The sequence below is a fragment of the Gallinula chloropus genome, assembly GCF_964237585.1.
Source record: "Gallinula chloropus genome assembly, chromosome: 1".
Taxonomy (NCBI): domain Eukaryota; kingdom Metazoa; phylum Chordata; class Aves; order Gruiformes; family Rallidae; genus Gallinula; species Gallinula chloropus.
Window position 1 is genome coordinate 110,466,919 of NC_140085.1, and position 72,089 is coordinate 110,539,007.

The following is a 72,089-nucleotide window of genomic DNA, read 5'->3' on the forward strand; positions in this document are numbered from 1 at the left end:
ATATTCCTGGCAGCTTTTAATGTTAAAGCTATAATAAAGAATGAGAAATTTATTTCTAAGCACTTTGACCAACACAGTGTAGAAATAAGCATACGTTTTAGGGGTTTTTTTGTTTTTTCTTTTTACTATAAGTAGAATTATTTAACGTGCACTTCATTGGAATTAATTCCTCAGATCTAGAAACAGCTATCTTTATTTGCCCTTGCATGTCACTATGAAGTTACATTAAGAAAAAACCCGACAAATATGCATAATTTTTTTAGAGGTGAACCAAAGCCACCCCCTTTCCCAAAATATGACTATGTTCTGGTTTCATATTTTATATTCACCATTAAATATGTATATGAATTTCAAAGGTGAAATAGAGTATTTATTACAGGTTACATGGAGACCTTAAATACAAGTTATCTTCACACACACGTACATCTGGCTTAGCAATCTGACTTTCTGATCAAAGTCAAAGTTGCCTGTTTTGGTGTTTTTTACTCTGGGGGAGATCTGTCTGTGAGCACCAGATTTGGCTGCACTAACAGGGTTCTTTGTCAGAAAACAAACTCTTGTGTACATTCCCCCATCCCACAGAAGGCAGCCCAAGGGAGCTCGAGCGACCTGGAGTGCTGTCAGCAGGATGGGGAAAACAGGGCATGGTGTGTCACCTCTCTGAAGGAGAGCCATTCAACTGGCCAAGTAGGGGACTAGAAGTACAACTGGGAACCATTCTGTGACCATCAGCACAGGTCAAGGGCACTCATCCTGCTTGGTCCTCCAGGCAGAATGGTGGGCACTCATCTGAGAGCAAGGCTGCCCCCATAGAGAAGCTGCTGCAGACCTCAGACTGCAGGAAGGGCCTAGACCTTTCTCCAGGGACAGGGATAGATGACAGACCTGCCTGCAAATATTTACCCAGGTAGAAGAAACTGCATAACATCAGGGAGGCTGAGGAGTTAAATAGCTGGGTCCAAACAAAGTCTGCAGTGGATCTATAACCCATCACCAAACAGCCAAAACCTCCCACACCTGCACACACTGGAGAGAGGGGGGGAATTAATGCAGAAGAATGGAAGCTTGGAATGGCAAGGACCATCAGGGAGAAGAGACTTCCCTGAAAGCCTGAGATGCCCTTGCAGAACCGTTCGACCTTGCAAACCTACCACATTAGGAAAGACACTGGAGCTGAGTAAGGCATCCTGATCCATTCCCTCTGTAACAACCAGCACAACTAAGGAAAGGTGACATGAGATGGTGGTAGGCAACTGCTTTCTGAGATGTACAGAGACAGTCATGTGCTGACCTGACACACCATCTAGAGAGCTGAGCTGCTTAGTGGGGGCTTGGGTCAGGGATGTCACTGAGACACTACCAAGCCTTGTACAGTCCACATCTGTTGTTTCATGGGCAGCAGTGATACAGCCTGAAGCAGTCTTCTGAGGAGTATCAAGAAGGATTACAGCACCCTAGGAGCATTGATTCTCACAGTTTGAAAAGGTCATTCAAATCCAATGAGACAGCAAATGGCTACAGGACTTGTGCTACAGTCAGGGGCTTAGGTACTTAGAATATGATAATTGTTTTAAGAAACCTGATAAAATGGGGGATATGTAGGGTTCATCTCCCAGAGAAAGGGAAGAGCATCTTTGCTGATAGGCTTGCCAAGCTGGTGAAGAGGCCTCCAAAAAAATCTACCAGGGATAATGAACCCCAATCCATCCGGCTCCTGCCATTTTGGTGCCAGTGGCAGCAATAGATGCCCAGATCTGGGAGAAGGATCACAGGTCAGAAGGAGACTGTCAGAACTGCAGCAAAAAGGAATTCCAGACAGTAAGTCAGGTTCATCAGGGGTCCCTCCTAAATACCTCTATGCAAACACAGGTAGCATGGGGAATGAACAAGAAGAGCTGGAGACATGCAGATACCTACAGGGCTATGATTTTATTGGCATCACAGCGACCTGGTGGGATGGCTGCTGTGATTAGAGTGTTGGAATGAAAGGATACAGGCCCTTAAGGAAGGATAGGAAGGGAACATGAGGAGGGGTTGTCACAAAAACCAGCTGGAGTGCACAGAGTTCCACCTGGGGATGGATGAGAAGCTGACTGAGAGCTTATGGACCAGGATAAAAGTGGGGCAAGGTCAGGGTACTCTATAGTGGGGGTCTGCTACAGACCACATGACCAGGCAGACTGAGTGGATGAGGCTTTCTATAGACTAATAGGAGCAGCCTCATGTTCTTAAGTCCTGGTCCTCACAGGGATCTCCAACCACCCAGACACCTATTGGAGGGACCAGATAGGAGGGCAAAAGCAATTCAGGAAGCTTCTGGAATGCTAACTTACTTCTCCAAGTGACAGAGGAAGAAACAAGAAGTACCATGCTGGACCTTGTTCTCATGAACACGGACAGGCTGCTGGGGAATGTGGCAGACTTAGCTGCAGTGAACATGAAATGATGGAGGTCAAAATCCTCAGTCAAGTGAGCAGGGTGCACAGAAAACTCACAACCCTAGACTTCAGGAGAGTGGACCAGCTTTTCCATGGACCTGTTGTGTAGAATACCATGGGACAAAGTCCTGGAAAGAAGAGAAGCTCAGGAAAGCTGGCTAGCATTAAAGGATCACTTCTACCAAGCTCAGGAACAAAGCACCAAAGAGGAAGACAGGCAAAAACACCTGGAGATCTGTCTGGATGAACAAGGAGTCCTGGGCAAACTCAAACACAAAATGAAAGCCTACAGAGGCTGGAAGCAAGGGCAGCCAAGCTGGAAAGAAACTGTATCAACACCCAGGGATCTGGTTAGGACAGTTAAAGCCAGTGATGTCAAGCAGAACAAGAAAAGCTTCTGTAGATATGTCAGTGGTAAAAGGAAGACTGGGGAAAATGTGGGCCCTCTCTGGAAGGAAATGGGAGAGCTGGTGATGCAGGATATGGAGAATGCTGAGGTACTTTTGCTTCAGTCTTCACCAGTAAGGGCTCTAGCCACCCTTCCCAGGTCACAGAAGGCAAAAGCAAGGACTGGGAGAATGAAGAACCCCTTTTAAAAGCAGCTTGTGGGAGAGAGGCAATTTGGTGCAGCTCCAGGACAACAGTCCTCGCCTTAGTGCCCAACTCAGGTCCTATGCTCTACTGCTACCCCAGCCCAAAAAATCTTTGGGTCTATAAGAAGTGTCACAATCCTTTTCATGACTTAAAAGTGTACCTTTCTTACCATCTGTAAAACACTGCATGGAACTGAATTCAGTCATTTGAGCTTTCTTAGAGCTCCATTGCCATTGCAAGACCCTGGATCTCTTCAACCATGACAAAATTCTTTACTGGTGAAGTGAGAGTGGAGGACATGACGTGGCCTTCATCTCACTGCCCTGAGCATTCTGCATTCTCACTACAAGTAGCACTTTAAAAAATATAATCGTACCTTTTTGTAAAAATATTAGCCTGTTGCTTTTCACTGTGTTTTCCCGATTTGTGTTTTACCTACCATTTAACTGCAGTGATTTAATTGTTTTCCTTTTACAGAGTTCATACTTTGTAAGAGATAATATATTGATTCATCCCATTCTAAATATCTCATTTTTTGTTGCAGCTTTATTCAGTGTCTCAATAGTGCAACAAATTTAAAGATCGTTTAGTACATATTTCTGTTTCAAATTTGGAAAAAGGCTGGTTTGAAGTTCGCAGTTTTGGACTGATGGACCCAACAGATCTACCAACCTTCTGCATGAATAATTCCCATTACAAGGAACACCTACCTTAATCAAGTTGTGAGAGTTTCGCTATTGAATCTAAAGTTGGAAGGATTCAACAGTGAAAGCTGTTTTTATGAAGGACTTGAAAGATTAGTCTAAAGTTCTTTCTACTTGATCATTAATATCATCTTGATTTTTTATTGTAAGTCTCCCTGAATAGCATGGGAGCTACATCTGTGAATTATAAAATCTAGCTATTATGAAGTCATTAATTTTAATCCCCCCTAGAAAGGAGTGATTACTCTAAAGTTAAATCACTGATCCAAGCTTTTCCTTTGGTAAAATTAAATCTCCAATAAATATCTCCCTTGTGGTTTAACCTTACTTTAAATAAATTTAGTTCAGAATGATTATATTCTGAAACCAAGTGAAGTGCATGAACCGGGGCAGGACATGAAGTACGAAACAAAACTGTTGTGAAGATGGCATACCTAGACCTGTATCCCCATAATCTCTGGATTCCTATTATCCACAAACACTAGAACATATATAATTTTTAAAAAAAAAAAAAAAATTGCAAGGTAAGCAGCAAGGACTTTGTAATTTGTTATAGATGAGAGAGATATTTTCTCCCACAAAATATAAACTTTTTTTTTTTCTTTTCTTTTTTGTTGGCTGAAGAAGAATCAACACAACAAAAGCTAAATTCGTGGGGTAGACCTGTGGAGCAGTTAAGCCAGCAACTCTTTGTGCTGCCCAAAATACAGTGAGTATGGATAGAGGCTCCTATCCTGTGGCTGTAATGCAGTAAGGCAACCAGACCTTCTAAATCGGTTTTAGTCCAGAATCTACATAGTAACAGCATTATACATACTTAAAGCAAAGGCTCCAAAGGTGGAGGAGGTGCAGGGGGATTTGTGGGCAGTACTGTTTCCCTCTGCAAGACTCATCTTCTGCTCCGCAACATCACCTGTTGCTCCTGCAGTACCAGAAATTTAGCCCAGCAGCTTCATAGACGTATCCCATGCCTATAGGTTGAGACACTGGGACAAGTTTTGGCGAATCTGACTTGAATTCAAATTCCTCTGCGGTACTCATCAAGTTTTTGATCACTGCTCCAGAGCGTCTGCTTGTCTTATACTCTCATCTTCAATATCTCAGTTCTGCATCCACATCTTAGCCCATTGCTATGCAGTCAAGAATCAACACCCAGTAATACCATACTTATTCCTTAATTGTGGGAAAGCCTGCAATCTTCTTCCATTGCACAGTTCAGGTAAGCAGAAATGGAAAGACTCTTTAGGCTTAGGAAGGGAAAGTAGAGAAAAGGAGTCAGGCTTGCATCCTGGTTTCTTCTAATATCTTGTTAGTTTCCCAACTCATAAAATCACAAAATCACGGAATAACCGAGCTTGGAATAGTCCTTGAAAGATCATGTGTTCTAACCTTTTGTGGGAAAGGAAGCATAGATGAGAGAGTATCTAGCACCCTATCAAGTCCAGAGATGGGGATTCTACCTTATCCTTGGGAAGGTTTTTCAAGTGAATGATTGTTCTCACTGTAAAAAGTTTCTTTCTCATATCAGGATGAAAACCTCTCCCAGTGCAACTTGTACTCACTACCCCTTTCTTTCCATGTGGATCCTTGTGAGGAGAGTGCCTCTGTCCCCTGTGTAGCCTCCCTTTAAGTACCATAAAGCTGTGATGAGGTTCCCCCAAGACTTCTTTTCTCCAGGTTGAAAAAACCTAATACTGTCAGTCTTTCCTCACGTGGCAGCCCTTTGATCATCTTTATGGTTCTCCATTGTCCATGTCTCTTCCATCTGTTCATGTCTTTGTTTGAACTGTAGGAACTAGAACTAGACACAGTACTCCAGGTGCGGCCTGACAACAACTGAATGGGATGACCATATCTTTATTTCTGCTTGTAACAGTCCTGCAGATGCAGCCAAGGATCATATTTACCTTCATCCCTACAGCAATGTACTGCTGACTTATGTTCAACTTCTGTTTCACCAGGACATGCAGGCCCCTTTCAGCAAGGTGGTATGGCAGCAAGTCACAAAAACTGTAACGGTACTTCAAAAAGGTAAAAAAATTAGTACCAATTAAGTAATTTTTATTCATAATCTAGAAAGAAACTCCTTTAATTACCTTTTAAGGTCCAAAGTAATGTTAATTCACTGGTGTTCCTATATAGTATAACCTTTTCCATTCAAAATTACCTGCAGTTTAATTGCAGCTCAAGAGAGGTTAGGATTTTTATATATAAATAATATTTCAGATTTTCTAGATTAACACATGATTGAAAGCACTTTATTCATTTAGAACACTCATTCAAAGTTTTGTGCTAATTTTCAAAATTATCTGTACACATATTAATATTCATTGAAACCTTACTAGAGGAAAACTTATAAAATTGCACTGCTACTAACTTGTCAAGAACTGAACATCTGTGTTGTCAGTGTGAGAAATTGTGAAAACTATAGTTTAGAATTTTAGACGCTAATAGAAAAACAATTTCACAGAAGCCTGAATTTCAGCAGCGAGCTGAGTGTCTGTCTATTCTAGCTGACTTTATAAACACCAGCCATAATGCATAACATTTGTATTTATCTCTATTTCAGAACAGAATGATATTCTATTTCTGAAATATTGCTATGTTACAGTTTCCACAGAGAATTAAAACAATTATTTCAGTCAATAAAGACAAATGTAAATTTTACCTCTCAGACAACTACAAGTTATTTGCTTCCTGACATATTTACAGCCATGTGTCCAGAAAATGTACACTGAAAATGTTATCAGAGATCCACACAAAATACCCTACAGCCATAGCACACTTAAGTGGAATTCCTCCACACTTGACTGAGCTTAATGGGTTCCAGAATCCACATCTACATATTTTGATTTCAATATAAAGCATTTAATGTTCCTAGCAGGTAATTTTTTTTTTTCTTCCTTGATACATCTGCACAGTTTTAACTGTGACTGGAACAACTGATTGGTGATTAGATGGCAGTGACCCAAGACAGCACTTACCTTGGCAACATTAGCGGTAATACACGAAAATTATTTTCACAGGGATGAAGTGTTCTTAACCAATTTTGACAATGCATTAGGCTCAGACAGGTTTTTCTTCAATATCAAGCATGCTTTTTGCCCCTATTTCTCTGCAGAAGCGAGACAAATTCTGATTTCAGTTAGAGAACTCAACTATTGCTTCACTGAAAGAGGAAAGGCTAAAATAGATTAGTGAAAAGATGAATTATAGCTGGTGTTCAAAGCTAGAAAGGCAATCTGAAATGAAAGAATTTTAACTGCCCAATTGAGTTGCTTCAGGCACAGAGGTTTGTGGGGTTTTATACCTTATTCAACTTCTTCATTAAATACATTCATGGCATTGCACTGACCAAAACAGGAAGTCACAGTGTTTTAGTGCACTTGCCTATAGAATGGTCTTTAGTAGTAACTTCTTTTTTCAGACATTTAAACTGCAGTCTGTACAGATCCATGTTGCCCTTTAATAGCATCACTAGGGAATATGTTCTGGTACTATCCAAAGGCAATTCAGACTTTTTTTTTTTCCTAAGTTCTGTGTAACAGTATTTTCACAAACTTACTGTCAGTGAAACCAAAGTGTGCCAATGGTACACAAAGACCATCTCATACTAACTGTGGTCATTGTAACTTGCATGAAACCTTTTTCTTTCATGTTACACAGAATTCACTGTGGTTCACTGAGGTTATTACACAACTGTGTTTCAATTATCAGGTTACAAGTGCATTTAAATGTCCAAACAAAGATCTGAGTAAAGGTACTGAACATATACAAAGAAATAATGGAATTTCTGTATTCCTAATGCAGCTTACAGCCCTTAAAGTAGAGAAAAAGGGAATAGAGAGACAATGAAAGAAAAAGTGAGAAAATGTTCATAGCACGGAATAGGTCCAAGAATAATACCAGATCCCCAATGCCAGACTCTGCTAATTTTGCTCCTGTCAAAAAATTAACTGTGAATTGCAATCTGTAAAACCATATCCATCCTGCTAATTCATGGAATCATGGACATTTAGGAAACAGAATGTTATTTACACAGTAATTTGTATTTTTGATGGTAATTAATTTTATTACTTAACTTTATGCATAACATAGCTTTCCTTTTATCACACTTAATACAAGACCTTCTGAAAGACAAGTCTGGTGATAGAAACATGAGACCTGTTTACCTTCTAATGATCTGTTCTCTGTACTTTCAAAAAACCCCACTTACATCAGAAACATCAAAGTTCTTCAAAAGACTGATGATAATGCGACATACAATAATCTATATAACTGCACTTCAATCAGGTTCCTCTTTGAAAGACCACTGCAGCAAATAATCCTTTCAGTTATCATAAAAATAAAAATCTGACACTGTCTCACCTAACACTCCATTGCAAGAGGGATAATGAAAATAAGACTTTCCATCTTTAGAAAATTTTGAATAAAGTTTCATTGAAGGAAAAAGAAATCTAGACAATATTTCAGACTTTCCGATTTGTATAAAATGCTTCAGAAGAAGAATGTATTTCAAAGATAAATGGTGTCAAATTGCTTTCAAGAACCTAAGCTGTGGTTAGTGGGTTGTTTTGTTGTTTTTTTTTTTTTTTCTAGAAAATAAGCATTTAGAACAAATTATTCATTGTTTTGGATCTTTAAGGACATACACATTGTATATGGGCAAAAGAGACTGCAGGCCAGATGCCCACCAAAGTCACTCTATCACTCTATTTTTTTTCTCTTAAATGTGATTCTCAGAGGTGCTGTGATCATTGCTGATAGGCCTGGTGTTGGTCAACAGCAACACCGGCCTTGAGCCAGATGGTGTTTGCTCTGTCAGACCTACAGAAAGCTTTTACCAGATTCTTGCAAAAGCCACCTCTGCAACCCCCCTTCTCCACCAGAACCCAGCCCCGAAAAAATCTAACAGAAAGAATGCTCAGTTCTGAACCAAAATGCTCAGCAAATCACATGGGTTTTTTAGGAATGGGTATCTTTTCAGTGAGAGATACCTTTGGATTTCTTATACTATGTCTTGCTTTCAGCTGAGATAATGTTAATTTTGGTTCTAATAGTTGAGTATTTGATTTAGGATGAGAGTAATTTTGACAGCACACTGATATTTTGGTTATTGCTAAGCAATATTTGCACCAAGTCAAGGACTTTTCAGCTTCTCATATTGCTCTGTTGCTGAGACAGACGGAGGTGCACAAGAAGCTTGGAGGGACATGGCCAGGACAGTTGACCCAAATTAGACAAAGAGCTATTCTATGACATATGGTGTCACATTTAGTATAAAACCTGTGGAAGCTGCCTGAGGAACAACAGCGACTCAAGAACTAGCTGGACATCTTTTAACAGTTTGTGAAAAATTGTGCTGTGTATCACTTGTTTTATATATTATTAATCATCATAATAATTTTCCTTTTCCATCTGTATCTCAACCTCTCTGCTATCCCACTTGGAGGGAGAGCAGTAAGTGAACAGCTGTGTGGTTGTTTTAACTGCATGCTAGGTGTTTTGGCTTTGCATGGTAAGGTTTAGGTCAAAGCAGCTATACTAGGGGTGGCTTCTGTGAGATGCTGCTAGAGGCTTCCCCCTCTGACAGGATGAATGCCAGCCAGCTCCAAGACAGACCCATTTTTGGCTAAGGCTGAGCCAATCAGTGACAGTGGGAAAGCCTCTTGGCTACTGTGTTTAAGAGGTAAGGAAAAAATAAAATCATCTTTTAAGGCCAAAGAGAGAGAAGTGAGAAGATGTGAGAAACTTCGCAGACACCAAGGTCAGTGAAGAAGGAGAGGGAGGATCTGTTCTGGAAACTGGAGCAGAGGTTACCCTCAAGCCTATAGTGAACACCATGATGAAGCTGGCTATCCCCTGCAGCCCATGAAGAGGGTGGTGCGTAGAGATTCCACCTGCAGACTGTGGAGGACCTCACAATGGAGCAGATGGAGACACCTGAAGGACTCTGTGACCTGGTGGGAAGCCTATGCTGGAGGAAGCTCCTGGCAAGACCTGTGGTCCTGTGGAGAGAGGACTCCAAGCCAGAGTAGGTTTGTTGGGACTTGTGACCCTGTGGGGTACCCACACTGGACCGTTTTCTTCTTGCAGGACTGCATCCCGGAGAAGGGACCCATTCTGGAGCAGATATAAAGAACTGTAGCCTGTGGGAGGGACTCACATTGAGAAGTTCATGGAGGACTGTCTCCCATGGGAGGGACCCCATGCATGAGCAAGGGAAGGATGTGAGAAGTCCTCCCCTGAGGAGGAAGGAGCATCAGAGAGAACACATGATGAACTGACAGCAACAACAATTCCCCATTCCCCTGTGCTACTGGGGGCAAGAAAGTAAAAAAAAATTGTGACTAAAGTTGAGCCCAGATAGAATGGAGGAGTGGGGGTAGGTGTTTCTAATTACTTAGTTTTGCGTGGTAATAAATTAGATTTCTTTTTTCTAAGTTGATTCTTTTTTGCCCATGAGGGTAATTGCTGAGAGATCTGTTCCCACCTTTATCTCAAATCATGAGCCTTTCATTTTATCTTTTCTTTCCTGTCCATTTCAGGAGGAGAGAGACAGAGTGTCTTTGGTCTTCAGCCAGGGTCAACTCACCACAGGTTAAACCACAACATATTGTCACATATAACCATTATCTTCTCATTGCTCAAAACATAACTTTGAAACAGCTGTAACTGCAGAAGGACAACCTATTAAATGGATTTCTATTTAACAGCTGTTTTAATATGTTCCTTAAAACACCACGGTAAGAACAATTGCTTTATTTTAATATATAATGTTTTCTTGATCTTTCTAGTTGTAGATGCAAGTTTGTATGTCTGGTGTTTTCATTTGTGGGTTTTGGGTTTTTTTTATGTATCACTTTTCAAATATTTTAAATTTATCATAAGCAAAAGGGGAAATTTGAGGCCTACTTAATACTATGCATATCCCCAGTGGCTTTATGCTATGTTATTTAGCACAGATGTTTCTGTAATTGTGATGATATATCAAGAGAATTTTGTGTTAAATTAGCCTCAAAATTTCTCATGTTCTACCTATGGATATGTAGATACAAACTGGCCCAACTGGCAGGGCATTTGGGAAACTACTCAATCTGTTTTAAACATTGACTTTTCCCAGCACAGTTATTTAGCTTCTCAGCTACCTGAAACTCTCAAGACAGGGATTTGTATATTGGAAATTATATATACGAATCTCATATACATACTTAAATAGATGCACACACTGAAACACAGATGATTTCCAGAGCGGAAGCAATCAACCAAAATATCCTTGATTTTAATGACTCTGCCACTTCAGATGAGAAGTCTTCATTGTCAGTCTGCCTGGAGCTTTTGATGAGGCTACAATAACAGCACGCAGAAGTCTGACTGTAGCTCTTACACATTGTGCAGTAACAAGCGCAACGATACAAGTACAGGTGTCAACTTCCCAAAATGCAAGTAATGTATGACAACTCATCTACTTTTACACTAAATTTGTAGAGAAAATAGGGAGTGGTTTAGTCATGCTAACTCTCACACTTTTGGACAAAATTGCAAACTTTATCATACGTGACCTCTTCACTTCTTTATACTCATCATCCTGCCTCTCCTCATTTCCTATCGTGTCAGTAACGCTTCCTACCATTTAGGAGCTCAGGACCATTTTCTTCTTGATCTCTCAGTTATAGATCTCTAACTGTAGTCCAGGAAAGAGGCCAAGCCAAATTTCCCCAAAAAGACATGTCTTCTTCAGTACCTCCTCACCTGAAACTGTGAAGATCTTAACTCTAAGCCCATCACTGACTTCACATCTATTTCCAAGAGGAATTGATAGGAGAACATGCAACCATATCTATATGGAAAGGGAGCGTAGATGAGAGATTATCTAGCACCCTATCAAGTCACATCTTGGAAACCTCCAGAGATGGGGATTCTACCTTATCCTTGGGTAGATCACATACTTAGGCATATGGTTTAGCATAGGACAGGACAGGTTGGACTTGATGATCTTAAAGGTCTTTCCCAACCTTGTAATTCTGTGACTGGGAAGGTTGTTCAAGTGAATGATTGTTCTCACTGTAAAATTTTTCTTTCTCGTATCAGGACGAAAACCTCTCCTAGTGCAACTGGTACTCATTATGGATTTTTCTTTCTATGTGGATCCTTGTGAGGAGAGTGCCTCTGTTATATATAAAAACATATATATAACACTAATTAACAGAGGAGATTCTGAAACAGTTCAAATAACAAGATATTCTCATATCTTACTGGGTTGTCATACCAAAAATCAGAATTTTGATTTGTAGCAATAGCATTTAATTATTACCATTACAGTTGTTAGTACTGCAGCCCAATATTGCCAAGCTATGAGCTCTTTGCTGTTTAAGACCAGTGCCAACAAAAAAATAAATGTTCTGAAACACCACTGAGAAATTCTGTCAGGGAAAAAACAAAATAAAATAAAATAGGGCAATAATTGCATGTGAATGGGATTAATTAATATTTGCCATGTAGTACTTAAGTATTGTGTTATTATTCCATCTTCCAAAGTAATTATTCTTTTCAGCCATTCCAATAACTAAGCAGGATTATTTTACACTTTGTAGACTGAATTGTAGAGTTTTATTTTCCAGAGCCTGCAAAGCTTCATTTAAAAAAATAATTATTATTTAACTGTTATTGCAGTTAAATAACAATCATTACCTTTATCTGTTCAACCACCAATGGAACTATTATCAGTTCAAATAATGCTTCAATGTCTTAAAGTGTTTAAGAAAACAAACCAGAAAATATTTCTATTAGCCTTCAGAAACAGACAAACCATGGGTTTAGAAAAAAAAAAAAACTAATATTACTGTGGATCTGCAGAAATTAATTTTATTAAAGATTACTTTCCTGAAGTCAGTTTATATTTAAAATTTCTCAGTTAAATGGGATAAATTTTATAAAGAATTTGTGGTTTAAAAGTCTGACTCATGGTAGCTACTCAATAAAATTTAAAATATTGCTGTCGTGTTTACTGGACTGATACTCACAGATAACTTAAATATGAACACTGAGGCAGTACTGTATGCTTATTACACTGAACAAACTATATTCTTCTCAGGTTTAATACAGACCCTGTTTGTAAAGAAGATTATATTGAAAGCAAAGGAAAAAACCTTCATTTTAAATTCTAACCATGTTTACAATGTGGTAGGCACAGAACAATATGTCTAAATAAGACAAACAAAGCATAAATGGAAAAACTGAGCAAAAATCAAGTGGCTTAGGCATCGAGTGTGCTTGTAATAAAGCTTTTCCAGCTCTTGACCCCTTCGTGACACTGCTGGGCAGGTGATGGTAGATTCTGCTGGTGGGATGAGACCTCTCCGTGGCAGGATCTCAGTTCCTGCTGTGCTGGTGTGGGCTGCAGTGCTTTGAAAGAGTAATTTCTGAATGGTTATGAGGGAATGTAGGAGGGCACTTGTCCAGAACTGCAGGGTGTTCTCTCCTCCTCCATACCTCCAGCTCTTGGGGACACTGCTCAGTGTTGGCTTCTGCCCAAACTTTGCGCTGGTGCCACAGAGGAGTAGCCTGAGCTGCAATGCCAGAGGGAGCTCTCTTTTCAGAGTGTGATATCTGCCACCATGGGATTGCCCCAGGGCAACACGCTCAGGCTCCCAGGGCTCTCCAGGAACCCACTTGTAGAGTGGGCAGGCATGCATGAGCCACTGGATGCAATCAGCCAAAAATCTGCCCAGATCCCATGTGTCATCAGTTGTCTTCTTTCCTTTCCTCCTCCTCCTTTTGTTGTGCATAACATAATATTCTCCTTCCTGAATCATTAAGGGAAGGCAAGGAGGCAGCAAACCACTTCCACATCCAAGTCAGTGTTATCAGCCCTGTGCAACTTGACAGACAGAACTTTTTGAGATGTAGCTATGACAGACACCTGAGGACCCACCGCCATTCGAATACCATACCTCTCTTCTGAATTTAGTAAAAGTTAAGCACTGGATAATAGCTGATTCACAGTCATTAAAGACATCACCCAAAATTTGTGAGGATTAATGGGAATTTTGCAGTAACCATTACAATAAACAGGATTCTGATAAACATCTGTGCTCAGCAGTAATGCAAAAGTTAAGAAAAATGTCACACAAGTACAGCTACAGGACCTAAGAGATCTTTGATTACAGTTAATTTGACAAAGGAGTTGTGACAGAATATGGATTGCTTGAGAAGCAGTTGGGGTTTTTTTGCTCCTTGTGAAATTGGTATGTTATAAATTGCCTTGCCTGGCTATTATCAAATTTTTCTTTCAGTTTATTAACTTGGCAGAAGTTTTCAGAAACTAATGAACCTGCCTAAGACAAACAAATAACACAGGCAGAACTCCAGCCTATCATCTGCCACAGGTCAGAGGGACCAAATTGCAGCATCTCCCTGCCAGATGCCATTGAGGTTTCACAGTTCTGAGAAACTCAGATCCTCACGGGGGTTTTGGGAAAGGCCTTCTGTGTATTCTTCTCAGAGATGTGCTACTGACAACAGAATAATCAGCGGAGAGGATTATTACAGGGAACATTCCCACAGGAGATTCAAGCCAGTTCAAGTACTTGCCACAAAATATTGGAAATTGCTTCAAGATAACTAACAGGCAGACCTTAAAAGAAGGAAAGCAGTGGAGAGAAAAACATTTCTAAAAGATCAGAGAGGTAGAACCTCTGTTTTTTCTTTCCAGTATAATGTAGTCAAGTTTCTGCCACTTGCTTCTTAGGAAATTTTCACCATAATCTGCACAATCCACTGTAGATAGGAAATAAGATTGCTGGGATTGCCAAATTCTTTTAAAAGGCTGCACCAAATAATCCAGAACAGCAAGTTTCTTTCCTACTCTCTCAACACCAGCTGGAGAGAATAGGATCCATAAGTCTTTTCTGGTTCTATCCTATAGAACCTACCAAAAATTATCTATAGCACTATTGACATTTATCCTGATCAAGTGACCAAACGGAATAGAAACTGCCAGCCACACATGATGTGCTTTCTTTCCCTGTACCCAGCAGGTACCCCCACCCTCCCCCACCCCATCTCTCCCTCCATCCCCACAATGCCCCAGCATACCATGGACACTCACAGCTGTGGTTTTTCATAGAGTTTCCTACAGCAGCAGTGATACTTTGTCCCTTCTTCCCCCCACAACAAGCAGTCCCCTGTCAAATCTAAACAGTTTTTTTAGTTTTCCATTATCTGGCTGTATTTTCACGTTTTGTCCCTTCTTTTTCTGTGTTTGCAGAAATTGCTTGGGGATGCAACTGTCAGAAGTAGACATCTACACAAACAAGAAAGTAATTACAACTTCTGAGTTTGGTAATCCAAATTGAAAGAAAAATTAAAAATAATTTTAAAAAATCATGAAGAGGAGAAGGTAAAATGCTAGTTAGATTATAGTTTTATATACAAGTTCAAAAATGATATGAAATTCAACCCTCAAATAAAGATTGTATCTCTTGGTGATTGTCCAGGGAAAATAATTACATTCCAAGTACAAAAAAACTTGTCAGGACTTCAGAGGTGTTTTGATTTGAATTTGTAGCATCACTAGAGGAGGACAAAAAATGCACCCAGAGAGAAAATAGTATGCCAAATATATTCAGATTTATTTGCAAGCTAAGATACAATGTAACAAACCTGATGTTCAGCATCATCCTATGTGGAAAATAAGAACTGATTATATTTCCAACTGCTGTTTAAACTCCAGGAAATATTTTTCCAGTAAAAAAGTAGTCAGAACAGATACATATTTTGAAAAATCCTCAAAGGAACAGAACATGGGTGAATTTATTACAGACTTTTGGGAAGAAAAAACTCCAAACCCAAAACACAGACACCCTCCAAGCAATACATCTCTTTTCAATGAACAAATTCACTCTTTTACTATGAACTTCAAACATCACGAAGGTAGGGAAAGTTTAATGAAAATTAAGGAATAATAACTGTATAATAAACAAAAGAAAATGCTGAAATATAAGGGTTTTTTTTTTTGTTTGGATTTGGGGTGTTTTGGTTGGTGGTTTGGGTTTTTTTTGGGGGGAATGGGATGGTTAGGTTTTTTTTCAGCTCAAAACGTTTTTGTTTTTATGCAACATGGACAAAGGCCAAGAAAATCCCGTAGACAGTAGGCAAAACCAAGGCATATTCCCAGTTTTGGTCTAACACCACTTATTTTACTTCTTTTGGAAAGAATCCCAAAAGAGGAGAAAATTTCCTTGTCATGAAGTGGCAGATAAGGTTTACAGTCTGGGAAAGTAAGGAGACAAACACCCAGCGCAATAGAAGATTGTGACAGAGTGCTGCTGGCTACACATACCAGCTTTGGCCCAGAGAAAACACCCAACATTAAGAAATAAGCTTTAATGTTCATATCAATCCATTGAATTATTTTTTTTTTTTAGACACTGGCATGAAAAATATAAATTAGGGTAGATATTACCAAGAAGAAAACACTTAACTCACATATTCCCTATTCAGGGAGAGATTCAGGCCCTGATCTTGCATAAAGAGGTCATCCGTGGGTATTTGTTTCAGGATTTTATGTACATAATGCGACTGAACTCTTCTATTTTTAAAAAATAAATTAAGAAAATGTTTTCCACTGTGTGTTACTAATAATGTGAAAAAGACCTATTTAAATCTGAATATTTTGGGAGATACTAAAAATAATGCTACCTTTGTTTAATGTCTCAGTATATCAGTTTCATATATTAACAGAGCATATATACGAGACTAGACAGTTCATATCACAAAGGATCTGCAGTATTAATTCTGTGGGACATATCTGCTAAAGATATGGAATTTTTATATTGAAGCATCTGTCTGTGTGACTGATACACTAACATGTGGAACCTGTCAAATTATTTTAAAATACTTTGGGAAACATTTTTTTCTTGCCCTCCCCACCAATAGAATAATGAAATTTAATCATTCTGCATCCAGAATCATGAAAAAAAAAAGCCCAAACCTTCAACCACATCAGTCACCTGCATAGTTTTGGAAAGGTCATGGACTTCAGTCTTTCAAAATGGATTGGACCAATACCAATGGAATGGGTGACAGCACTTATTAAATCCTCTGTCTTGGGTGAAATCCAGCCTGTTCTGCCAGCTTGTTTCAAAATGACATCCTTGCTTTCAGGGTACTGATAAAAAGTCTTACCTACTGAGTGTGATATGAAGCAGTTTTTAGGTTAGAATGTATTTTCTTCTAACCTTACAACACAAGTTAATTAGAACATTTTGATTTCCTTATATTTTAGATGTAATTGTATATCTAAATGGCTTTTCCATTTTGCTGACAGATAATATTATTATTATATAGGTCGCTACTGTTTCAATGAAAATTTTAACACATTTAAACACAGTTTATATTCTTAAACAGTGTTTTATCAATTTATTTAGAAAGGAAAGAAGATTGGTTGATTCAGAGGAACCAGAACCACCAGTTCACAGAACTAGTGAAAGAGAAATTAGCACAAAATATTCAGTATAGAGTTCAATTTCAATTTGCTAGTTCAAGTATTTCACTTAACCACTGTTTTGTTTCTGATAAAACATGGAAAAACTGATAGAACACAAGCATTTTCATTAAGAATTTAAAGTAACTGTGGCTTAGACAAGATTCAGTATTTACTCCATGGGAAGACCCCATAAGAAGGACCCAAATAATTGCAGCACTTGCAGAAAACTGTAATAATGAAGCATTATTTTCATATGCCCCTCTTTGAACAAAAATATTATTGGAGGCTTAAAAATCCTGAGCATCTCAACACATGTCTATTGCAATCCCTGATTGGGATCCAGAAGACAGACCTCCAAAGCAGGTCTAATCTTGTTGGCATTCCAACTCACGGAAACAAAATCAAGGCCAATTCTCCTACTGAGAGGGAGAATAGTAATTATCTTATCGAGACAGAAATGTTTCATTCAGACATCTCTGGTTTAATGAAACATTGCCAAACGCCATGCACTTTTCTGATAGATTAAAACTGTGAGCCAAATCTCCTCTGTCCCAGGTGATAAACCCATCAGGATTCAAAAATCATACTGAATCTGGATGACTCCTTCCAGCTCAGTGAAAGCTGTATTCTTTGTGTCTCTGATGTATCATTTTGAGAGAAGTGCATAGAATAATGTCTTCAGTCTATTACTTCAGTATTGCTTTGAGAGGTCTCAATGTAAAGCAACAAAAAGAGTGTCTCTTTCTTCCTTACTTCTGTATAAAAGGACAGACAATTACCACTCCTCCGTGGCATATATTCTCTTCCCCAAATAAATTACTCATGCATCTTCCTCAGAAGCATGCTTGTAGAAAGTTATTACTGGGAGTGACCCCTGCCATCCTCACCTTGTCAAAGTCAAATAAACAGAATGACCACCCCAAGCCTTGAGCACCCAGTGTGCGAAGATTGCTGGCAGTGATTTACCTTCGCCCCGCTGAAAGGAAGGCTTCTGGCTGCTGGTCAGCATGCTGCAAGTTTTAGATGTCATTTTTTTGCTTCCAACATCCTTCTGCAAGTAATGCAAGGAAAGGTCAAATATCTTGGGGAGTTGGACTCAATGATCTCTCGAGGTCCTTTCCAAACACTACAATTCTGTGATTCTGTGATTCTGTGATCTTGCCCACTAGTCAAGGTCTTGTAGACCTTCCCAAATGACTCTGTTATTTCTGAATGCTATCTCCCCTGACCCCACCACCGCTTTCTTCTGCCTTCATATATTTTGAAGGGCAGAAAATAACAAAAGGGAATCTTCATTTTAGAGAGTGGGTCCTTCAATCTATAAATCCTATTTAAGAACAAGTGAATTTATCAAAATCTCACCTCTGGAAACTGGCAAATTTCAATGAACCACAGATTTTCCTTAATACTAAGCCTTTAAACCTGCTGCCTGTCCAAGTTCTTCAGTGTTCCCAAGATAATTCTCTACCAAAAATGTTCATGATCAGAATTTGGTGTATATTCTCTGATTATTAATGCAGATGTATTGAAGACAATAAACTTTTTACAAGTTAATGATTCAAAAGGGCGAATTTAAATGAGGAATTCAGTGAATCAGTTTGGTGCAGAAAATTTGCCATGTGAAAATTTCCTCTTTCACCCTGAAAACAATCAAGCAAGCAATTGCTCAAACATCAAGCAATCAAGGTGTCTTCACAGACAAGTTTGAATAGACACAGGTTTGTCTATGGCTACAAGTTAAGTTTGTCAAATACAAGCTTTGTTCTGACATGGAAACTACACAGGTCAGTTCTGCACCCAGGCAAATGAATCACACTGAGGAAACAGATACGTAAGCATTGTCTAACACTGATAGTGCTATCTATGGTCAAGACAGGACACAAATAGAGTGAGTGGACATCTGCAGGCATCTGTTTGTACAGGCAGATAAGGGTGGTGAAATGGAGGGAAAAGGGCACCTGTCGTGAAAAAAGTAAAGGACCAAAGACTAGAAAAATTCTTTTGAAAAAGAATTTGGGAAAGAAATGGAAAAAGGGAATCTAGCATATATGTCAGGAAAGATATTACTAACATGATCTGTAACCTCAGCTGTTCAAAACAAATACTTGTCAAATAGATAGGAATGTGGATGTTGCTAACAGGCAGTTTCAAAAGCAGTGTTTTTAATTTTAGCTAAGATAACCACACTTTCAGTCAAAAAGACAAATCTCCTCATCTCATCTGAAAGCATTTAGCAATGGCAGTCCTTCTAACATACCATGATTTATAGCAGAGAATAAAAATGTTTTATCAATGCATTATGGGAAGAAATGCAAGTTATGGAAAAACCTTTGAATATACTAAGAGCATGCAAATATCACATATGGTCAGAGCATATAATAATCTGGCAGGCTAGAAATTGCTTATTAAATACAGCACCAGAGGCAAAATAAATAATAATAATAAATAAGGAAATAAGGAAATGTGTGCATTATTGTTACACAATTTCCCTTTAACTATTGTCCTAAGATGTCATTTAGAGAGGTGCATAAATCTTCAGAATACCAGGCTGGCATGAGATTCAAAACATAGCATTAGATTCCACAGGACTTCTACACCTTGTTCAGACCACTTTGTCACCTCTATATCTTTGTATCTTTTTACTTTTCTTTCACATTAGGCCTGTCTTTTCTGCTTAGGTTGTAATCTCTTCATTACAGGTGACATGTTTGTTCACATTTGAGATCTGGCACAAAGGGGCTGTAATCTCTACAGCATTATGCATAACACAAATAATAATTTCAACCCTATCTTTCCGATTTACTTTTTCCTGTATTATCACACTTGATTGAAACCCTGCTAGCAAAGATATTGACACAGGCAAATAATGTCTTCATTTTGCCACTCACACTTCTTGCACTGTTTGAGGCTATCAGAGTGACATTTAAGCAAAGACCATGACTGCCCCATACACACAATTGTAGGCAGATAGCATTCCACTTTTCCACAAATGCCTTGTGTTTTCTTTTTCTATCTCTCCTTGTCAACAATAGTCACTTCTTTGATCTAATACCGCCTAATAGGAGGTATTTCATGCCCTCATCTCATTCTGGAGATACAACTCCACTAATTTTGGATTTCTTACTATTCCTTCCCTGAAAATTGTCAGTGTCATCTGTCATTATCCGGTCCACTTGTTCACAGGCTGCCACATAGCTTTCAAGGATGCAGTCAATGCTACCCTATAAAGGGATATGTTGAAGGATTCTGGACCTCCAGCTGTCCAACTATTTCCCTTTCTACACTTTCCTGTGATGTAATGCATCATATGTACTTGTTAATTTTTTCCTTCTCAAGTCGCATTGTTAGTCTTCAGCCTGGAGAAGAGAAGGCTCCAGGGAGACCTTACTACAGATTTACAGTATCTAAAGAGGGCCTTACATGTAAGATGGGGACAAAACTTTATAGCAGGGCCTGTTGCAATGGGTTGATAATTTAGTCAAAACCAACAGAATTGTCTCATCTAACTTGAGGCAATATCTCCTGAATTTTTTCATAGTCATCTGCTTCTATTCTGAAACCTGGTTCTTTTTGGGAGGTAGAATGAGGTAATTAACATCTTTATGTCAAAAAGGGATGAAATTACAAAGGTCTTTGAAGAAAGGTTTTACCTGTGGAAGTAGTTCTTTTTCCCTCATCATCCAAATACTTGCCACGCCTCAAAGACTGTATTAATATGTGCAAACACAAGCAGGTTGACACTGAACATATTATCTTAAATCAGGCATTTCCTAAGGTTGAAAAAGCTCATTCTTCCCTAAAATACTTTTAATATTTTTGCGTTAAAATCAAAGCTAGCCATATCAAAACTGAAAATTTCAAGTGTAGAAATATTCCTGACACCCTGGAAAATAAACACATTTCTATTTGGAAAATAAACACATAGACTTATTTTTAAAATATAGAAAGGAATAATCTTATAAAACCCCTCATTCTTCGCAATATGGAATCCTCTTAAGGAATAAAAAATAGCACTAGGTTTCCATAAACTTTCAGCAGAGGGAAATTATTTCATGCAAAATAAAAGAAAAAAATGTATTTTCAGATTTGAATAGTAGAGGAGAAAATGTGTGACATTCAGTGGGTGACTTTTTTTTTTGACTGATACTGAAAGCAAAATATTATTTAGTGAGGAAGTGACATATTCTATTTTGTTATTGAAAGATTATACAGAACTACATGATAGAAAAGATTATAAGCCTAAACTTTTTTTCTTTAGAAGACTGAAATATACAATGATGTTATGTGAAATAAATGTATTATTGGCTTGATCATGTATAATTATTTTTAACATATATGCCTTGTCAATGACTATGAAAAGTGCTTTTAAAAATATGCTTTGTTTCATGTTGCATTTGAGAGAGTGAATTTACAGTTTAATCTTGCATGAACTCTTATGCTTTATAAACTTAGATACACAAATGCTTCTTAAAAACAGTTAAACAGAAGCACAAGCATGTCTCAAGGAAATTAATTGAAGAATTGATGTAAAAATTAATTGAATATTCTTTACTGGTAAAAAGTGGTTAAAGTCAAGGTCAGCATGTATTCCCAGACTTTTATATTCATTCTCATTGCAGTTTTAATGATTTTCATGGCATGTACAATCCAGTTGTTTCATGAAAAATGTGTAATTAGAAAAATTGCTGAGGTGTATAATGTTGCTATGTAATTGATAGTTACTCTTCAAATTGTTGTCATGATAAACTCTTTTGTCTGAATTAATTTTTTCATCTCCACACTCTACTGACATAAAGAAAAATGTGAGGGAGTGTAAACTGCAAGTTTTTGAAGGCTGCTCACCTCTCCACCCAGCTTCACAAAGTAAACCAGAACACAGTAAGAGGCGAGAAAAGATTTGCTGCAGAAATGTGCTGCTGATATAAACTGATAAACTAATGTAGGTGAAAAGGCTTCCTTGAGAAAAAGGGACTGGAAGGATTTCATTGTGTGTTGTGGGAATTTATTTGGTTGATTGAAAACAAACCAAGAAGCAAAACTTGCCTTCAATGGCAGACACCAAGAAGCAAAACTTGCCTTCAAGGACAGATGTAAATTCAGGAGTGGTGTGTATGTGTAAACCCACATAATTCTATTCATGTTGGATCCTGTCATTCTGAGCTTAAAAACACTAATTATTGTGATTAATTTTAAAAGCCTTTTGTCCTTTTTTTAATGAGCTTTCTGTAGGAGAGATCTATGCAAACCCACTTCAAATCACTGGCTGTCTAGGCACCCTCATTTCCTTTAAACTGGCAGCTGTTAGGGGCATTGGAAACATGGAGGCAACTGAAGGTTTGAATGCCGAAAATACATGGTTTCAATACTTGGTTTTGGGGAAAACAACACATTTTTTCATATCTCCATTATACATTTGTAACCTGCTATAAAGAACCTTCCTGCGTTTGCATTTCTGTAAACTCAAGGCATACTTTTAGATACATACAGGTTGAGCATGCAGAAATAGACACAAAGGGAAATTTTTCATAAAGCAGAACACTCCCCCACACTGCAGACACCAATACAATATAGGGGATAGAATAGACCAGTACATTTTAGAAGACTCCTACTAATCCCTCATTGTAATCAGTTGTGATAACACTGCTTATTGCCAGAAAGTACTGTAAATAATTGCAACAAAATAATGGTGTTAATAGTTCCTCTATTAGTGTAGGCTGCCAGGTATGGGGTAGAAAGAAAAGATCGGATATCACAATATGTGTTCTGCTGGCTTCCTTTGGGATGACTACAAACAGTTCTTAGTAAGATCAACTTTGTCTTCAGCAGCCATTCGCTGTTGATGTTATAGTGTAAGATCTAAATTGACTGTAGACGCTGGTTGCACCAGTGAGTTTAAAAATGGCTAGTGGGAATGTAAAGATAGGCACAACTCTGTCCTGCTACTCTCCCATCCGCTATGCACTAACTTCTATTGACAATAAAAGACTGACTTTCCACAGACATTGTTTCAACAATGATGGATTCATAGCCCTTTCTTCTGCTGATAAGGAAGGTATCATGTCCAGTGTGATCAGAAAACCAAACGTACCAAAATTTACAGAGGACAAACACAGTTCATCATATTGCCACACAGAGAAAAGTAACACTGCCATTAAGGACAAGACTTCAACTTAGAGAAGAAAAACCCAAAAGACAAAAGTATTTTTTCATACCTGTGGTTTCCTTAGGAGCCTTAGATGAGGAGGTATGGTCACATCTGATGTCACTACTGTTTAAATAGAAAGCACACATCTCCACAGGCATTTCAGCCACAGGAAGGAAATTTATACTTCTTGGGATATTAATTCTTCTTGGGAAATTAATTCTTCTCAGGGAAACCATGGTATTTGCTTTTTATTTATCTATATCCATTTTAAGTAGCTTTGTCCATTTTTCTCAAAATAATGATGTCATCATTCATATTCCAAAAACCATTAAGAATCAAAGAGGATCTTTTGACATTTTACATGCAAATAAATGGGAAGAATCCATGATCAAGTGCAGCAAGGCTTTACATTTTCTCATATCAGCCCAGAAATGAGAAGAAAGCATACTTGTGTTTAATTTCTTAAATATCAATTGGCTTCAATGATAAGAAGCTAAATATTATTTCTCAAAGTATATACCAGAAGATATCAAAAGCAAATACAGGAAAAAAAAAATTCATGTGGACATACCTCCCAAAAGTGACTATGGAAAAAGCCAGTTATTTTGGTTTGGAAGGAAAAAATCTGATCTATCAGAATTAGAACCATGCAAAACTACAAAATACAGTCTGACCACAAAAGTATCAGACACTTTAATATATAATATATATTAAAAAATTGTGTACTTAAAATGCAATAAAATACAACATCAGTAGAGCTAACTAAAATTTAGCAAAACTTTAATTTCTTAAGATGAAGAAAATACCAAAAATAGGAAAAAAATCCATTTCATAAAAAAAAAAAAAATGGGCAAGTGTAATTTATAGAAACAAAAATGTTATAGCAGAGGAAAAGACCATACCCCTTGTTCTAGCAGAAATATATGAAAGTGTAAAACCAGCCATAAATAGAATATTGAAAACCAAATCATTCATGCTCATATCTCAGACTACAGTATCATTGAAAATAGAAGCTGTATTAAATTTCTCCTCAAGTATATATTCTACAGGCTGCAACTCCCCACTCCATTGTCCAACAGTTTTGTTACCAATTATAGTCCTGATTTGTCTATGAAATGATGAAGGAGTTATGTATGTGCTAATCTTTAACCATGAGGAATCCAAGATTCAGTTCTTGTTGTTCTCCTTCAATTCCTATTATTCAGATTTTCAGGCTTTTTGGAAATATTTTCGTGACTGGTGACTTCATCTTCTCTTTATGAAGTAATTCTCAACTGCAAATAGTAGAATATGCAAAATAGGTCAAAACACTGTCTCTGCTCCTTCTGCAGTCCCATTAAAGTTGTGCATAGCTTTAGACTGCATTCCTATGAAAAAGCCTGTCTATTTACTAAGTGCTGCCTCCACAGAGACTATAAATGTGAAACACTTGTTATGTCTCTCATTTCTATCTCATCAGGATTATGTCTTACTGCAAACATTTGGAAATTGTATCTCAAGGGCTAGAAAAAGCCTAGGATATCTCTTCAACCAGTTGATAACTACCAGATGTCTTTTAAAAAAAAATTTTTAGTAAGACTGGCATTTTGTTAGTGTATGTCCTGCCAGCAGTCTTTCAATGGTTACCCAAACCTAGAAAAGCCACTCTGTGTAGAGATGAAAAAAAAGTAAGCGATTTTGAGTTCAGATTTTTTTATTTATTTATGTGATGATTTGTCGCAGATGGGATAGATAAGAGGGATGCACTTCACTCTTAAGAGAGAGGCAACAATATGTTTATTGCTATAAAACAAAAGGGTGTAACAGTGTTTGGTAATAAACACGACAATGATTAAGATTCGATGGTAAGGTAATCTTGATTAGTTAGTGCATAGAGAACAGGGTCAGATGAATCTATCGGGGAGACCCTCCCGTTGAATCACAAGGTTCAGAAAGGACCCCCTTGTTTTCTAAACTCCTGCTCAGAGAGGAGCCTAGATGCATCTGGATTCAGTCTTAGTCCCAGACTTGGTAAACAGTTTATGTCTAAAGGATTATATATACAATCAATCCTTTCTATTTCTTAGCTAAGATCACAATTGTTAGTGCACTTATTCCCAACTCACTTACCGAGGATCTGTTGCGGATCTGTTGTGGCAAGGATTCTCTCAACCTCGAGGAGTAACCTTGAAAGGCATCCCTTTCAAGGGGAGATCCTGACGTGCAGCCCGCTGTTGTCTCAGGAGAGCTCAAAGGGCTCTTGGACTGCTCACTATTGATGGAGTAAGACGATTGGCTCACAGTCATATTTACATACCCCCGTATATGCTAGTGGACACTGACCAGGGTCTGGTGGGCACATTAGCATAGATAACCCTTGGCTATTGTGGTGTTGTCTGTCTTCCTGAACTGTGAGACAGATGCAGAAATCACAATCAGCACCAATGGTTATCAATCAATCCATGGAAACAGAAGAAGTCAGGAAAACATGGGGGCAATGGGGGAAGCATACCGTCACATGACGTTTCTTCAATCCCTGCCCCCACCCACCCTCCCTTTTCCTAGAAATGGAAAGCATTGCTTAATATTTCATTGTCTCTTGTTCTTCTGGAAGATTCTAACATGATGACAAATGGAAATTAAGCATTATTATTATTGTTGTTGTTATTGTTAGTAGTATTAGTATTAGTATTAGTATTGTATTATATACAAAATGTTCTGCTCTGTACTTCTTTCTCTTTGGTATGTAATGTGGTTTTGATGCTTCTTACTGAATGCTGATGTCATAACATTCCAGTCAGCACTATAAACTGTCATACCCACACAATTGTCCTCATCTCCTTTAAACACTTCATAACAATTTTTCCCTTTGACTAAACAGTGCATTAACTACTTTATCTAAAGAACACTTTTAATGTGAATAAAATGTAATTAGAAAATGTAAACCGCTGACCTTTCCTTACTTTTAGACATATTTGCTTTTATTCTGGACATATTTTTAAATGATTACACTGAACAGTTACTTAGATACTATCAGGCAGCTGTGAGTTTACTACTTAATGGCACATTAAAAATCTTCTCTGGCTGTTGCTCCTAGACTTGCTATAATATTTCCCAGTACCATATGATTACTACCGTTTTCTTTCTGGAGCCTCATTAACAAGTTTAATGATAAGACATATAGATAAAATATTTTGTCAGAAATGCATACATTTGTTTTAAGAGAAAGGGGCTAATATGTACATGTCCCTATAAATAAATGAAAAATATTTTCCAGAAGACTACCAGCTATTTGTAAATGTGAGGAATGGATTAAAGTCTTTATGAGGGAACTGCTGAGGTAAAAAAAACCCAAAACACACCACCACCACCAAAAACAGAGTTGCTTTTAATAATTAATTAAATGTCACATACTTTTTTGAACACAAAAAGAACATGTAGTCCAATAATATCTTCCAAAATGTAGTTCTATTAACTTCTCATTCAGGTCAATAACATTTAATTTAGCCACTTACCAGCAGATCTCAAGGTTTTTCCAGTTACTGAGGTCAGACAAGTAAATACCACAAGGAGATTGACAAAGTCATTACCCTCTACCAGTCCTTCCTTCCTCTCAGAGGAACCTGAGAATTTACTTCTACAAACCACAGGGATTGCACCTTTAATTTTCCTGTCAGGGAAACTGTGATCACAGGAAAAATGAAAATTGATGGGTCCAACAGCCCTGAATGTCATGCAGCAGCCCTACACCTAAAGGTCTCTTATAATAGATGAAATCAAACATCACTGAAAACCCCAAATGGCTCTTTCAATGATGTAGGACATAACAGTCCTGGCTGGAGAATTAATTTTGACAAATTATTTTTCCATCCCCATTATCTGCATCTTGATCTACAAGGGACACCAACCTTCAAAAGAGAGGTTCAGAAACCAGAAATAGTTCATGCTCTAGATAAAAAGATCGTGGATTAAGAAATAATATGATTCCATAGCACATAAAAAAAAATCTCTACAATTTACCACCGGCTGACCTTTCACTTTGAGGGTGGAAAAAGGGTATTTGTATATAACTTATTCACTATAGGCACTATATTTTAACACCTCACTGAAAGTATTTTTTAGCATAAATAAGAAAACCTGGAGAATATTTTTTCAAATATGAATTGAAGATAACAGCACTTGTACTTTGGTCTAAATAAACTAATGTAGTTCTTTGGTTACACTACCATAAATGGAGCAGAAAGGCAAAATTATTTCTTTTCATATTTTCTCTGAGACAGCTATGGAGGCTGTTGAAACCTCAGACTTTAAGAAATCTTAAAATTTTACAGTACAGTTCATGTTTCCTAGCTGATGCATCCTGTTTTATGCAACAAAGATCTGTTGGTCATTCCTTCAGTGTTGTATGTATGGTGGAAATTCAGCATGCCAAGAACATCTAGGAATGGATTTGCAAATTTTACTCTCCCACTTCTGAGTAAGGGTTCAAGCCAGTTTCAATATTCACTTAAAGTGACTCTAGAAATATGACAACAGGTGTTTTGTCTGTCTTCCCTTTGCAAACAGATACCCATTATAACATTTTTTTACTGCTGTGATGTAATGATGTTATTGCCTGCAATGATATGTTTTATCTACCTAATTTCTCTTACTGCCCAGCATCCAGGAAATACTATAAACCCTGATGAACTATAACCTCCTTCTAGTCATCATTTAAAGAGATTTTCTACCTCATAAACTGATTTCTGATTGTATTGCAGTTTTGAGTGCTATTTATATTGAAAAGAAAGGTCAGTGGTACAGACCATATAAAAATAGTATGAGGTCACAGTTTTGTTAGACAAATCTGCTTTTTTTAAAATAAAAGAGACCACCCATCCATGATTTCCAAATTTCAGTCTTATAAATGTGGTTTTCGCTCACTGATATTGCAGTCAGTGTTTGGCTCTCTAAAGGCCTTTTACAACAAAGGTCAAATAGCCATAGGGTAGATTGTCCCCAAGAAAGAAAGGCTGAAAAACTGTGCTCATCTCCAAGCTGGGGAGCCTTCAGATAGGCCACATATATAATGTATCACCACCATCTTCTATGATTTAATTTGAGATTTAATTATATCTGTGCACATTATTTAATGGCAGAATCTTCGGTGCCTAGTGCCAGACTCATTCTGTGCAATGTAAATATAGTCCTGTAACAACTGTCAGTCATTCATCAATGTCAGAGTTAAAACGAGCAACTGCTGTATAACAAGGGAAGATTTGCTCCTTTTGACTAAATAAAGTCTTTGTAGTTCAGGTTCAGCTGGGGTAACTCATTCATCAGTAATCTTGAATTCATAAATAAAAAAGAAATTGAAGATGAAATTACCAGTCCTTCATTCTGCATGGAGTACATCCTTTGGCAAACATGGAAACAGTTGATTTCTTCTCATCTTTTCACTTACTGGGGTCAGTGTGTGCCAGTGTCCCCGGAGGAACACTTTGTGCAATGTAGAAGCTACTGTGACAAGGTTGGATCACCAACATAGCTGCTGAATGCTGTCTTCAGTGATGTTCGGCACGTACAAAGTCCAGAGAAGCACATTTGGACAATGTTGACCTCCCAAGGGTCTTATTCAGCTTTTAAGGCAAATAGACTGCACAAACACGAGCCACTACAGTCACAAAAAACACATGCAACACTATTCCTTCATACAGTGCTGGAGGGTTGGCATGCAGCCTCCTTTTCACATAGAAACTGTCACAAGTTGACAATTTTATGTTCACTCTACAATCTTTAAAAGGTCGAGTCTCAATTAATTATAAGAGGATGAAGGATCAGGTTACATTTTGTACTAAGTCCCTGTAAGTGTTAGGGAGTTTATTTGAAACTTTGTTGCAGCATGACATACTGGTAAAGTATTCATTAAGTGGCAGGAAAACTCAATTCTACTCCCATTCATTATTTCATTTTATATTTAATTGTTTTGTGCAATTTATTTTATGTAGAGATTCAAACGGTCCACTGTGCACATGTACATTTTTAGATAATATTATAGTTGGAAATTAAACTCAATTGGTCTAACTTCAGGTACATTTTTACTTGCATCTTCCCAAGAGTCTTAGGATGAAGGGTAGTAAATTAGAAACTATTTAAATCAGTAGTGGTTTGTGAACATTCAGTTTGTTTATCACTAGGGAAATGTCAGTCCTCTGTGCTGCTTCTGTCAGGGAACATGAAGTAAGAATACATGATGGCAGCAGGGAGTCAATGTTTTGTCAGGTACATGCCATTAATTCAGTGAGAACTTAATATTAAAACCCAGCTACATCTTATTTACAAAGCAGTTGCCCCCTGCTGAAATTTTAAGATGTAAGCTTAATTTTGCAGAAAAAGTAATTTTCTATTTATATTTCATACTGCAATAGAACAATATTTGCAATGGATAATGCAACATTCACTGTAGGAAAAATCTATAATTACTCTATTAGTTGCATGACAATGTACCAAGGGAAATATTAAAAAACTAACAACAAACTCATTGCAAAAAATATACTTAGAAGTCCAACTGCTTAATTTAAATGTGTTTAAAATTAAAACTATTATTATTATTATTATTATTATTATTATTATTATTATTATTATTATTATTATTATTAAAACATATTCACCAAAATCTTCAAGTGATTCTCCTACTTCTTTCCAAATATTATACGATTAAAGAAGTTCGAGATATTCTGATGGCTCTGAAAAGAACACTTTTTCCTTCATACCACTATTCCATAGAATCACATATTTTAGAATCATCATTAAAATACATATTCAACACAAAATCTACAATCTTCACAAACTTCATTTATATCAACAAAAAGAATTCCCTACACCAAAATCAAAATACAGTCATCACAACACTAATACAGAAAATTTACACACAATCCACCCCTCATCCCTCCACTGCTATCACAAAAAAAAACCCAAAAAACCCACTCTTCTCTCTAGCAATGTTCAGTCCTTTTTTGCCCATTACCTCTCCCAGTTACTATCCTTATATCTCATGCCCCACAGCTGGGTGCTGTAATGAATGAGATTTTGTTGCAGGACTTGGGTTTAGAAGCAGTTTAGGATTTATTAATATTTGAGATATTTCAGAATATTAGGTTGTGTAATAATCAACAGTGCTTAACCACCAGCCAATTTAACAGAGTGAGTCAATGGAATTTGCTACAATCAAAGTAGTGGCTTAAAGATTTGAGAATGGCAAGGGTCACCTGAAACTTACATCAGGGTTGCACACAGAGATGGAGGTTAAATCAAACTGACAGGCAGACACACACACACACACTAGTTCTGAACCAACTGCATATACACACATAGAGTTTAATCTGTTGTCCTAGTTTTGGCTAGGAAGAAGTTATTTTTCACAAGGAGCCAGCATAGGTGAGCTGAAATAGGATGCGGATAGAAAAATGCAGTGTTTCTCCATGCAAATCTCTACATAAACTCTGGTAGACATATTGAGCCAGGTAGCATGTCTTAGCCCTGGAAAAAAGGATTCATTTTACAAGCTGAAATAAAAGGTTAAAGCTTTATAATTTCAAAACTATATAAGATTATTATTAAAACCAAGAAAAAGCATGCTATGTTTTCCTTAACATGTTTTCATCAGGTTGAATATTTTTTGTTCTTATATTAACACTCATGTAGCCCACTTATTTTTGAGTTATTTTCTTTCCATCCCCATAAACATGTCTTTCAAACACACCTGAAAACATACTATTTGTTCCATCTGGAATGAAAACTCACAAAAATATCATAGCTACACTATATATCTCCTAGTAGGACATTCAGCTCCACTAGGCAACAATAGTCAACCTGAATAATCTAATTTATTTTTTTCAAAACATGCATTTATAATACAGTATGCATAAGATAGTTTCTGTCAGTATGAAATTTAATAAATCATAAGCTACTTTAGACAATTACAGAAATTCAGGGACCAGCATATGACAAGTAGAAACACATTTAAAATGCACTTTTGTTTAAAATATACACAACATTTCAGCAACTCTATTTAAAAACTTCAAATATCTTGATTTTACTTGAAATTTCCCCTAGCAACACATGGGTTTAGAGACATGGAAAAGACTATTTGAGAGATAGAAGGGGGAGGAAAATGCAAGGATTTTGCCTTTAAAATCTCTATTAGACTTTTATTTCACAGTTCAATTTTACAGATTCTGTATTGAGGAAGATAGCGATAGCTGATATATTCAAACCTCTTGACCTGACAGAAAATCCCACTGACACTACAAAAGAATATAAAAGGAGGAGCCCTGCTCAGTGTAGAAAATTCTACCCCTAAACTTTTTGTAAACTCAGGAGTAAGATGAATGCAAAAAGTGGTCAGAAAAGGGCTTATAAACATATTAGGTTTTGGAGTAGTACTGAATGGCATTGAGCCAAAATTGGTTACATGTTAGTGTTTATTGGTGTTATTTAACTGAGTGCCAGTTTGTAATCCTAGGTTTGGGTCCTGCTCAATTGTCTGGTATTACAAATATTTATGGATGAAGGAATGGGCATTCAGGGTGCAGAAGAAAAAGATGGTCACAGTGTGCCACAGCTTGTTGCATGGAAAGGAGAGTACAAGAATCTTCCTAGAAAGCAAAGTTGTCCAGGGACGGTCAGGGTCTTCACTGTGGGTGGATCAAGCTGAAGTTAGGAAATTCAAACAAATGTAGTGCAGACGTATTCCTTGGAGGTAAAAGACACAAACAGTAACGCAAGAAAAAAATTAGCTTCATAGAAAGGGGTAGAGACTCAGCTCAAAAAAATTTTTAAGTCTTTTCCTCTGAGGCAGCTCTTTTTAAATGGATCAAGCAAATCTCTTACCCCCTACAGAAGGGGCTACCTGTATGCACAGGCTATTATGGACCTTGGAAATATATTGAACACATGCTATGTCTGATTATAATCATGGCTGTTTCCTGTGATTACCAAGATAAGGTTGTGGCCTTCCATTAAAGTCATGCTGTGCTCTCCCTGCTCTTTTTGCCAATTTTTACAAACCAATTCTTCTTTTTTTTTTTTTCCTGATTAACAATTCATTGTGTTCAGCATAGCTTCCAAATTTCCCAAGTTCTTTTTTATCCAGAAATTTAAGTGGGGAAAAATATCTACTGAACAATGATTAGTTTGGAGGGCAACCTGAAAGAATCTGCAGTGAGATAAATCACTGTCACCCCAAGGTGATTATTTTCTTATCTAGTCTTCTTCAAGACACCATGATGAGACACAGAAAATAAACCTCTTTAGATATTTATGTCATGTGTTTTGAATATACAGACTGACACAGTGTGAGTGCAGCAAAAGGTGCATTCCTCAGAGCCAGACAGCCAAGAAAGGAAAGGAGGAGAATTGTACATTACAAACAGGTAAGTGCAAAAGATGATTTTTGGTACATTAAAGATAAGATCGTGTGCATGCAGAACAACTGTAATGTTAATTAAGACCCTAATGTGTCAGGTCCCACTACAAGTGGAGAACAGAGCAAGTTCTTGGTTTATGGATATATTGGTGTTATTCTCTTCTCCTGATCCTGCCAGAAGGCTTGACTAAAATAATCCTGGAAGAGCAGAGAAAACATGAGAAATGTCTGCAACCTATATGTTCATCTGCAGGGAAATAACATGTCTGTATGAGGAAAAGAGAATGTCAGAAGGTGACATAATTTCTTCCATTTCTTCACCCCTGTAACTCAAGTTTGTAACTGTTTGACTGCTTTGGTTTTGATGAATGAATTCATATATCATTTTAACCTGGCTTCAGTGAAATGTTATTTGAGATAACTTCATTCCTAAATAGCTGGCATCCTTGGTCAATTGCTGGTTTTCACTGTTACTTTTTTTTCTTAATTTATATTGCTAATAGTTAACAAGAAGAGAAAGTCATTAAAGTGAGAAGACTACCTGCAATGAACTTCCTCTACAAAATCTACAAAATCTAATTGGAAGGAGTGGAATACACAAGGTAGCACAGAAGGAAGAATATTTTTATTATGCTAATTATTTTTAAATGTTAGGGAAGAAAATAAACACTTTTACCAAACTTTTTCCGTCAAATTTTATCTCTTCTCTTGCTTATTACAAATAAGAAAGTAAACTTTTGCCTTTTGGATAGTCCAATATTTTCCCACTGTTGTGGAACATACTTTTCTGAAGCAGTTTCTGCTGCATGTACTGTTGTGATTATGGTTTTACACTTCATTTTCCTTTTCAGAATTTAGCTTTTCTACTCATAAGGATCTTACACACTTTCATTGGAAATGGAATTTGGCAATCAGCTTTCTACAAATTAATTTGCAGCTAAAAAAGAGAAAAGCTTCCCATAAGCATCTTTTTGCTATAAAACATTTGTCCTAGAGTTAAACAGTTTGAGAGCATAATTTTGTTTTTATATCAGAATTTAATTTGTAATTAGTTGTTCTTAAAACAATCCTTGAAATTTAAAAAGAAACTAAGAAATAATAATTCAAGAAAAGCATATAATCATGTAAAATTATGTCTTATGTACAATATCTCACTGACTTAAACTAGCAAATTACTTGACCACTTTTTTCCCCCACATCTAAGTGTTGTGTGGCTTTAGAGATTAGTTCTTAAGGCTCTTGACATAATCTTAAGAAGTTCCTAAATATAATTTCAGAAGACATTACTTGATGTTGTTCAGTTAATTTGTTTTGTAAGTATTTGTGTGATATTTTTGAGTTATTCAATCTGAGAAATTTAAATAAAATGTGATTATATGTTTTTCTTTCAAAGGTATATACATAATTTCTGAATAAACACCTGGAGTGAGAACCCAGTTCCAAGAAAAAGCTGTAAAGACCTAACTAGGGGTAAAATTCCTGCACTAAGGAAACAGTATCTTTCATGTCATAGAATTTGTTATTCATTTCTTTGTGTTGAGAAATTTAATGATGTCAAAACAGTTAGACTGGTATTTGGCATGCATGGAAACAAATTTAATTTTTTTCTTGAATATATAGTACAGAGAAGCACAGAAATGCTGGTTCATAAGTAAATAAGCTTTGTTATACAGCAGAGAAGTGCAGAGAAGTAGATGTAGTCTACCTTGACTTCAGTAAAGCATTTGACACCATCTCCCACAGCATCCTCATGGCTAAACTGGGGAAGTATAGTCTGGAAGGTCGAGTAGTGAGGTAGACTGAGAGCTGGTTGAAGGGGAGAAGCCAGGGAGTTTTGATCGATGGGACAGAATATAGCTGGAGGCCTGTATCTAGTGGAGTCCCTCAGGTATCAGTACTGGGACCTGTGCTATTCAATATATTTATTGATGACCTGGATGAGAGAATAGAGTGTACAGTCAGCAAGTTTGCTGACAACACAAAACTGGGAGGGGTGGCTGACACACCTGAGTGCTGTGCTGCATGCAGTGAGATCTGGACAGGCTGGAGAGCTGGGTGGGGAGAAGTTTAGTAAAATTTAACAAGGTGTCGTGGTTTTACCCCGGCTGAGAGCTGAGATCCATGCAGCTGCCTGCTCCTTAAAGGAAAAGAGCAGAGAAAGAGGGAAGGGGGATGAGGGGGGTGAGAGGGAAGGGAAGGGAAAAGGAAGGGGCAAATAACCCCAAAACCAAGAAACTAAAAGGCCCGTGGGTTGGGATAAGGTTAGTTTACTAAGATAACAGAAATATACAATATAACAATGGTAACAGGACTTTAGAGCAAAAATATATGAAGCTGTTGATACACAATGCAGTTTCTCACCAAACCCACACAACTCAGGCCGTGCCACCCAGAGCCGTCCCAGAACCCGACCGTCCCCCAAGAACCACGCGTCCCGGAGCCGCCCCAGGCCTTCCTCCCATCAGCCCCTGATATCCTGGGCAGGACGTAACTGGCGTGGAATACTCTCTTTGGCCAGTTTGGGTCACCTGTCCTGGCTTCCCCCCTCCTTTCTCATGTAAAGCTGAGAAAGTCCTTGACTGTCTAACAGCAATTAAAAACACCAGGGTGTTATCAGCACTGCTTTCATTTTAACTCCCAAACACAGCATTCCATCTGCTGCTACAAATGAAATTAACTCCATTCTGACCAAAACCAGGACATTATCCACCCCGTATTCCATACCATTTACGTCATGACCAGATCCAACCATTTTCTTTTTGGCGCCCAACATGGGGATAACGGTGGATCTGACTCTGACCTGATTGTAATTAAGACAAAGTTGTGATAAGTACTTTGGTTTAAACTGGAGTTTCTAAGACACTGAGAAGCCAATGCAGAAAGGCACAAATGTAACTGCAGAAGATTAGTAACAACTAGTTAACTTACATAGTGTGTTTTCCATTCACTAGTTATAGCACATCCTGTCAGGTTGGAGGCTAATCATGCACATTTTAATCCTATATTATAGTTGTGAATCACTGCTTTTTTGAAAGAGCCTGTGAAAGAATAGTTTTAACAACTAATTCCAGGGACTACTGTGCTGGGAGGAGGAAAAGAGGAAATTAATTTCAGTGAAGCACTGTGACTTCACAGCTTACTTTTTCCTGACTTTAAGCAGAGACTCTACTTGTAGAAGCAAAACCTTTTTCTTAGTACTTGTATGCCTCAAGCCAACACCTCTGCCATTTCAACTCCCTTCGGACTCATGCACTGCAGGGTTTTTCTGCTGCTAAGTTCACTTGGATGGCAATAAAGGCCACCTTGGGCTCTGCAAGCAGTCAAAACCTGAAGAACTGGCTCTCAAAACTTATAGCAGGTTATGTTTTCCTCATATGAAATTCCTTCTATTGATGCAGTAGTCTCAAAAGAGATGTAGCAGGAAAAACATTTCCTGTTCCAGTTCTCACAAGTAAATTAGATGCAGTCATGAGAGGCTGCAGGACTGCTGACTAAACAGCAATATTTGCTGCTTTATCAGACTGTTCTTATTTTCTTACAGACCTGTGCTTTAAGTCAATTAGAATCTTGTTAGTATTTAATGAGAGTTAAATGAAAAGATCCATTATTTTTAATCATTGCTGCATTTTACAAGCTTAGAGAAATACTCTCAGTGGCTTTCATTCCACTCAGCAAATGCTGGTATGGAAGAAAGAGAGAAGTTGAGACAATGGATTTGTTTTTCACCATGGCTCATTTGCATGGTATGAGTATACATATTTGCATTATATTTATTCTGGGGTAAATTCGTGGAGGTCAATTTCAAGGCTTTTCCTAATGGCTTTATTTGGGTAACAAGTCCACTTAGGTAAATTTGCCTCTGTCCATATATTTTGCTGTTTTCAGTTGCTTTGTTTGTTTACTTATGAAGTGTTCCAAGTTGCTGTCCCAATGTGTAAATCAGAAACCTTTTACCTTCCAACTCATCAGGTCTGTATTAGTCCTGGGAGATTTTCCAAGTCTTATTAAAACAAATTCCAATTCAGTCTGGAGGTGCAATACATTTGTTATTCATTGTTCTGCATTTCTTCCTTTGTCATCTTTCTAATAAGCTATCTAAAAATGTCCTTTATACAATTTTCTGGAGTTAATAGTTTTTACAGAAATATGTCCCTATGTAAAATAGGGATAATGGTATTCATCTCCTTTGTAAACCACTTGAGATCTTCAGATGGAAGATAAATAAGTATTATCATAATAAGCACATCTTTCATACAAACCAACAATCATAACACAAATCAGATTCGTTGTCAAGAGAAGTAAACAATGATAGCTTCACAAATACATTATGTTGTTGAAGAACACTCAAAGATGCAGATGGCAATTATTTGAAAAGTAGTAAGGAGTAGATATTCTTAAAGGAAAATATGCTGAAAGTTGATCTAAAAAAATTAAAATGTAGTTTTTGGTAGACTGCCTTCAAAATATTGACTTTTTTCCAATAAAGGAAAGAAAGAACAATAGTGAGCACTACAATTATTGATTCACTACTGCTTCTAAATGGACAATAAGGAAAACACTATTGAATTCTCAGCTAGTCATTACTGTGGGGATAAAATATATGCATGTGTAAAGAAATATTTGTAATGATACATCCAAATATCATTTAAAAGTTATCCATTTGAAGTCATTCTACCACAGGCAACATATTATGAATTCCTTTGGAAAAAGGAATGAGTGTAATGAGTCTTTTTTTTTTTTTTAATACTATTCAGATCATTACTAAAATAATAAGGAATTTACACTGACCCTGAAATGCATTCTCAGTTAATAGAGATCCATCAGCATTTTTAGTCAATAATACACTGTGAATTATTCTCCCACAAATTTTACCTTCTACTATTCAATATTTATTCTGATAGATTTTCCACCATGTTTCCATATGTTTAATATTACAATTGAATATATTATATACAATAAATAAAATTGCCTAAAATACATCAAGCAAGGAGTGAATCTGAAAAACCACTGAGAACACTTGTTTTGGCAGGATGGTCATCATGAAAGGTAATATTCAGCTGAGTCTGTATGTATAATGTGCTACAGAATTCACTGAACACACCAGCTGTAGCATAATGTAAATCAGAGCAGGTTTGAGTCGCTACTTGAGTTACCTTATTTTTTACATGAAAGCACAAAAATCAGTTCTAAAAAAAAATAATGTATGTCAATTTTCCATCAATAAAGCAATTGTAAGTCACAAAGAAAAATATTTGATGGTAGGTCAATTAAAATTTGTATTTTCACAACAGCTCTGAAACAGCCTTTCCAAACAAGTGAGTGGATGAGTAAATCCAGGCCTCTCCATGAGACTTGAGATCCTTCATGCACAAATCATCTGTCAGCAATGCTCAGGAGTTATTTATATAAAACAGCAGACATTTTTTGAGGAGAAGCATCCCTTACAGTAAGTGGTCCTTCTGATGGCTACAGTGCAGGAAATATTAAGACAATAATTTAATAACAAATCTAGAATATCTAAATTGTTTCATTTCAAACTTTTAAAATATGTTGACAGCTTATGTATCTGATATAGTGCAAAATTAATCTAGTCACTTTGTTATATATTTAACCCCAAATTTACCTGTGCATTTAATGTGATACTGTTCACCCAAACATTTTTTAGTTTTAAATGGAATATAGAAAAATGTATCAGAGATGAACAGTTAAATGTGACATCTTTGATCTAGTAAAGAGACAGATAAGGGTTTGTTTGGGTTTTGGGTTTGTTTGGGTTTTTTTAATTTTGATTTTGGGTTTGGGTAGGGTTTTTAATCAGAATAGCGTAAGTCTAGAAAAGTTTGACCTCCAAGTCTTGAACCTACAAGCAATGTTATACAGGTAAGCATTACCTGCTGTGAAAAAATACACATAGGGAGCACTGAAGAAATTTTGATATACAGAAGCCTGGAAACTGACAGCATGCATTGGAGAATGGTTGGGGAGCTAGCTGAACTGTTGCTCTTCATCTTCAAAAAATCATGGAAACTTGGGAACTTCCCTGGTGTCCAGAAGTAAAATATAAAACCCATCTTCAAGGGAAATGAAAAGGATTTGGAGAGCTGTAGATTAATCTCATGTCATTCCCTGTGAAGGTTATGATGTAAATCCTAACAAGCCATTTTGAGCCACAGGAACAGGATTGAACAGACAGCATGGATTTACCAAAGACAAATTGTACCTGACTCACCTGACAATCTTCTGTGATGACATGACTGTTTGTGTGCATCAGGGGAGAGCAGAAGAAGGTGTTTTTTTACTTAAGTAAAATTTTTGATGTGGTATACTGTAGCATCCTTATAGAGAAATTGGTGTAGTAGGAACTGGTGAAGTAGACTACAAGTTGAATGGGAAATTGGCTGCACCACATGTTCAAAGGGTTTTGATGGCGTACAAAGTCCCACTGGCAGCTGGTTACTAGTGGTTTCTGTCACTAATTAATACTGTTCCAGGCAATAATAATCAATGTCTTTATTAACACCCAAGAGGAAAAGATGAAGTGCACTTCAACAGTATCAATCTGAAGGGAAGGGCAGGGCTCTGGAGAGCTGCTAATAGTTGGAGATTTAGGCTAACAAAAAAACTTCTATCACCAAATAGAAAGTCTGGCATCTGGAAAAGACTAACCCTGTGCAGCAGTATAGCTGAATATCAACTCAATAGAAACCATCTGTGCAAAAAAATAGACCTAGTCATAGTGGACAAGAAGCTAAACATGGGTCAGTGGTGTGCTTTTATAAGGAAGACTGGCAGCATATTAGTTTGCATTGGCAAGAGCTTAGCCAGCAGGTCAGGATATGCGCTCTGTGTGTGTGCGTGTGTGTGTATTCACAATCTATGTGACTTCATCTGGATTACTGTCTCCCCAGTACAGGCAGACAGCAAGGCTCAGAGAAAAGTGTTAATTTCTTTATATTATACCTTCTTCCATACTCCTTTGTATCCGCTTTTCTTCTCTTCAAATCCTCAAATAGTCCAAAGGAGGGGAATATACATTTTAAACCATGCTTTTTCAGTAAAATTGACTGTTCTTGATTAAACATTACACTTTTTTTTTTTTTTTTTTACTCTGGAAAGGGGTCAGGCAGTAGCACAGGTTGTCCAGAAAGACTCTGAAATTTCCATCCTTGGAGATATTCAGAATGACCAGATAACAACCTAGTCAATCTGCTTCAATCACAGTTAGAGTAGATTATTTTTGGAGGCCCTTTGTAATCTATTTGGAAATGTATATGGGTCTGTGGTTCTATACATGCAGTCCATTCTAGCTTACTGGTATGATAAAAAGGACATGACACTATTGTTTTATCTAAGACGAGAAGTGCTTCTTGAACCTTCAATTAATGTAAGTATTATACTTAATATATTGTTCTGGGCAGGAAGGAACAAATCATATATATATTCATATGTAAACATACATGTAGGTAAGAAACTAGATCTTAACAATCTAAACAAAATGCAATAACTATTATCCCATATATACTATAGTTACTTGTCCAAATTCTTAAAAAGCAGCTTATTAATAATACCCTTAAAATGGTCATACAGAAACATACTAATCTCAACCAATTTTCTCTGGTGCTGTGCTTAACCTTCTAAAGCCCCTCTAGGTCCCAAGTTTAACAGTGTCAGTCTTCCACAAACAGAGAGGTGGGAAGTCTCACAGTAACTCACCAACCTCTTGAGGTCTTCACCAGGAGTGGTATGAATTTGCAGTGGGTATCCCTTCGCAATCACTCAGATTTCTTTTTATTTGCTTTCTCACCCCCTCCTGCTTCCTTTCCTTTAGTCCTCACAGTATCCCCTGGGGCAGGGGATATCATCTGGCAGGGACCCTCTTTATCAGATCATCCCCCCAGTAGCATTCACAGGGTGGCCAATGGGCATTTGGCAACAAGGCACTTAAGAAAACTCAATCAGCCCTGTTAAGGCAAAAGACAGCCCAGACACCCTGAGACCTGCCACAGCCTGCCAAAAGCATCAGCAAAAACATATTTACTGGTCTACAGGAGCTTAGAATAGTTTTTGCATGGCGGAAATCAAGCAGTAATTTAATGAGCTATATTTTAAAAAAAATGTGCTGAGAAAACATCTCTATATGCTCCCCAAGATATAGATTTTTCTCCTGAGACTGAACGTTCTTTACTGGTGCCAGGCATACAAGTTCATATGAGCTCTTGTATGAGAGATGCTACTTGACATCTCTCTCAACTACATCTCAGTATCCACTTTCACTACAGCTAAAGCAATAGTGACTGAGAAAGATAAAACATTTTTGAAGAGACAATCACACACAGAATGCTCACAAAATGTTATTTGCAAACCATACCCAAGATCTGAAATGGTGATTTCATTCTTAAATATATGGTTTACATCTTATTTTGGGAAAAGTTCTCATTCAGAATTGTCATTGTAGAGAACGACATGACACACCACTCAGTGATTAATGTACTTTAGAATGCTCCCAAATGCTTTATTGCAAGTATTCGGGTGTTTCATAGTATCAACCAAACAACACACACTTATGCTATAGGCTGAAGAGTTGGTTTTTGCCCTTCCCAGTGGTCATCTTTTCCTGCCTTCTTCTTGGCTCTGGGCCGTCTGCACCCCATCTTCATCATCACCCTGTTCTGTGAACTTGTTACAAAATGAGTGATTTCTCTCTCTCAAGGGATTGCAGGAATGTTGTCAAGGTCAATTCCTTTTCATTAAACAAGCTGTCCAGCCCAAAGAACCAGTTTTCTTTTTCTATCTTTTGTGTTTGATTATTAATTTTTGAATGCTCACATGAATTGACCGAGAGTGGTCAGACAGATTCATGCAGCACATACCATCAAAATCCTGACATCCATGCCCATGAGCCAGTAGCAAAAAGTCAATTACTGCTTGATTCTGTAAGGTGTCATGTCTTCCAGAATCTACATCTGTAGCTAAGGCACTTGATACCTTTGCTGTTGCATTTGTTTGCTTTGCCAACCAACATACTACCTTATTTAATTGATTCCAACCCTTTACAGCAGCAGCTCCCAGAAGAAACAAGCTGGCAGCAATTATCTCCCCTCTATTCACGTAACACCAGCTTCACATTTCGTGCAGGCACCCATTGTGGTCCGCGATCTGTAGAGACACAAGCATAGCCCCTTCCCCAGTTCAAAAGGTCGTACAGACCAGACCATTGGCCTGTGACTAGGTCCTTTATTTGGACCCTAATTCCTTTTTGCAGGGTTGATTTAGAAAAAAAGAGAAGTAAGAAAAATTGGAGGAACATCCGAATTATCTCTGCAAGATAAAAAGTAAAGAACATAAAGAGCTTTGTCCAGCCGTGCCTGTGGCGGTTGTCCCAATGTTCCCCCTTTCTGTATTTGAAGCAGATGCTTCAGTGTGCCATGAGCATGTTCAACAATTGCTTGTCCCATCAGGGAATGAGGAATACCAGTGATGTGAGAAACCCCCCACAAAGCAAAAATGACTAGACTTTCTGTGAAACATAAGCCAGACCATTGTCTGTTTTCACTTGCCCTGGCACCCCCAAAATGGAAAATGCGTTTTGGAAGTGTCAAATATCATCCTTTTCAGTTTCCCTTGCATGGGCAGTAGCTACCAGTGCATTAGAGTACCTATCCACAGTTACGTGCACGTATTTCAAGTGCCCAAATTCACTAACATGTGTAACATCCAATTGCCAAAGCTGCAACGCTTACAGTATGTGGGGGTTTGTACCATAGAAAACTGGTATATGATTCCCTTGACATTCTGGACAGGCAGCCACAATGAAGCACGCTTCTGAATGTGATAATCCAAACTGTTTCATCAAGGCTCAAAAACCTTGGTGAAAAAACTGATGAGAAAGGATAGCTTGTTGCTAAGTGTTAGGGACAGGCCCTAGAGCAAAAGCAGAAACTAGTGCATCTGCCTGGGCATTTTCCTTCCTGGAAAATTTGTGCAACTGTGGATATGCATGACAAAACGCAGTTCTTGTCTTTGCTGTATAAGCTTCCACAGAGCAAGCAACCCTGCAAATGGTAGCCAGTTGTGTAAGGCAGTAAGAACTACCTTATACAACGGTTTCACTTAATTTGCTACATAGGCTGAGCCTGTAATGGTATTTACATGGCCTGAAAACAATTCAAAGGCTAAAAACATAGCATGCAATTCTAATACTTGGGGAGATCTTTGTTGCAGCACTATTTCAGATTTCCACTGTCCGTTCACTTGCCAGAATACTGCAGCCTTTCCAGTTTTTCCCGATTCATCTGTAAAGACTGTTGGACGAAGTACGGGTTCAGATTGACTGAGTGGCTTCTGGCCAAAGGTATTTCTTGTGCTAAATTTATCAGAGGGTGTGAGGGCAGGTAATAAGTAACCTGTCCCTCAAATCCAGCTAGGGCAGCTTGTAGATCATAATTGTTGGCAAAACACCATTCAAAATACCAATTCTGTACAGGTAAAACAATTCGACTAGGATCTCTGCTGGTTAATTCAACACATCTTTTCCTAGTTTTTAGAATAATGTCAGCAAGCAATTCAAACAACCCAGGTGCTGTTTTTCAAGAACAGAATGGTAAAAATAACCATTCTAAAGTATGCAAAGGATCAGCCCATTTTTCGTGCCACTGCACCAATAGAGAAAAGGGTATTAACTTATTGAGTAACACGAAGACTTGTACTTCACATGCCAAGTCAATCCTGTTCACAAATTTGTAACTCAGACTTCCTCCACAATATGTATGACATCTTGTGCTTTTTTAGTTCATTGCCTAGGTTCACTGGGATCACTAGAATGCTTTAGCAATTCTAGTAAAGGTTGCAATTGTGAGTTTGTAAGTCCCAAGTAAGGTTGAATCCAATTTAATGTCCCCATCATTTTTTTTGGACATCACTAGGGGTTTTGATTTTCATGTCCAGCTTGACAGGCTGTGGCTTTACCTACCTTGCAGCCACAGTCATGCCCAGATATTTCCATGGAGCTATTTTCTGAACTTTCTCCAAGGCAATGACCAGACCAAATTGTTGCAGGCTACAACTGGCTGTTTGTTCCATTTTTTGTAACTGCTCTTCAGTTTCCGCACGTAGCAAGATGTTATATAGTGATAGCAATACCCTGTAGGGTAGGCCTCATGTACTGGGGATAGTGCTTGAGCAACAAACCACTGACAATTGTTAGATGAGTTCTTCATACCTTGAGGCAGAACTTTCCAATAATACCTTTTCACAGGCTAATTATGATTACAGTTGGTACAGTAAAGGCAAATTTCTCCTTGTCTGCAGGGGCCAAGGGTAGTGAGAAGAAACAATCTTTTAAAACCAAAACTACTATATTCCAATCCTCAGGTATCATTGCTGGCAAGGGAAGTCCTGATTGAAAAGCTCCCATAGTTGCCATGACCGCTTTTACTTGCCTTAGGTTGTGTAGAAGTCACCATTTCCCTGATTATTCTTTACTACAAACACAGGCGTATTCCAAGGACTGTTAGATGGTTTGATATGCCCAGAGCCAATTGCTCACTCACTAAATTTCACAGGGCCTGTAATTTTTCCAGGGGTAGGGACCACTGATCCACCCATATACGTTTTTCAGTTAACTATGTCAAGGTTAAGGTGGACTGTTTAATGCCCTGTCAAAAATCCATTGTAGTTTTTACTCCCCATTGTGATAAACAATCTCTGCCCCATAAAGTCAAGGGGGCATGTGTCACGTATGGGCAGACCATAGCTGTCTGGCCCTCAGAATTAGTGATGAGAATTGGCTTGGCTGACATCCTGCCTTGTGCTGTCCCCCCTCAAGCCATCCATCCCAATACCTGCAATTTACAGGTGGCCATGCACTGGGCCAAATAAGGTGTGAAAGAATAGTTACATCTGCTCCAGTGTCCAAAGGGCCCTGGACTCAAATGGATGATGGTGAGTGGTTTCTATTGACAAGTATACAGGATGGCTTGGGACACTGATTGGTTAACTACTGTGACCAGAAAATGTGAGGAGGCCCAGTTGACCCGAATCTTCCATCTTGATGCTCCAGTGGCTCTGTTCAGGGAGCATAAGTAACAAAGGGAATAAGTTGAGCAATACACGAACCTTTTGAGATGGTTACCAGCGGGTGAAGGGTGGAAACCATTACACAAATTTGTCCTGCGTAGTCAGCGTCAATGACTCCTGTGTGTACAAAAATGCCATTAATAGTACTACAGGATCTTCCTATCAACAAAGCACTCAGTCCTCTCCCTATTGGTCCCCAGATGTCAGGGGAACTTTGTTAACATCACAATTCAGTGTGGTTACCATGTTGGTGGTGGATACATCCATGCCAGCAGATCCACTGTTTTTTCCTGTAAATTGGTTGCATAGGATGAGCTGCTCTGTGTTCGCAAGAAAGGGTTGTGTGAGGGTACTTGTGTCTGGGCACGCCCCTTCATGGGCTTCCTGGCATTTCCCTGCAAGGGCTGTCCTTTCACATGAAATTTACAGGTTCTAGCTTTTGCAGCACAAATTTCCCCTTTCTGGGCACTTTTACCGGGCAGTTGGCTTTCATATGTCCCTCCTGCCTTCGCCCATAACATCTCAGTCCCAATTTACTTCTCATCACAGCAGCTAGAGCAGCCATTTTATGTTCTACAGTCCCAATCTTCGAACAGGCAGTCACCATTTCCTCTGTAGAGGGATCTCCAGGTAAAGCTTCTGTTATCTTCCGTCAATCATCATTAACATTATCTTTTGCCAATTGTTTACACAGGGTGTGTTCTAGACTGTCATCCTCAACTTGCTTTTCAAGTGTGACAGCTACTTTCTCCACAAATTGTAGGAATGGCTCTTTTGGCCCCTGCCTTATGGTTACATAACGCTAAGGGGCAGCCATCTCCATGGTTTTGATCAGATCAGACATGCCAATGTCACAGTGGGGTTCACCCCACTGTGCTTGTACTTGTGGAATAGAATAGGGACCCATGCCCATGAGCGCATTGACCCCAGCCCCAAGCCTAGGGTTGCCTTGCTGTAGCCCCATGTTATTCACAGCTGCTTTCTCAGCCAGCTGCTTCCAGGTTGATTGGAATACCATCATCTGAATCAGCTCAAACAAAAGTTGCTCTAAATGCGTTATATCATACAGAGCAAGCAAATCTGTGTTAATAACACGAACGAGTTGCATTACTTCACGAGAATTAAGTCTGAATTTCTGGGCTTTGGTCTGCAAATCCTGCACCACCCTCCATGACAGGACATTATGCTCATCTCGCTGCCTAGTGCCTGGTACCTGGTGCAGCTTTAAAAATGGGATAAGCCATCGCGTCAGCCTCAGGGGGCTTGGCAGCAACTTCCATCTGGGTGATATCTCAGGGCAAATCGAGTTTTTCCACCAAGTCCCAGTCCCTCATTTCAGCTGCTTTTTTCTTACTCTCTTCCAAAAGTGCTCTGGTTGCTGCGGCAGCATGGTTACCATAGCCAAAGGCAGAATCCAGTTCAAAAGCTTATGTGATACGAATAATAGAAAGTCCAATGATTAAGACTGGAAAAAAATCAACATAAAACCAGAGACATTAAAATTAACACCTAAATTCTGCAGAGAATTTGTCAAATATAGAATTAGAATTTGTCAAATATATCCAGCTATATTCCATGTTGTCAAATACTGTGCAGAAAAAACACTGCTATATACCAAATGCAACAAGATAAACACATTAATTGAAGAGCCATTGCAAGAGTGGACGGTAGCAAGCCATGAGATGAGGACCAGCACTCAAGTAAGGATTAGTGCCAGAAAGGTGTGAGTCCCTGTGTAAGTATTTAGAGATGTAAGTTATTCTTACATGCGATTCTTGTATGTTCTGTATAATATTCTCTATATACTTTATCTATATCTCTCCCCATAATATTTGGAGAAAATTTGGATTTTTCTGCCCAACCCTTATGATAGAGATAGTAGTCTAGAGAACCATTATATATACCAAAGAAACAGTAATTCAGGAAGAAGAAGGTATGATTTTGGAAAATACATGCATTTACAGATACTGTCAAGGTATTTTATTTCTCCAAATAAAATATCTCCAAATACCCACAATTTATATTAAGTGGCAGCTTTCTTACACTAAATGGTGGAAGATTTTTTTTGAGTTACATATATTGTACAAGTTAATATTCCTACTGTATCAAGCTGTTTTCTGTAGTTCCAAAGTTTCTTCACATGACAATCACCCTTCATTAAAAAAAATTCCCTGTAGAGCCATCCCTGTTGTCATTAAAGGATTACTTACCTACGGTTACAACTTTACATTTTAGCAATTGCAGATGATTTGCAAAACACATGGGGAGCAGTTTTGACATGCATTATACAAAGGCATGTTTAATGTGAAGAAAAAATAGGCCAATAGAAGGTTTTTTCAGGAAATAATATTGCTTTCAGTGGAGCAGATTTATGAAGTATACCATGATGAAATTTAGAAAAAAATGATTGCAAAACAGACTAATGAAGTTAAGTTACATTAGTGTTTATCAAAGCACATCACAATCTAAGAAAAAAATATTTCTTATTTTTACAAAATGATAGAGAAAATCCAAAAGAAGAAAAAAAAAAAAGGGGAGCAGAATGTAGAGAGATGTACTCTAGTATTTGAAAATCTGTTAAGTACAATAAATTTGTAAGAGAGTATAAAACAGGACTAGAAATATTTTGAAATGCATTTAATTTAGATGGCATATTTTAAAAATGCAAAATAATAAATTTTTCATTGGAAAATCTTGATTTCAGTGGTGAAATTTTAAGTGCAAATCTTCCTTCATTACATTTTAAGTACTTGCCACATGTTGTGAACAACTTGGAGCTATTGGGGCAGTGTGAATAACTTCCATGTTCTTATCCCTTCCATAGAATGCTAAATCCTTCTAATGTGATTTATGAGCAATAATATTTTTTTAACTTATTACTTTAGTATTATTACATTCATTAAAAATATTTTAACATCTCATACAGATATACTCTTAGGAAATTGATTAATGTGAAACCCTCAGGTCCTACAGTAACAGTTCTCATTTTCACATCTCTTACAAAGAAACCACTTTCACATAAATGTATTCAAGCCTATAGATATGAATTTTGCTCAAGCCTAAGATTTAATTAATGCCCTTAATTAACTTATAGGAACTCAAATTAAACTCTGTGAAATATCTTCCTTCCCACCATTCTTCAATTAATTAATTTTAATTAAGTTTTTGCAGACAAAAGGGCATTCATTTTAAGTTGATAAGTGGGGCTGAGCCTTAAAATGGGAGAATTTTAAGGTTTTAGGCATTGTTAAGGCTAATGTTTGAATGATACATAAAACTACTCTTTAGTGTTTATTCTTTTTGTGGTCTAACTTTAGTCAGCAACTAAAGACTTGCTCACTTGCTTTCCCCCAGTGGAGTCAGAAGAGTGAACATGAAACACTCATGGGTTGAGATAAAGACAGGTTTAATAGGGAAAGCAAAAGCTGTGCAGACAAGCATAGCAGAACAAGGAATGTATTCACCCTTATTCATAGGCAGGCAGGTGTTCAGCCACCTCCAGGAAAGTAGGGTTTCATCATACCTAATGATTTCTTCAGAAGACAAACACCACTGCTCCAAACATTTCCCCCTTCCTTCTTGTTCCTCCAGCCCCTTAATATGCTGAGCATGATGTCATATGACATGGAATATTCCTTTGGTCAGTCAGGGTCAGCTGTCCCCTCCCAAGTTCTTTTGCACCCCCAGCCTATTCACTGTATAGGTGGTGTGAGAAGCAGAAAAGGCCTCGGCTCTGTGTAAGCACTGCTCAGTAGTAACCAAAACATCCCTGTATTATCAACCCTGTTTTCAGCACAGATCCAAAACACAGCCCCATACTAGCTACTATGAAGAAAAAGAACTCTATCCTAGCCAAAATCAGTACAATTCTTAATATTTTCTTTTTGTTCAAGATAAAATTGGGACTTTATCAGATGCATAGAAATAATATATCAAGGGACAAATAGGACAAAGGTGGCAAATTATCTGGTAAACTAATTCAATCCCAGGATTCCCTTCTTCTAGATGGAGCTAGAGTAATAAAGAAACAAAGAAAGCTTCCAGCTTTGACTAATTGAACAAATGCATTTTATAAATATATTCCATATTTTTAATTCTAAAATATTTTAAACACAGCTTTATTATATCATAGATTTCTATAACATATCTTTAAATGCTGAGGTACTTTTCCCCAACCCAACAAAACGAAGGGTTATTCTTTCATGGTTGTCATATAATAAAGATAAATTTTAAGATGTCCTGATGAAGAAAGTATGGCTTGCATGTAACTACCAAGCTGAGGCTGAGTATTTTGAATAGTTTTTTTCTTTTTTGTGTCAAAGATGCCTATATTATAAATGCTATTATTTTTTTTCCTCTACTCTTAAAAAAGTAACTACATTTCTTGTTTCTTTATTCAAGTTTTTGTCTAGATAGGCAATCACAGAATCACAGAATCATAGGGGTTGGAAGGGACCTCAAGAGATCATCAGGTCCAACCTCCCTGCCAAAGCAGGTTTCCCAGGACAGGTTGCACAGACAGGCGTCCAGATGGGTCTGGAATATCTCCAGAGATGGAGACTCCACCACCTCCCTGGGCAGCCTGTCCCAGTGCTCTGTCACCCTCACTGTGAAAAAGTTCTTCCACATATTGGTGCAGAATTTCCTGTACTCCAACTTGAAGCCATTGCCCCTTGTCCTGTCTCCACAGACCATTGAAAAGAGTCTGGCCATTTCCTCCTGTGTCCCAAGAAATCTGTAATAGCAGAAATGCAGTTTCTCTTTGTGTTATCCATACTGATGATAATTTCCTCTATATTTCTAGGGCTTTACCTAACCTTTTTGTTAGCATTAACGTTGATAAAACATCTTTCAATAAACAATCAGTGCTTGGATCACCACAATACCCTTGAAATGCCATTTCATTCTTGACTGTACTGGAATATTTAATAATTGGTGGTGATTATCAATTATTTCTCTGTACAATTCCTCAATGGCACAAAAAACTCCTTCTGTTTTGACAATATAGAGCATTATGGTTATTTGACAAAATCCTTAACATTTATTGCTAGGTATATTTAGTAGCTTCACCTTGATGAAAGAGAACCAAATTGAAATGGCTTTCTGTTCCTTGACTAATTCTTTCATACCTGTTGTAAACTTCTTCCTTTGAAACAGTGCTTGACCTCCTAAATGAGTGTGCTCAGCTGCTGCTAGTAACAACTGTATTAACATGACCACAGCCCCAGTTGTGTGTCAAGGAACACAGATTTTCAGGAAAAGGCATGCCTCCCACCTCAGCTCCTCCACATTCAGCTACCTGGTGATATCCTATAGATGAAGGTCCCTATCATAACTATTCATTTGCTTCAGCTGCGTAGATTTCCTGCAAGGATCTCCAACCCTAGGGCCTGATGCCCCATCTTCAGAAACTGTGACTTCACATATGCCCACCTAAGAAGCAGCTCACCTCTTAATCATCCTTTTGAGGTTGATATAGCATTGTAATTGGTTGCCTAGAGAGTTTGTTGTGGTGGTTTTGTCCCAAACAGTGGCTAAGCACCACGCACCACTCACTCACTCCCACAGGAGAAACAGACAGAGCCTCCATGGGTTGGGATAAGGACAGTTTACTGACAAAAGCACCGTGAAAGGGGAACAGTAACAGCCAATTACACTCGCACCTGGTGATAATGCAGAGTACCTTACTGACAATTACAGAGGGAGGAAGGGAAGGGGGAAGGGAAGGGAAGGGAAGGGAAGGGAAGGGAAGGGAAGGGAAGGGAAGGGAAGGGAAGGGAAGGGAAGGGAAGGGAAGGGAAGGGAAGGGAAGGGAAGGGAAGGGAAGGGAAGGGAAGGGAAGGGAAGGGAAGGGAAGGGATCTCATGAGGTTCAACAAAGCCAAGTGCAGGGTCTTGCGTTTGGGTTGGGACAACCCCCATTATCTATACAGGTTAGGAGATGATGTGCTGGAAAGGAGCCCTGAGGAAAAGGACTTTGGAATATTCATGGATGAGAAGCTGGACATGAGCCACCAATATGCATCTGCAGTCCAGAAGGCCAACCACATCCTGGGCTGCATCAAAAGAAGTGTGGCCAGCAGATCAAGAGAGGGGATTCTGCTCCTCTACTCTGCTCTGGTGGGACCTCAACCTGAAACACTGTGTCCAGCTTTGGAGCCCTCAGCACAAGGGCCTGTTGGAGCACATCCAGAGGAGAGCCACAGAAATGATCAAAGCACTGGAGCACCTCTTCTGTGAAGACAGGCTGAAACAGTTACACTTGTTCTGTCTGGAGAAGAGAAGGTTCCAGGGGACTTTATATCAGCCTTCCAGTGTCTGAAAGGTATCTATAAGGAAACTGGCTAAGGACATGTAATAGGACAAGGGGTAACAGTTTTAAATTACAAAAGGGGAGATTTAGGTTGGATACTAGGAAAAAAAATTTCGATATGAGGATGATACATCACTAGAACAGATTGCCCAGAGAGATGGTAGAGGCCCCATCCCTGGAGATATTCAAGGCCAGCTTTTATAGGGCTCTGAGCAACCTGATCTAGTGAAGATGTCCTGGCTTACTGCAGGGGTTTGGACTAGATAACCTTTAAAGGTTCTTTCTAGCCTAACACATTTCATGATTCTATGATTCTATATGTGGAATGTCAGAAGAAATTATTGCTGCACACTGTGATGGACTTGAGATATAAGTCAATATTTCTCCATAATGAATTGAAAAATATTGAAAAAGAAGGATTTATCAATCTTTGAAGAGAGTGGATTTTATTAAAGTATTTTTTCCCACTATCTTGGCTACAAACCTATTTGGTAAAGCAAAAAAATTATCTGTCCTGTACTTTTTTTTCACTATAGCAGCGGGTAGAAGCAGAAACTCTTTAACTAGCCTTAGGGCACCAGTGGAAGCCAGTTTGGGATATGCAGTAGTAATACGGAGTTTTCCCAGACATTATAGAATCAATTTTGATCTGTAATCTTTTTGTCTGCAAGTAGTACCGAAATTTGTGATGGTTACATTTTAGGATAGCACTGAAATAACAGCATTAGTCTCTGTGTTCTTCGTTATTAGTTTTTAATTTTTAACTCAGAAATTCTAAGCAATGTATAATGCTATGACTCAGTTACCTGTATCTATAAAAAATTGTAATTTTAATTTATAAGTAAGAAAACATTTTTTATAATAAAATTTTTATATCAAGCATATATCTGGACATGCTAGAATTTCTTCCTTAGAAAGACTTTTACTTTTGACTTAAAGACACCTTCTATCAGAGACTGGATCTCTAGCTATTTTTGCTCAAATGACTCATCACCTTCTTTCTTCATGAAAGCAAGCAAGAATAGCATTCAAATAAACAGCACATTTTAGTATTTTGGTTTTAACAGAAAAAATGAAAAAAACAAAACAATTTAATATAGTACATTATGCAAGGGATGAGCAAATGAAATTTTTGTTATTTTTCAAATCAGTAGGAAATAATCACGTCTATGCTGTGCTTTTTAGCTCTATGAATATATATAGTACTGAAAGAATCCAGATCCCAAATATAAAGAATGACCAGCAGAAGGGATTCTTCAGGCAATCTGAGGGAACAGATAAGAAATCTTGCAAAAAGAGTAAACCAGAGAAAAGACATCTTGCTAGATAGATCCATTAATACCTATCAGCATAGTCTAAGATACACATAAATACATAGGTATATTCTTAGACTTAATCAAATATGAATATACTCCTATTCTACTGTCCTCGTTTTGGTCAGGATGGAGTTAACTTCTTCTGTAGGATGGAATGTTGTGTTTCAGAGTTAAAACGAAAGCAGTGCTGATAACACCCTGATGTTTTTAGTTGTGGTCAAGCAGTCAAGGACTTTCTCAGCTCTTTGTATTTCCCCATTAATGAGAAAGGAGGGGATGAAGCCAGGACAGGTGACCCAAACTGGCCAAAGAGAGTATTCCATGCCAATTACGTCCTGCTCGGTATAAAGGGGGGCTGATGGGAGGAGGAGCAGGGGCGGCTCCAGGACACACGGTTTTTGGGGGACAGTTGGGTTCTGGGACGGCTCTGGGTGGCACGGCCTGAGTTGTGGGTTCGGTGAGAAACTGCATTGTGTATCAACAGCGTCATATATTTTTGCTCTAGAGTCCTGTTAGCATTGTTGTATTTTATCTTTCTGGTATCTTAGTAAACTATCCTTATCCCAACCCACGGGTTTTTGATTTCTTGGTTTTGGGTTGTTATTTGCCCCTTCCTTTTCCCTTCCCTTCCCTCACCACCCCCTACCCCCTTCTCCCCCTCCTCTTTTCCTTTAAGGGGCAGGCAGCTGCGTGGATCTCGGCTCTCAGCCGGGGTAAAACCACGACACCTACCCATGGTTGCCTTTAATGGCACAGGAGCGAACCTTTTGTTCTAAAAGCAAGGCCTGTGGGACTGGTACATGCTGAAACTTCATGCTACTGTGCTGTTATTCTTCCAGACTCTACATACATGATATACAAACTCACACACAAGTTAGAACAATTTGACTACTTTTCCACTTTTTTTTTTCCTTTTTTATTCTCTGCAAAACTTCAAAAAGGAAATACAGACTTCTAGTACAGTAACCACAAACATTAGGAGAGTCATATTAGTAAATGTCTGAGAACTAGTATTTTCTAACCATATCTAGCAAAATCAGATGAGACCTCCTTTAATCGCTATTCTTTTCTTGGCCATGTAACAGAGTCAAAACTCTACAATCTGGGCAGCAGATAAGTCTTTCTGTGAATGATACCAGATGTCTTAAGATCATCCATAAAAAAATTCTTCAGAAATGAATCCTAGATATATTTGAAGGTGGTTTTCTATTTATGTTATTTTTGTAGCATTATTACACAAAATTGTTGATCCCAGATTACTGAAATGCTAGAAAGTGAGTTTAAACAATATATTCCCTACTTCTTGCAAAAAAGTTGTTGATATAAGGGGAAGAATTTTATTTTCAATTAATAAATTTTCAATATAGAAAAGTAATTACTTTTATTGGTACTTAGTCAGATGAAATCAAATGGTACAAAGGATTGCCTGTAAGACTATATATTCACCGCCATTGATATATTTAACAAAAATAAAATGTAATCAGATTCATAATTTCCCAAATGTGAAAATGGAAAAATAGAATGTTTTCTTGTCACAATTCACAGATTTTTCTCTCTTTTCCCTATTCTTGTATTCTTCACTTAAGTCTAAAGATAACAACTGTTTGTCTTTCTCCAACCATTATAAAAAATACTAAGACAAGACAGACACTGGTGATAGTACACCTGCTGAAGCAACAATTTTCTGCTGAGTTGCAGTTCTCTATGTACTTCAATACATACTAAAAATTCCCCTGAAAATAAATTGTCACCATAAATTACCCACTTTTCCTCTAAGTTAATTTATTTTTGTATGTTCCTAGTCATACTTTTTTTTCTCCATCCTCACCCTCACATCTCAGGGCTTCTTTTTTTTTTTTCTTTTTTTTTTTTTAAATGTTATAGTTTTGTGCAGATTAGAGGATTTCCTCGTACAATGATTTATCAGTGTTTTAAACTGGATCAGGGTTGACCCATTTTGCAAACTTGAAAATACAAATTCCCTTTTCTTTTAATAATAATAATCTTGGTATTTTGAGAAATAATCAATTCTACACAAAACAAATAAAATATTGACTTACATTCTTTAATATGTGATAGATTATTTACTGCAAATTTTTTCATATTTCAGAAGATTTTTTTCCTTAGCCATCTGTGAGACAAAAGGAAACTGGGCACTAAGGAAGCTCCTTCCTTTATACCAGCTGTGCAGCTGTTGAGAGCTCCTGCAAATAAGATAGATAGATAGATAGATAGATAGATAGATAGATAGATAGATAGATAGATAGATAGATAGATAGATAATATATGCACAGTGCTGTATGTGTTTATATAACTTTTGGCATTTGTTTTAAATGTATCTTGAACTCCAGAAGGCGACAAAAATCTATTTAATATAAGTTGTAATACTGCATATAAAATATTAATTCTAGCTGATGCGGAGAGATTATACATTTGCCTTATAGAGTACAACCTGGGAAGCTCTAATTATGATTCAGTGTTCTGGCAGTGGGTTGACCCCTCTCTCTAAGGCTTTAATGGATAATCCTGGGTTTTTTTAATTGACTAAATTAAAATTACTAAACTAAACACCTGTGTGCATTTATGTATCTATTTCAAAGAGAAAAAAATGATCTCATGCAAAACATGCTTTGAGTAGAATAATTTGAAAGAAAGAATAAAACCAGAATCGCACTTCAGACTAAATGGATTTCAATTAGATACAACCAGATCAAAACTGCTGTGTCCATGGGTCATTTAAATACTTCTGAATGCCTGAATAAATATTCAGATATTGCTTTGCTCAAGTGACTAATTAGCCAGATGTATTATAAAATTTAAATTCTACCTAAATTTTATAGAGCAAAGGTTGAAGAAAGGGTTAATTTTAAAGTTTGCTAGACCTCATTTGAGATGTAAATACAAAGCTAGATAGTGAACATCTGCAGAAAGATGCTTCTGAAATGTGAGCTACTCTATAATATAAACTAACCCTTTGTCAGTGGCTTTTCATTGCCCATCACAAATTCCTGTCCTTTTATACTTTACCTCCATTCTCACAAAAAACTGTTAATAATCTTTTTTCTTTTTTTTTTTTTTCTGAAAGAAAGGCTAATTATTCCCACCAAGTAGAGCACTGATATTTGAAAATTATTTGAAACACAGCATATTCCTTGACAAATTGAGTGATACAGACTGACTGTGGAACCCCTGTGAGGGTGGCAAAGCACTAGCACAGGATGCCCAGAGGGGCTGTGGAGTCTCCTCTTCTGGAGACATTCAAAGCCTGCCTGGACATGATCCTCTGCAACAGGCTGTAGGTGCTTTGGCTTTACCAAGGGGTTGGACTGGATGATCTCCAGAGGTCACTCCCAACAACTGTGATTCTATAATTCTGTTAATTCCTACTTTGTAGAAACAACATGCTAACAAAAGAGTGCATATAGGTGAATAAAGCATTCCTAAAACTGCCATTGCCCATTAACTTATAGATGTACCTCTGTAATTCCATCTGAAGAAGGTCATTTTTATACAGATATTCTGAACTCTGTCCTCATGAGTGTATCTCAACCAAAAGTTTAATTCAGAATTAAATACTGTATTTGAAAATAAATCTTTAAATGTTCAAAATCTATGGGGAAAAGGTGGTTTTGAAGTGATTTTTTCCCTAAGAATTTTAAAATATGATCTTTTACCACTGAAACACATAAAATTGGCTGCAGTAAAAACATACTGCAGTGAATAATCCTTTCATTTGGCAAACTCATTGTTATATATTAATTATTATTTCCTTATTGTTCTAATATTTCTAAGTATTTTTTAGTATAAGTTATTGGAAACTAAATAATATGATCCTGAAACCTCTACAATTATTAAAAAGTAGGTAGATACTTTGATTCTCAGTTTAAAACTTTATAGTGAGGTATACAGACTTATCGAAACTTAGTGGCAGGTGTTTAATATAACACAAAAGAAATTATCAACTTAACTTCAAAAAGACTAGTAATGCGTTCACAGATCGCTTCTCGGTGGAGACAAATAATTATAAATGTTAAGAATCATACTGTTGAATTGACACAGTTGTAATGACATCTCTGTAGGTGGCTTATATCATGCACTGTTTTATATGCTACTAGGAGCATAATGACAGCATTTGCACAACAGTCCTACGCAAGGATGAGGTAGCATAATTGCAGCATCACTGAAGCGTGAATACAGACTAATTAACAAAATTGGAACTGCTACACTCATGTTCTCATTTCATCTATATTATTTCATTTACTTTTACATGCTGTTGTGGTCACAGAATTGCTGTGTTTGTTGTCTGAATATTGCAGATAACATTGTCCATTTGCTGCCTCCATCTTCCTGTTCAGTTTGAATTTGTCAGTCATACAGGCAGGACTCCATTTGATGGAGGACACTCCTCTAGTATTTTCCTTAGGTTATGCCGTGGAAGGTCGATTTTCCCTTCTGCATGCAGAATATTCGCATATATGTGCACAAATATGCACATGTCTCTATATATCCCTTTTCCATGTTTTGCCATTGGCCTGGTGATACTATACAGCCTATGTTTGCATGTGTATGTACATATGGGCCCCTTGCTACAAGACAGACACCAAGGCCTGGGAGAATGTCCAGAGAAGGGCAAAAAAGCTGTTAAAGGATCTGGAGCACAAGTCTTATGAGAAGAGCTGAGAGAACTGGGGCTCTTTAGCCAGGAGAAGAGGAAACAAAGATAAAACAAACATAGCAGAAAAACTGGAAATATTTGAAATTAAGTAGATTAGTGGCAACAATAAGGAAACCATTACAGCTTGTTGGATTATTTAAAGTATGCACTAATCTGGTTAGGAAAAAAAATGCTTTCCAAAGGTGGGACACAGGCGATGTTCCCACTAAAGGTACAGGACAGGAGAGTTCTCTTTAAATTAAGGTGGGTGTTTTTGTAAAACAGCTGAATTTACACAGACTGAAGAAAAATAACATTTTAAAAAACGCAAAGAAAGTCCATGCCAGTACTTTTGTAAAGATTAGTTATATGTGCTTAAGCATAGGCTTAGGAGGTAAATTATTGCCAGTTTATGAAGTACTCTATATACATGACCTAATGGAGTTAAAATTATTATATTTAATTTCTTGTACCTCTATAATGTTAATGATATTACTATGCATTAACATTAAAACTGTAACATAAGTGGTTTTTATCCTGAACATGTAAGGAAAAATAATTAATGATGCATAATATATGGATATTTGTTAGCAAAATGTGAATCAGATTTTTAAAAAACCCCATAGTTCCATAAGTCTTACTTTCATTGTTCTGTTTCAGGACACTAAAATTTTGCTTCATCTATCAATGCCACCTCTGAAGCAAGAGTTAAGACAAAATTTTACCAACATTAAAAGCTAACTGAGCTTGGACTATTTGGATCTTTAAAAACAAGGAGGGGGGGAAATGATGCAAAGGCAATCTCTCACCATCAGAAGACTGATGCCCAGCCAGTCCATGAGCAATGGCTACTACCTCCAAGATCAACTTCTCCCCTCACATTTTTTATTGCTGAGTGTGATGCTGTAGGGCATGGACTATCTCTTTGATCACTTGGAATGAGCTACCCAGGTTATGTTCCTTCCACATCTCTTGCTCATCCCCAGTTTACTACCTGGGAGGAAGGCAGAGTGAGTAACAGAGTAGGCCTTGATGCTGTGCAAGCACTGTTCGGCGACAGCCAGAACATCAGTATATAATCAACACCGCTTTGGACACAAATACAAAACGCAGCACCAGAGGCACCACTATGAAGAAAATTGACTCCATCACAGCCATATTTACATGAACTAGCATTGCAGAGAAAACAGATTGCAATTATAGCCCTTTATGAGAATAACGGCTGTTAAAAATATAGGATTCTTTTTTTTTCAGTCGTGACTGGCTGTTTAAAAAAAATATAGAAAAACGAGAACATGGCATATATTTCTAGATAAAACACAGTATTCAAGAGTTCTTCTAAGACTTTGTACCCTACATCACTATTACATTCTTGATTTTCAGTTTGTATAGGTGAGAAATCCTGAGTCACAAACCATCAGTGGTTTATTCTTCCAAGGACAGCAGCAGTGAAAGAAAGAGTGTAGCAGAAAGTACAAAGTCTTGTTGAAAAATTGTGCTACATCTGTAAGACATGCAAACAGAATTATAATTCTGTATTAAAAAACATTATCAGTTTTTGCTGCAAATAAATGACCAGCCAAATTTCCTAGTATTCAATATATGGAAAAAAGCATTCAGTTTTCGCTGTCATCTTGCTCCCAAAGAAATGAAGCAGAAAATCCAAATAACCCATAGTCAATATCTACATAGCATCACCTAAGGATAAGTCATTTCTTAATCAGTTAAACAATCAAAATAAAAATGCAAACCAGCAACACTACCAGTTGCAATGTGAAATATAAAATAATAATAATACCCTCTGTGACAGAACTATCACAGCATAATGCAATGTAGAAACACTGTGGCAGATATACAAACCATGGGTAAAAATTCAAGGAAATTATATAGTCTAAACTCAGAGCAACATCTGGATGCTCAAGTTTACAGAAAAATGACTGACTTCACTGTATAGCTAATTGACTCAAAGAAAAATAAACAACAACAAAAAAAGAGGAAATTAATTAAACATTAAAGAGTGAGGTTTATGTTTAACATCCACTGTAAAACTGAGGACATGCAGCATTGTCAACTCACTTCTACTGCATATTAAAGGTCTGTACTCAATTATAGTCATTGCCCAAAACCTGAACAAGGGCATATTTGTAAATACTAATGCAAGGCATCATTTGAATCTGACATGTCATTAAAATAGCCTGCAAGGTGAATGGGATCTTACTATCTAGAACAAGAAGTTAAGTGAGATAGAACTCAGTAGTAAAGGATTTAATCTCCCCAGCAAAACAGAGTTCTTTATAAAGGAAACTGACTAATAGCAAAATAAAGTCCCCAGGCAAATTCTAATCTCTACTGAACTACATTATGTGAAGGTCAATCAGTAGGGAAGAGAGGAAATAGAACTGTGATCTATAGGGGCACAGAGATACCACTACAATAGCCTTGAAAAAAGCAATCTGAAATTGCAGCAAGCCATTTCGGTCACAGCAGTAGAACAGAAAAACCTGACTTGAAGTATTAGCTGTAACTCAGAGTAAGAATTATGATCATAGAATCACAGAATCAAAGAATTGTAGGGGTTGGAAGGGACCTCGAGAGATCATCGGGTCCAACCCCCCTGCAAAAGCAGCTCCCTAGGACATATCACTCAGACAGGCGTCCAGACGGGTCTTGAATATCTCCAGAGATGGAGACTCCACCACCTCCCTGGGCAGCCTGTCCCAGGGCTCTGTCACCTTCACTGTGAAAAAGTTCTTCTGCATGTTGGTGCGGAACTTCCTGTGCTCCAACTTGCAGCCACTGCCCCTTGTCCTGTCTCCACAGACCACTGAAAAGGGGCTGGCCATTTCCCCCTGCATTTTTGCAATGTAGTACAGCTTCTGCCTTCAGTGTATAGCAGGTACTGTTCCATGTAATATAATAATAAGTACTAAGAATAAGAAAATAACCTAAAAGATACAAAGTTTTCACCTAGATTTTTTGGTTGTTTTTATTCTGTTAAAATATCTATTTTGCTAGCAAGAACAGAGTAATTTTGAAATTATCTAGTAGTATCATTATATAAGGCACTAACAGGGATCTATAGCTTTGGAATCTTCCCTAAACCAAGTTTCTACCTCAACGTCTGTTTGCAAGCATTAGTTATTACCAGGTCCTCAATATGGAATGTTTAATCTTTTCTAGTTTTACACAGAAATTCCTGCGAAAAAAGAAAAAGGTGTGGGGGGTGTGGTGAGGGGGTGGGGGGGAGTCTCTTCAAAGACATCCTGAACAAAAATAAAAGAAAATACTAAAAAGCTTCCATGCTACTACACAGTTTCTATTACTGAATTATAATGTTATTTCATTATCTCAAACCTGGATGCCATGTTTATATATGACACACAGACAAGCCATTTAAAACATGTGACATGCAGCACTAAAAATTTCAAATATGAACTCTCTCTGCTTTTAGATTCTATAAGAGCTGGAGCAAAACCAAAACCTGTTATAAAATTAGATTATGCTAAGTGATGGGAAAACCTGTATTCAGGTCTTTCAGACATTAAAGAGACTTGTTATTATTTCTGACACATTGTAAAGACATCAGTATTCTACATCAGTGATGCATTACAGAATCCAAAAGAATGCAATCTAACATGCCAAAATTGAATTAAATAGTCTTTCTTGTCTCATGTAAGTTATAATTTCTTTAAACACACACAAAGAAGAAAAATATATAAGAACACTCCTTTAAAGTTAGATTACTTTAAGAAAAAAAAAGAAATCAGGCATTGAAAGCCAAATCAGGTTGGCTTGCTTTCATATGTATAAAGGACTTTTTGTTCTTTGAGAATGTGATTGGACACAATTTTTTGTAAGTGAACAGAGAACATAAAGCTGAGCAATTGCTCATAAGCATTATAACAACTATCATTTTTCCACTAGTATTAGTTTAATGTACTGTACTGCTAAAGGCAGACCCCTAAATGGTAGAAGAAAAACTCTTGGCACGTTCAATTCAACAGTCCCATGCAGATGTGCATGCTATAAAACATTGGTTTGCTCTGTGCTGATGATGTATGAGATAGAAAGTCCTACATTCCTGTCTTACTGACCATATTTCACATTTTCAATTGCATTCAATTTTTAGGGTTTTTTTTTTAGTTAAACTGGATTTTTAAAATCAAATTATAATCCTGACATATCGTGGTTAATGGTAGCAGTAAACATATTTTTCTTACTTTACTGCTTTTTACATTTCCTCATTTTGAAAAAATATTGTGACAAATTATATTAAAATAAGTTGGAATGTTTTTCTTTTTATTTCTAGGCATTGTAGCAAAACTGATAAATTATGTCCTTTGCTGTTGTAAATCCGCATTACTCCTTGGGCTTCTCATACACACTGGAAGAGCTGTCTCCATAAACTTGCAGACACGTAGTTAATTAGGCAAGACAACTGAAGTTACATTATTCTAAGCTCTCTCTACTCAAATTTGAACTGGTTCCAGCTAAACAGTGTATTTGAAACCACAGATCAGAGAAACCGCGGTTAAAAATTATGTAAGGAAGCTAATATAAAACACACACACACACACAGAGTTTTATTCATGCATTGATTTTGCATTGGTTTAACTAAATTAGACTTAGTTTTTGTCCATTCTTTCAATTCAGCAATTACATTCTTCTTTAAAATGACTGCCTGATGCAAAATGTGGTCTCCTGTGTATCACTTATCCACTTATATACCTTGATCCTTTAAATACAGTTATCTTCCATGTAGGTGTCTCTTCCCTTTACATTACCAACTTTTCCCTCTATTTTACCTGTAAGAGTTGAATTTCTTTCTGCCAGAATAAAAAAACCTACCAATTGGAAGAAAAACTCCTCAAATCACACTCCCTCATAGCTCACATTTAGCTGTATATATTGTTCCTAAGCATACCACCTGATATATTTCTCTGGAAGGAAGGAATCAAATCTCAGCAATAGTTTATTTAAGGCATAATAAGACATGAACATAAAGTAGGAAAGAGAACTCCTCTAACTGCATTTTATCCCCATTACTGTGACAGAAAATATGAAATTCACAATCCAAGTCCCAAGTCTTTGCACAAAGAAGGACCTCAGCTGAAGAACCCCCAAGAATTGCTTGAGAGCCTAACCCTCCCCTTCTCATCTATTTATTTGAGCATTTCTCCAATAGATGGTAGATGAGATAGGAAGAGACAGGAAGTGTCAGACAAAGCAGATTAGAGTGTTTTTTTCTTGGAATGGGGACTTAATCTCTTAGATTCTTCACTAAGAAGATAAACCTTAGTAACTCCTTCTCTTATGTTTTAAAAGAAATAATTGAGGTGTGGATCTGTGAAGTAATTATTTGTACCTGCAGTCCAGAAGATCACTTTGCTGACAGACCCTAACTTGTGATTTCCACTCCACTGTCCAGGCATGGACAAGCTACAAGCTGAAACATCTAGGCTGGCCTACGGTCCTTTTTTGAGTTAGCCCAAATGTGTCTGTAAAAAACTTTTTGCTTTTCATAACTGCCAGGTCAGAAGCAGAATAAGAAATAAACCATATTCTTTTCTATAACTTGGACAATTGCTATTAACTGGTTTGCCTGTCTTCCACATGACTTTCTGTTGCTAGAGTATGATACTGACAGGGACCTAAAAAATGAAGGATAAATAACACTATCCAAGTTAGTAACTATACTTCCATTTAAAATAAATAAAATGCATTAAAAGGATGGAAACAGGATTTGTCTTTCATTTAGGGTGATGTCTAAGTTTACAAAAAAAAATGCCTGAAGAAAGACTGTGCAGGATGGAAGCAAGACACTAGCAGGTTTACTTTTGTTTTGCCATCTTTCAGATTTTTATCATGGATTTAACACTGGGCTGGCAACTTTTAAAACATATGCTCTCTTTTATCTTTTTAATATTTAGTTTCTATTTCAGCTTAAATAAGAATTAAGTGATTTTTAAGCTTTTAGCCAGTAGCATTGCTTAGTAGTCATAACAAAGGAAACTTTTACCCCCATCTCTAAGGAAAGCATGTCAGCCTCTCTGAAAGTTATGAAAAGACAAACGCTGCACTACTCTAGTTCACAAAGGGACTAGGAAGTATCTATACAATAAAAGTGGATTAAATGACCTAGCTTTCTTGTCCATGAAATAGCTTCTACATGTTTTATACCATTTCACTCATAACAAATGTGAAGTCCAGAAGCACTCTATCAAACAGCAAGTTATAATAGTAAAGGAGAATCTTCCACTGAAAATACAGATATGGTGGAGAATTAATCTCATTAAATGGTAAAACGCCCATACAGCCTCTCACACTCCATCTTAAACAGTACAGAGGCAGACAATAGGATAAGCAGCTTATGGGCTAAAATAAAGATAGGGACATTGCTTACCAGCTATCATCATGGGTCTAACCATCTTGGGGAAAATTATTTTATTGATAATTAAAATAGATTTGGGTAGTGAAAAACAAGAAGATAAACACGTAAACAATACCTTTCTTCTCGTTTCCCACTGTCAACTACACTCCTTCACTCCTGACTCCTCTTCACCCAGTTGGGTGGTGCAGGGAGAATGTGAGTGGTTATTGTTACTACATAATGGTTTCTCTCTGCTGCTCCTTCCTCCTCACACTTTTCACCTGCTCCAGTATGGACCTCCTCATGTGCTGAAGCCCTTCGGAGGTAAAAAAAATCTGCCCCAGTATGGGGTCCTTCTGTGGCTGCAGGAATATCAGCTACAGTGCTATGGAGCACTTCTTCTTTTTCTTCCTCCTTCCCCTCTCACCTGAGTTTTCCCTCTGCTGTTTCTGACTCTTTTTTGTTCCACTCTTCCCACTCTGTCTTGTGTTTTTTTAGTCCTTTCTTACACACACTTTCCCAGAGGGACCCCACCCGCTGTAGTGGACAGAGTGCTTTCACAGAGTCACAAGGTTAGAAAAGACCTCTTAAGATCATCAGGTCCATCTGTTCCTGTCCTATGCTAAACCCTATCCCTAAGTACCTGATCTACCCTGTTTTTTAAACACATCCAGGGATGGTGACTCAACCACCTCCCTTTCATGAGGCCTATCAAACATTCCAGAAAATACACACTTTCATCTTCCCAAGATTTTATGCCTTATGATGTTCAGTGATACAGTGGAGAATTCAGTCTCCCAGTCTTACTGAGCTTTAATCTATAGTGGGACTTTAATCTATAGTGAGACTCCTAAATCTGTAAATTTAGGCCTGAAGCTTCCCAGACAGCTTTCAGGTTTCATTGTGGGGTTTTTGTTTGTTCTCAGTCTGGAAAGCTCTCTCAGCCAGTAACAGGCAGACCAAGCAAGGATTTTTTGGGGGGGAGATAGAAGATCTTCCTATTTGTTGTAATCAGGAGCAGAACAGAGTCCAGAAACATAAGCAAAACTTATCTATATAACGATTTTAAAAATAGGACACAAGGCTATTTGCAATAAGAATATGACTCAGCTTAATGAACTGATTTGCTTATATTTGGAATACCTGTATGCTAATGGGACCATACATTGACACAAAACAAACTAGGAAATAAGCAGAAGGAGTAAATTTGTCATCAAAAATGCTACTTAATGTGCCCAACAAGCCTATCCAGACAAAAACATGACTAGATTACTAATTTTAAAGGGCAGAACGTTTTAGAATCACAGAGTGTGCTAGGTTGGAAGGGAGCTTTAAAGGTCACCTAGTCCAACCCCCCCTGCAGTAAGAAGGGACAACTTTAACTGGACCAGATTGCTCACAACTTCATCAAGCCTGACCTTGGATGTCTCCAGGGATGGGGTCTCCACTACCTCTTTGGCAACCTGTTTTAGTGTCTCACCACCCTCATAGCAAAGAACTAGGAAGGACAGAAAGAGAATAAAAGAATTTCATTTAAAAATGCATATTTACTTTGTGGTTCAAAATACATAGGGAGATTGACTCAAAACTGTCTGGTTGCTTCAGTGCTGTGATCTGTGAAAGAAAACAAATCAAGAAGATCTGGTCATTAAGAGAAATTGAAAGAATCATTCAAAGCACAGAATCTGGAGGATAAAGAAGCTTTTACTTCCCAGATATGAACAAGAAGGGGAATACATGTCAGTCCATCCTGTTCTTTTAATGATAACAATTTTAATGTTAAAAGTGAAGAAAGAAACTCTAAAAAAGACTGAAGTCTAACTAGTAGGAAAGGAATATATAATGCAATCTGAGTGAGAATAAATACAAAGTAACGTAAAACACAACTTTTGGGTAGAGAAGAAGCATAACAAAATATAAAAACTTGGACTTCCAGGAAGGACAGCTTAATAACTCAGAAAAACAGTGGAAAATTACCTCTGGGAAATAAATGTAACTTCTACAGTTCTTCATTACAGTTCACAACAATAAGATCACTTCCCCTAGATTCTCCATGATTACATCAATTTGAGCCCTAATTCCCCTGCCCAAAAAATGTCTGTTAGTCAGACTGAGTGCTTAGTGATCTACGTCATACATTGTCACAGAAATACAGAACAATAGGGGTTAGAAGTAACTTCTGGAGATCATCTAGTCCAACCCCCCTCCTAAAGCTGGATCACCAACAGCAAGTTCCACAGGTTCATGTCCAGACAGGTTTTGAACATCTCCGGAGAAGGACACACTGTAACCTCTTTGGACAGCCTGTCCCAGTGCTCTGTCACAGTGAAGAGGTTTTTCCTCATAGAATCATAGAATATACTGAGTCCAACTCCCTCATATTCGTATGAATATTATATACCTATATTCAGGTGGAACTTGCTGTGTTCCAGTTTGTGCCCATTGCTCCTTGTCTTGTCAAAGGGCACCACTGAAAAGAGCCTGCTCCAATTGTCTACACACTTGCCCTTCAGATATTTGCAAGCACCAATGAGATCCCATCTCAGTTATCTCTTCTCCATGTTAAACAGCCCCAGCTCTCTCAGCCTTTCCTTGTAGGAGAGACGCTCCAGTACCCTCATCATCCTCGTAGCCCTCGTTTACTGGACTCTCTCCAGTAGGTCCCTGTCTTTTTATCACTGTGGAGCCCAGAACTGGACAGAGAACTCCAGATGTGGCCTCACCAGGGCAGAGTGGAAGGGGAGGACCTGCTGGCCATGCTATCCTTAATGCACCCCAAGATATCATTGGCCTTCTTGGCCATGAGGGCACCCTGCTGGCTCATGAAGAACTTGTCTGCTAGGATTCCCAGGTCCTCTGCAGCAATGCTTCCCACCAGGTTAGCACCTAACCTTTACTGGTGCTTGGGGTTACTTCCCCATCGGTGCAGGACCCCACACTTGCCCTTACTGAATTTCATTAGTTTCATCCTTACAAACAACTAATTGAACCATCTAATGTATTAGATAAACCATTTAAGAGAAGCATTAAAAGAAATGCATGAACATGGAGGGTCTGAGGACACCTGGTCCCAGTTTGGAGTTGGAGAAGCATGATAGGATTTCCTGTGATGCCTTCAAGCTCTACTTAACATATTTAAAAAATTAGACTCTTGAATAAAAAGAAAGCCATCCTGGAGTAAATGTTCTGCATTAAAACAAAAGAAAACAAGCAAAAAAAACCCCAAACCAAACCAATAAAAAACCACCAAATAAACCCCAACAAAAAAAACCACCCACACCTTTATATTGTTAATATTATTATCTATTATGGTAGATATCTGACTTCACATATGTAAAGATTCTAAGCAAACATTTTATAAATATATGCAATATCCATTTCTTATAGTTCTTTTACATTAAGTAAACAGAACCACGTTTAGTTCCTTGCATTTATCTTTTAATGCTTTATCATCTATAGAGGGGTTTTTTGAAAATTTGTTTTATCTAAATCCTCTGGAGGCAAAACTTCAGCTATCCCTAATGCTTAAAGGCAATTACGCCAACATGTGGCCCAATGGCTGCTAAAGAGATTACACTAGAACTACTTAAAATGCATGATAATCTGCCACTACACAATAATCCATACATTGTTGCATAGACATTCACAAGTAAAAGGATCTAACCACATGCTTAAAGTCATTCAAATGACAGAAATAATGACTGAAGATGTGTATAAAAATTAGTCTTTCCGTTTTTAGAATTAGCCTCCCAAGTTAATTCACACAGGTTTTGGAAGTGGTCTTCTCTGGATACAGTTTACTGGTAAGCATTGATAAGTTGCTGTCAGCAATTTCAGATAAGAAATTATGTTAATGTATACATTTTCTTATGCTCCCTTCTATAACCCCCTTAAAGTAAGAACACATACGCAGTCAGGCAATTAGTTCTTTCAGAACTTTTTGGGCTTCTTAAACTCTTCATAAGGCCTGCTTGTTAAGTAGCAGTCAGCAAGTGAGACAGCAGATGATTAGTTAGTGAAGAGAAACCCCTGAAAAAAAAAGAGGTATGGACAGTAGTTGGATAAAGCTCAAAAGCTTTGAGATAGGCAGACCCAAATGAGAAAAAAAGGAGAGAATGAGCTCTACATAAGATATAAGAAGGTGAAGCTTTATGGTTCCATATTGAAAGCTACATCAGTAAAACCTACATTCCAATTCCAAGACTTGTTTTCATGACAAAGCTTATAATGAGAACAGCAAACAGTAAGCACAAATCAATTTTCATGGTTAGGAAGAAACAAACTTCATTTATTCCCTAGCTTTCATACTGATTTATTGGATGGCATACAGTCACTCAGGAATTTCAACTTAACTCCATGGCCCAGTTTCTGTGAAGCTAAGCAGAATCCAGGGACAAAACCATATGCAAAATTATTGAGGACAAAAATACTCAACCTAACACAAAAAAATATACAAATGGGCATTATTTTCATAAATGAGGAGTATATACAGGGTTTTTGTAGAGGTTTTTTTTCTTTGGAAAAGGCTTTTTTTTGCAGATTGTAGTTTCCTAATTCTACTACTATTTTTAAAACTGACAGTGCAGTATGATTAATATGGATCCAGTTCATTATTTTAAAATCATGTGGTTATTTTAAAATTCATATTAATGAATTTGCAAACCAAAGCAGTAATGAAGTACAAGATACAGAATTAGGCTTGTTTGGGTTTTTTTCTTTTTCTTTGCCTATGCAGAGGTGATGGATAACATTTTTTTTTTTTTTTGACTTTGCTGTACCCCGTGTCTCTTTGAATAAATGCTGAAGACCATAATAAATTCACATCATATTTGCAGAACCTCTTTCTGAGCCTGAAGGTCATTTGGATATGAGACTACCAACAATTTTCAGAAAGGCACTCTCTGTCTCTGTTGTCCGGCTGCCAATTAAACTGAAATATATCAATTAGTGTATGTAGAATATGGATCCATGCTAATCTGGTACAGAATCAGCCATCAACTTTCTGATGTATGGCTTTATGAAAGGAGTCAGTTCACATTGCAGAAATATTTTTCATACTCAGTTTAAACAGTGCTTTTCTTTGGCATGCCACTACATTAACCTTTTAGTCTTACCAGTGAATGTTAAAAGTGTTGCATCCATTAATAACAAATAAAATAATTTGTCCTTCTCTGTCAAGAAAATAATGTAGGATCACCTTGAATTCATGAAATTAACAGCTTCTTACAACTCAGCCATAACTCTGGATAATTCATTATAGATACAGAAATGTACTTGTTTGTGAAATCCTAACGCAGTATCTGACACTTCAGTATGGAAGCTCTTACCTTGCCCTAATTTGTAGGAAATAATCCTTTTGCTTGAAATGCCACAGAAATACAACTCATATCTAAGAAGAAGTGCTATAAAAGAATAAGTAATTACAAAATAAAACTTTATTGTGATATACTAAAATCCCAAACAAACCTGGACATAGTGAGTTAGAAAGTATGTTCTTCATCTGCACCAGTTACCCTTCAAAAACAAAACCAAAAAAAGACTTTTAGAGTCAAAACATCTCCAGTGCTCACATACCCATCATTCTTGAGTCAAGAACTTAGAAACTAGCCCTGCATTAAATCTTTTTTACTGAAATTTCCTAATTACATGGCACTCCAGAGGTGAAACAAAATAAATTTTCCCATTTTAGACTGTGTATAGATCCAAAGCAGGGCACGTATGTGTGGTGTGATGTGAAATATGAGAGAGGACTTTAATTGCTTTATCTAAAAGAGCTGCAACCATGATCTTGGTGATCTCAATACAATACACACATCCATGGTATGAGGCTTGGGAAGGTAAGGGATACAACTTGGAAAGATACATGCATTCAGTCTTTCTGTGCTTAGATTAAAAATTCAGATAGGCATCTGTACCTGATTTGCAATGCTGCTGTAAGTCAACTTTTTACACATTTTGTCTTGCCTTCGTTCCCTTTATAATGAAATATTTTCTGTATATCTGGAGGATACGGTAAAATTGAAGTCCTACAAGTAAAACACATTGGAAGAGGTTTTGCTTCATCTCAATTCAGTCTCAGAGCTGGAATCTAAAACAAATAAACAAATAAGCAAGCAAATAAAATTCCAGTCAGCTCTTAACTATTTACATGCATAAATGGTTTTAAGCACCTACCCATCCTGAATCTCTCAGTGACTGAACAAGCTTGTGATAGATTGCCTTAAAACAGCTGCTCACTAAACAAGTGTATTGGTTTTACAAATAATGAGAAACTCATAATATGGGAAATGTATAAGCACAATAATAAAAATCAATTCTACTTATTAAAATGACCCATGATTTTCCAGTTACTTCAACTTTTTATTCAGCTATTCATTCCAAGGTCCAGAGAGAGAGTTTGGTTATGTATGACTCAAAATAAGCAGCCACAGGTGTTAAAAAAAAAACCTTCAGTTTAAAAATATAGCGAAGAACTCTATAATTTTTTTCTTTATTTTCTCTCATTCTGATATTGCCATTTTCTAATATATATTAGAATATATTTCCCATAAAACCAAATAACATATTTATACATCTACATAAAATCACAAAACTAAAATTTTCTATGGGGAGTCGAAAAATATGTATGACATACTACAGTACCTTCTTCTCTACCAGTTTACTCCTGAAGCATACTGTTTTAATATTTTATCTTATGGGTATCTCCAAAAACCAGCTAACCTTACAATAAGGAGTTTTTTCTCTTGGGTTTCTACTTCAAATTTTTCTAGAATATTTTTTTGCTTTCGCTTAAAGGGATTTTTGTTTCTGCTGAACATGTTTCCTGTAGAAGTATCTTTCTTCTGGGAAAGAAAGAACTATAAGGGGAATTTAGGTTTTGGTTGTGTTTTTTTCTTCTCAGCTTCCTCATATTTGGAAAATGAAAACATGAAAAAAAGAAAAGAAAAAAAAGAGGGTTTTTTTTATTACTCTGTCAATAACAGCTTGTCCTCTTCACTGCTGCCGTAGTAAGTAAATAAAGCTACAAAAAAATTAATAAACCTCAAACAGTTTCAGTCAAAATTGTCTTTAATTGAATTTTTAGCTCAATTGTTCCAGCTGCTGCAGCCTTCTTGAGTGGCTCAGTGACTGAAAAGAGACTAAAAAATTGGGAAAATTGATCACTTAGATGAGTGGTTATGTTCATGGCCATTTGTAGCTTTCTCTCTCTGGGAACAATCACTGTACCAGGGAGGAACAGTAACATGGAAGGGTTTGACAATTATTGTATTTAAGGCATGTCTTTTGTTATCACACTGAAAGTAGTATTCAATATTACATAAACCAGATGACTATCCCCAATGATACAAAGCTGGGAGGAGTGGCTGACATGCAGGAACACTGCGCTGCCATCCAGCGAGACCTGGACAGGCTGGAGAGCTGGGCAGGGAGAAACCAGATTAGATTCAACAAAAGCAAGTGTAGAGTCTTGCACCTGGGGAGGAATAACCGTCAGTATCAGTACAGGCTGGGGGATGACCTGCTGGAGAGGAGCTCTGTGGAGAAGGACCTGGGGTCCTGGTAGATGACAGGTTGGCCATGAGCCAGCAGTGTGCCCTGGTGGCTAAGAGAGCCGATGGGATCCTGGGGTGCATCAGGAGGAGTGTGGCCAGCAGGTCAAAGGAGGTGATCCTTCCCCTCTACTCTGCCCTGGTCAGGCCCCACTTGAAGTATTGTGTCCATTTCTGGGCTCCCTGGTATAAAAAAGACAGGGACCTCCTTGAGAGAGTCCAGAGAAGGGCCACAAAGATGATTAAGGGCCTGGAGCATCTCCCCTGTGAGGAGAGGCTGAGTCAGCTGGGGCTGTTCAGCCTGGAGAAAAGAAGACTAAGGGGGGACCTTATCAATGTTTATAAATATCTTAAGTATGGAATGCAGGGGGAATTGTCCAGCCCCTTTTCAGTGGTCTGTGGGGACAGGACAAGGGGCAATGGCTGCAAGTTGGAGCACAGGAAGTTCCGCACCAACATGCGGAAGAACTTTCTCCCAGTGAGGGTGACAGTGCACTGGAATAGGCTGCCCAGGGAGGTGGTGGAGTCTCCTTCTCTGGAGATATTCAAGACTCATCTGGACACCTATCTGTGCAATATGAGCTAGGGAGCTGCTTTGGCAGGGGGGTTGGACCCGATGATCTCTCGAGGTCCCTTCCAACCCCTACAATTCTGTGATTCTGTGATTCTGCACTGCACTGGTAAGCTGAAATGCATGTTTCCATGCACTGCATAGATGCTTATTTCAAGAATGTGTCAGTCTTCATGCTGGTAGAGAAAGTTCAAGCAAGGATCTGTTACTGCACAATGAACTGTATCCTGTGAAATCACTTGCAGAATATGCTTAACCAAAGTCTAATCAGTAGTCTGAAGTTTGCAATTAATTCTTGTAGCCCCTGAGGTCAGTAAACAGTTACATTAAAAATATATATATATATATCTATATATCCCTTTTTTAAGGAAGGAAAATACGTATCGTAGAATAGTTGGCATTGAAAGAGACCTTTGAAGGTCATCTAATCCAACCTCCCTGCAATAAGCAGGTAAACTGGGACATCTTCAACTAGACCAGGTTGCT